Source organism: Theobroma cacao, chromosome 8, assembly GCF_053813885.1.
Source record: "Theobroma cacao isolate CCN51 chromosome 8, ASM5381388v1, whole genome shotgun sequence".
Taxonomy (NCBI): domain Eukaryota; kingdom Viridiplantae; phylum Streptophyta; class Magnoliopsida; order Malvales; family Malvaceae; genus Theobroma; species Theobroma cacao.
Window position 1 is genome coordinate 7892477 of NC_142646.1, and position 64950 is coordinate 7957426.

The 64950-nt window shown below is 32.6% G+C and overlaps 5 protein-coding genes across 6 annotated transcripts; all 5 read left to right on the forward strand.

The window, feature by feature from the left end:
• The first annotated feature begins 18309 nt into the window (after positions 1-18309).
• LOC18592461 (uncharacterized) lies at positions 18310-20924 on the forward strand. The gene is made up of 2 exons (XM_007019215.3): positions 18310-19330; positions 20468-20924. Exons 1-2 carry the CDS (start codon positions 18507-18509, stop codon positions 20526-20528), a joined length of 885 nt encoding a protein of 294 aa, XP_007019277.3. The 5' UTR covers positions 18310-18506; the 3' UTR covers positions 20529-20924.
• A 538-nt stretch (positions 20925-21462) lies between these two features.
• LOC18592462 (Tetratricopeptide repeat (TPR)-like superfamily protein) lies at positions 21463-24381 on the forward strand. Its single transcript, XM_007019216.3, has one exon. It carries the CDS (start codon positions 21568-21570, stop codon positions 23761-23763), a length of 2196 nt encoding a protein of 731 aa, XP_007019278.3. The 5' UTR covers positions 21463-21567; the 3' UTR covers positions 23764-24381.
• Positions 24382-24510: 129 nt separating this feature from the next.
• Positions 24511-27544, forward strand: LOC18592463 (Pentatricopeptide repeat (PPR) superfamily protein). Its single transcript, XM_007019217.3, has 2 exons — positions 24511-26986; positions 27239-27544. The coding sequence occupies exon 1, from the start codon at positions 24824-24826 to the stop codon at positions 26849-26851; it is 2028 nt and encodes a 675-aa protein (XP_007019279.3). The 5' UTR covers positions 24511-24823; the 3' UTR covers positions 26852-26986; positions 27239-27544.
• Positions 27545-28240: 696 nt separating this feature from the next.
• LOC18592464 (Tetratricopeptide repeat (TPR)-like superfamily protein) lies at positions 28241-30323 on the forward strand. The gene is made up of 2 exons (XM_088808824.1): positions 28241-28369; positions 28695-30323. Exon 2 carries the CDS (start codon positions 28777-28779, stop codon positions 30145-30147), a length of 1371 nt encoding a protein of 456 aa, XP_088664950.1. The 5' UTR covers positions 28241-28369; positions 28695-28776; the 3' UTR covers positions 30148-30323.
• Positions 30324-53840: 23517 nt separating this feature from the next.
• Positions 53841-59424, forward strand: LOC18592465 (2-oxoisovalerate dehydrogenase subunit alpha 1, mitochondrial-like). Of its 2 annotated transcripts, XM_088809318.1 has the most exons (10): positions 53841-54103; positions 54235-54307; positions 56246-56383; positions 57355-57537; positions 57663-57820; positions 57924-58023; positions 58120-58231; positions 58363-58502; positions 58799-58984; positions 59081-59424. In XM_088809318.1, the coding sequence occupies exons 3-10, from the start codon at positions 56288-56290 to the stop codon at positions 59252-59254; spliced, it is 1149 nt and encodes a 382-aa protein (XP_088665444.1). In that variant the 5' UTR covers positions 53841-54103; positions 54235-54307; positions 56246-56287; the 3' UTR covers positions 59255-59424. The 2 variants fall into 2 exon arrangements, with proteins under 2 accessions (XP_088665444.1, XP_017981843.1); XM_018126354.2 differs by having other exon boundaries at positions 53841-54307.
• The last annotated feature ends 5526 nt before the right edge of the window (positions 59425-64950 follow it).

Here is a 64950-nt window from a genome sequence, read left to right on the forward strand (position 1 = left end):
CTAGTCGGAATTGATTTCTTTCTTCACCCAACTTGGCTTAACTTAAAAGCCCGATGAAAACAACCTTTCGAAGGTCTTTCAGAGAACAACAAAACACTATATTGAAATCTGAGAATCAAGCCACAAAGTCATTGAAGTTAAGAAGAATTTGAGGGATTCAAGAGGATTTGGAAGATCAAGATTACAGTTCTTGGGTTTTATTATCTTTTGTTATTCTTTTATTTTCTTAGTTTGATTTTATTGTTTAAACTTAATTTGATGATGATATGTGACTTGATAGAGAACTAAATTATTTATCTAAGATTATAATTGAACTCAATATGTAATCTAATTTATTTATCTCTCTTTTGCTTATTTTTTATGGATTTAAGTTGTTTATTGATTATGTTCTTAATGCTTCTAATTGCCTAGCCACCAATTAGATTGAATTGGAAACCCAAGTTAAACTTTAACGAAGGAGATTTAAGTAGACCTTGAATAAAATAGCATATGATCGAATACACTTAATTGATTAGGTGGTTTGATTTGCATATAGGGTAGACATACACCTATAAGCCTTACATAGCCAAGATTGGAATCTAAACTTAATGAATCTTTCTTCAATTTAATTTACATAGACATATAGTAAATTAATTGAGAGGGATATTTTTATAAGAAACTCAATAGAAACTTGTAAATCAATTAGGACTCTAGGTTAACAACTTAATCCATTAAACTAAGTAAGAGAAAGACGATATTCATATGAAGAATTAAGGGACGTCATAATCTTAGGTCTAAAAGTCAATTGGATTTAATAAAATACTTTTGTTGAATGAACCCATAATCCTAGGTCTTTCATAAATTGTTTTTCTCAACTTATTTAGTTTGCTAGTTAATTAAATGTTTATTTTAATTTTTTTTAATTAATTTTTTGAAAATTTCAATTACTTAAATAAGATTGAGTTGTTATAAGATTTTAGTATTTAGTAAAAATTTAGGAACAAATTTCTGTGGGAACGATACTCCATCACTATATTACTTGTTCGATACGTATACTTACGTGTGCAAATCGACAACAAAGTTTTTTTAAATTGCTATTTATGGAAATTTTTTAAATAAGGTCTGCGCACCCTACCTTATCTCTTACTCTTTGAATTTGTAAAATTCTCTCTTCACCTTACTTTCCTCAAATGTAACTTGAGGTTTCTATGTTCAATTGCAATTAGTAATAGGTTTACATTAGGAAAAGAATTTTGTAAATCCGAAGACGAAGATCAAAGGTTCCATGAAAAGTAAAGGAAGATGCAAGCTAAAGCTTGTAATGGATAATGTATGCTATCCCTAAGGATTTGACTAACTAGTTTCCTTTTGTGGCTCAAGGAAACTAGAGTAGAAAAGTCTATAATCATCCTAATAAAACAATGTGTGATAGATTTACTGTATGTAATCATTTAAATTGTATACATGTTATATGAATAAGACCTAATAAGAAATATTAAAAATCCCTTGTAAAATATTAAGTCACATGCTATGCATAATTTGATGCTTTCCAAATTCATAGTATAAAACCAGTGTTGTTCATATCGGAGGCTTTTTGAGTAACTTAAGGTCAAACTTTATCAAGAGTATGTTTTTCCTATAAAGATGGGTCCTACTTAACTAAAATTGTATGGTTTGAATGTGTCACACTTGACCATGCGAGTTTAGAGGTAATAGTTAGGCAGAACATATACAATATGTTTAGGCAAAGAGTTGTCACCTAACTGAATCTGGGACTCACATAAGTGATGTGATCGATAAGCTAAGTTATTCACCTAACTAGGCTTATCATGGCTTGTTAAGTAACTCAAGGTCATGGTAGGTTGAATAGGGTCTTAGCCCATTAGAAAGATCCTAGTAGAGACTTTTCAAAATGACTTGAAGGGTTTTTATTTTGCATAAAATAGTGGGAAAACCTTTTAAGATATTAAAACCTTATCGTAAATGGTATATGCATGACAATTCAAATTTGCTTAATTTATCTACATTTTTTGTTACAATGTATCACCATGGATAACCATTTTTCACTCCAAAATGCATCAAAGATGCAAAGCAAACCCATTAGACCAAACCCTTTTGAAAAGTACTAAGACTTGAGAAGTGTTCTCAAGTAAAAGGCTGTTTATCTATAAAAAGCTTTTCCATAATCCCATGTTAAGGTAAATGGTGGTGAAGCATGGGATGCTCATTAAACTCATTAAGCCACATATATGATTTGGCTACTATGACTCCAAATTTTCAAAAGCAACATGAGAACATGTATGATTTTGCAATCGAAAGAATCGGTCTACGAGCAAGGTCATACATAAAGGTATGAGATAATGTAGAAATTGTTTCTATATGAGAAGACAAAAGATAGTTTTGATGCAACCCATGACTTAAAGTTGCTAGGCTTTATAGTAAAGCTAGAGCAATGGGTTTGTCGTGAATAATGAACTAAGTATCAACTTCGTTCCATAATCTCTACCAAACACAATTCATAATTAGGAGTGAGCTTTCATGAGATGGAATTTTCATTGCTTTAAGTTTGAAATGGGAAAACAACAATGATAAGGGCACTAACTTGGGAAATAATCTTAAGGATCTTTATACTAAAGATGGACAAAGAAGTAACTAAAGATGTTTCCTTAACAAAGTTAAAAAAGAAGAAACTTATAGAAGTTTTAACTTTAACCAAGTTTATGATTAAGTTGTTAAATCCCTACCATTGTACCAACATCATAAGTATTTGATACTAGATGTGGGTTGCAATTATATAATGACATAAGAGCATTAAACAATAGTAATGAAGCAATGCTCAATGCAAATGTCGAGAATTAATATTAGATAGTCATGTATGATCTTGATTATTGCATTGGAGTCTTGGTCATTAAAGTAAGAATTAAAGTATGAAGATACTTAGATCCTTTTGATTTGCAATCACAAAGGAACTAGAAGTTCTTATCTACATCACTAAATCACTTTTAAATGTAAAAGTGAACAACTTGGCATGTTAAAGGTTTTATACATATAGATGTATATAAACCATTAAACATAAAATGCTATAAGGAATATCAAGCCAAGAATCATTTATAGTTATGTGATCAACTCTTTTGAGACATTCATCCTTTTTCAAAGCATGTTTTTCCTATCATATCATTGCTCTACTTCTTTTTTATTTCTTTTCTTTTTTGCCTTTTTTTCATCTTTTTTTTCTCTATTTTTTCTTCTTCCATTTAGATGATTTGAGTTAAAATATTTATAAAACTCAAATTTGCATTTGCCCCCTTCATATAGAGAATGTCCCTTTTCCCTCGAAATGGGACTTCAATCATTCATGCTTTTGACAAAATTCTTCAACATAACCACCCCCCAATGTGGGAGGTGATCCTTGGTTAAGGTGCATTTTAGAGAAACTTCAATAAGCTCAAAAGGGTAGCAAATGGATAATTTCTCATTTACAAAAGGGAAATTGAAATATGGCCATTTCTCTTCTCAAATATGGTTACTTACATTAAAGAGCAATCCATAGAAAGAAGTTGAAAGCAAAGATTGATTTTGTTTTACCTATTTTTTTTGTTTTTTTTTTTTTGTCGGCATCATTTGAACATCTCAAGTGCATGATGTTATTATCAAATTTCCCTCATAATTCTCTCATCATTCTTTCTTTTTTTATATAAGTTTTTTTTTCTTTGTTTTGGTTTCTTTCCTTCATAGCTCAAGCTTAATCACATTTTCCAAAATGGAAGGACTCACCGAAAATGCTTTTCCCTAATCAACCATTCAAATGGAGACACAAGTGACAATTTTGAACAACAAAGACTCTTCTAAAGCCTTCAAATATCTCACATTAGAATCTCTTATCATGATCAATATTTTATTGGCAATGACTATTTATATTATCAAATTTGAGATGGAAAGGGCAATTTTTTAAGCCAGTGTATCTTGGATGTATTGGGTAATCTTGTTCTTTTAGTTATCATCCCTTAAAACATGGGTAAAACATAGCTTTGGACAAAGGGTGGAAAGGTTCGCATTTGGTATCCATTTGAAAGAATTTGAATTGTTTTGACATATTTAAGGCTTTGAAGCATTAGCATAATCTTGACACTTATCGAATTATCAAACTTAGATTCTTTATGAAAGTGCCTGATTTTCTTATTTTTTCAAAAATATAAAATAAAGAATTTTTTCTAGTCAACTACTTATAACATTGATCATTGCCTAGACGAATATCACCATCATCTAGTATAAGGTTGATGAAAGTTTGAGACCTTTGCTTCCATTTGGGTTCAAGCTCTTAAGTGGCCTTGATTCGAGTGATCGATGTTAGTGGTCTTTGGATAAATGGTTTGAGAATGTTTGCAAAGACAAGTTTGTTCCAAATAGTGACAACCAATTTTTTCGAGATCGTGTGCACACTTTATTGTCAAAAACCTTTTTCTCTTCATTACTAATTTTTATGATCTTGAAAACAGGTTATAGAAACCTTTATTAAATCATTTGCATCACATACTTTTGAAATTAAATATAAAACTTCTAAAATTTTAATTCAATAAAAACATTAAAGCTTCAATTACAACTTTTGAAGTTTATATTTCTTAACAAAATCTTACTCGTGCTATAATCATGAATACTAAATAAGAACTTCAAATCATCCATTTTTCTTGCAAGCAATTTGTTTGAGATTTTATACTCTTTTTTGTAGTTTTCCAACTTCAACTTTCTTATGCGAGTTCAATCTATGGTAAATTTGATTTCCAATATTCCATAAGCTCAAGAGTCAGAGTGCGATCCTTGATGAGATTTTCAATTTTCTCCCTCAGTTGCCTACACTTCTTCATTGAGTGTCCAACTGCTGCAATATGATAGTCACATTTAGCATTAGGGTCATAATTCTTTGCTCATGGATTTGGAACTATTTTCATTAGCATAAGATTGAGATATTGATTTTCAATTAGCAAAGGCAAAAGATTAAGGATCGACATTGGCAATTGGCAAGTATTAGGTCTTGAAAATGATCGAGGCTCACGTGGAGGTATAAGTGTTTTTGGATGAAAAGTTGGTTGTGGAATTGATTAATATGGATATAAGTTATTGGAAATATGATTTAGAATAAGGCAAAAGGTTGGTACACAGGATGGAAAATGGTATGGATTGATGCCCCATGGCTGTTGCCCCTCTTGCATAATAACTTGTGCCTCCCTTTTCCTTTTCTTCGATGCATTACATTTTTCTATGCTATTAACACTGCACTCTCCAATTTTACCTTTCTTAATTGCATTTCAATCATTTCTCTTAAAATCACTATGTCGGTAATGTTCTTGGTGGCATTGTTGATTAGCCTATCATAAAATGGTGGTTGTAGAGCACCAATAAACAACATTATTGTTTCTTTTTCAGTGAGAGGTGGTTAAACCAGTGTCATAACATCTTTATGTCTTTGAGCATATTCTTTAAACCTCTCAATGTCCCTTTTTTTCCATGTTTTGTAAATAGAGCCTATTTGAGGCCATGTCCATGACGTGTTGGTATTGGACTAAGAATGCTCTCGCAAGATCTTTCCAAGAACTAATATTATTCCTATCCAATTGAATGTACCATTATGCTACGGACTTTGTTAAGCTGTCTTGGAAACAATGAATCAAGAGTTTATCATCAGATGCATGTGCAACCATCTTTTGACGATACATAGTGATATGGGCCTTTGGGCATTTGATTCCATCATACTTCTCAAAATCTAGGACTTTGAACTTGGGCGAAATAATCATATCAAGTACCCAACATCAGTCTATTGCATCAATAAAACCATGGATGTCGTCCATCCCTTTAATGGCTTTAAGGTGTTCATCTAAAAGATCATATTTTTGTTGCACTCCCTCATCTTTTCTTGGCCTTAATGAGTCTACTTTCAATTTTCTTTTCTCTTTGGGGTTATCTGAGTCAAGTACAGCAATATGGACAAACAGATTTACCCGTGGTTTTGACATTTTGCACTAGTTCTAGTGATTGGCTTAGGCTTTGTAAACTTGAATATCATTCAATAATTCCTTTCCCTTTACTAGCAAACATCATCTCCATTAGCTTTGTCAACTGTTCCCTTATCGCTTCCGTCGCTTCTCAATCTTGTCCATCTGTTTTGACTGTTCATCTTTCATGATTCTAACTTGAGTCCATGTATCACACAAACAGTAAGTGGACTTCCTTTATCTTTTATCTTTTCACAAGATGGAAACGAATAAGATTGAGTGAAAAATTATACCTTACTGAAGATCCTTCTAAATATATTCCTTTTTCACAAAAGACTTAGAAAGAGATCTTTTATCCTATGAAATCAACAACATTGTTACCTCTCATTTCATTGAATGTAGCAAAGTCAAATGATGCTTCTTACAAAAAGATGGATGAATGATGAATGCATTGTTGGGTGATGGCTGATCATGCATCAAATACAAATAAAATGCAGCAAAAATAAGTTTAAAAATTAAATTATGCTTCACCCTCCGAGGATCTCTTTCATGACAAATTGAGTACAGAATTAAATTAAAAATAAAATATATATGATCATATCAAGTTTACCTAAATAAAAAAGGTTGATAAATCCTTTGTTAAACCATCAAATCAACCTTCAAAAAACTCAACCACCTTAGTTCAGTTGTTGCAAACCAAAGCTATCCAAGGAATCCTGGTGCAGCCTCTAATGGTGATCCACATTAATGAATTAGAAAATCCTTCTTTAAGGATTGAGAGTGCTATGCCTTGATAATGTGCTAGCAAAAATGAGTTTCATAAACTCATAATACACACAAAATTTTCAGGCTGAACACACAACAGAAATTAAGTAAATGAAAAACTATTTTTTCTTCACACAAGGAATAGCAAAGTAAAAGGAATTTCTAATGTGTCGTTCTCTCTCATTTTGTTTGGAGGCCATAGCAAGGTATTTATACCTTGGATTAATTTTAAACCCTAATTACAAAGCTATTTTGTAATTACCAATTAATAGAATAATTTGATTAAATAATTTAATTAAGTCCTTAAGTTTAACTCAGCCTTTCAGTGTAATTTATTTCCTCATCATATATCTTGGAGATAATAAGAGTATAGTATAGTGTCTACTCTTATTAATCTCAATATTTGTTCTTAAAGTTTGATCATTAACTTTATAAAGACTTATGAAACTCCTTTCATAATCTTTAAGTCACCTTGGCCAAGGACTTCAATAAGCTAATATCAACCAAGAATAGTTAGGATATGTCCCCTGAATCACTTGTGGTGATGATTCCTATCTTGACTACTTATTTACCTTCACGTACTTCATGCTTTACCCAAAAGCATCTTATTTTGGCATCCTTAGTTAGGCACTTGTAGGGATGAAATCAAAGCATAGCACTCCACACATCAGACAACCTGGTGTCTCAAGTCTAAGGAGTATTTACACAACTAACATATGAAAAGTATGGCATTGACACTAGAGTGAAATACCAAATGTACTTCTCATGGCGGGTCAAGTTTAATGAACTTGTTATTCTAAACAAACACCTATATTCTAGTTCCAATTATCTCTATACTTCAAGCTATGATATCGATTGCTTACTTCCAAAGTAAAGAACGTAGAATATACGAGTCTCTACGTATCATTGATGTCCAATCTCAATGATACATTGACTAGAAACATTTTGAGATTATGCTTTGATGCATAGAGATCTAATAGCCGTAAACAATTATAATTCCCTCACAAGGCAAATTAATCTCATGGACTTCATCTAATTAGACTTATAACTCATTATAATTGATGTCTTATTGATGAAGGAAAACCTCTAATCATTCAACATGAATGATATTGTTGCATGATTAGAATCAAGCCTTAACCAATCTCAATTTGCTGCAGAGCTCATCCCAACATCTCTCACTAGCACGAACCCAATGGCTACCTCATCGTATGTGGATTCAAATCCATCTAGCAATCGTATCTCCATGTAGACTCGCTTATACCTTTCAATGTGGTTAATTGCTTTTATCTATCTTCGTGATGTCCATGCCTCACATCATGTCATATTACTATATCTAGATCCAATGAGACCTAAGTTCTATTAGTATGGCTCCATTATTACATTAACAATGTTCAGAACCCTTTATCAGTTCCATAGACTAACAATCTAAATATCTTCCTACTAGAGCCCTTTTTAATAGAATGTATATGACTTTATTTATATACACGAATAGTCCCTTTTTTGCTTTTTGGACCATTCCAACTAGACTATGTTGTAAGCATCATCATATGCATATGCCACTTTATGTTATGCCATTTGGCTCTTTTAAAATTTTTATTGTCATTGTGCTCTCACTAAATCCAAGATCCTTTTTTAGAGTAATATTCAAAACTCTTTTGAATATTCCATTATGTTACACATATATATACATCTCAATGCTTGGAATCATACTGATTTGGAATATCATAATGGGCTTTATAAGTTAGAGAGATATGGACCAAATCATATTGCAATATGAAGTTGCTTTATTTCTTGAACATTCATCTCTATGTTTTGTTTTTAAGAAAGTTCCAATTTATATGAATCAATATTCAACCTTTTGATCACTTTGAACATAATTCTTAATTGATCAAATATCATTGCAAAGATAAAACATGAAGCATGGATAATTAAATATGACATAATTATTCCAAATAATTATTCAAACTAGAAACATATTAGCTGCCACATCCAAATGCTAAAGGCAAATGTTTCACTAGCCATTCCCATGGCAATCACATAATTAATGTTTCAAAAAAAAACATCCAAATAAATTATCCAACATGTCGAGATAAATATGAGTGTAACCATCCAATGTAGCATTTAATGTTTTAAATAGTTCATCCATGTGGTCACCTCCTCAACCAAGATCTCATTCATCTTTATCTTTGGTCCCTGCAATATGTCAAACATATGAGAACCAACTTTGAGGTATCATATACCTTTAATATATAAAGTAGAATTATTTAGCAAATGGTACTTGAATTAGAAACTTCAATAAGCTTCCCTTTTTTGCTCACAATAGCTGGGTACTACTTGCAGTTCCTCCTTCAATGTCCAAATTTGCCACAATGATGGCAAATATGCTTATCTTTGTCCTTTTTGACACCTCCCTTAGGCTTTAGTTCCTTCTCATTTCGGGATTTTACCTTTTTCCCTTTTTGGGCTTTCTTCTTATGTTACTTCGTATGAGCCTTTGAATAAGAAACAAAAAACAATGATCCATTATCTTTCCTAATGGTCTTGTCTACCGTGTCTAGCACATTCAGAAGTTCGACAAGAGTGGCTGTCAATCAATTCATATGGAAGTTCAACACGAACTGACTGAAGTTGTCAAGAAGAGATTATAGAACTAAGTCTATACTTAGCTCATGATCCATTGCTAATCCCAATTGTCCAAGTCTCTGGATGAGTCCAATCATCTTCAACACATGGGGTCTAATAGAACTGCCTTTGACCATCTTGCATTGGAATAGTTTTTTAGAGATCTCATATCTCTCAGTGTGTTTTTCCTTATCGAACAATTCTCTAAGGTGGAGAATCATGAATTAGACATCCATGTGCTTATATTGCTTTTTGAGCTCAAAGGTCATACTGGCTAGAATCATGCATGTTGCCTGATCATCGTCGTCCTTGTGATGTTGATATGCTTCTTTATCCTCATCACTAGCATTTACAACAGGGATTGTTGGAATAGGAGTATCAAGGACATATGATTTCTTTTCCTGTTTCAAGACGATCTTGAGGTTCCGAAACCAATCGAGGAAGTTTGGGCCAATAAGTTTATTTGCATCCAAGATGCTCCGCAGTGACAAATTATTAGCCATGTATATAAATTATGCCAAAATAGATAAAATAAAGCAATAAGTAAATATCATGCATAAACTATTTAAAACAAGGTTTTAAATTTTTAAATAGTTCTCCCACTATTTTTTACAAGATGATAACCTTCCACATCACCTTGAGAGATCTTTACTAGGATTCTCTTAGTGGACTAGGATCCCATCCATCTAATCATGGCCTTGAGTATGCTCAACAAACCATGATAGATGGATTAGGTAGGTAACTGAGCTTACCAATTGTATCTCTGTTCAACTCTTAGAGCAGACAACACATTGCCTAAACATATCATATATGTTTCGCCTAGCCTTTGCCTCTAGTTTCCATAATAATAAAGTTTCCAAGCATCTGAATTTTATGAAACTAGTTGAGTAAGACCCACCAATAGCTGAAACATACTCGTATAAAAATGTGGCTTTAAATGTGCTCAACAAGCCTTCGATTAAAAAAGTAGCCAGGTTATCTTGTTCTATGTGAAAGGCAACTTAATCATACACAGTATGTGACTCAATATTTACCGAGGGATTTTATCCTTTTCATTTTATTAAGGTCTCATTTGATTAGCATGCATAACATTTAATATATCGTATAAAATTAAATCTATCACATACTGTTCTACTAGGATGGTTATGGACTTTACTACTCTAGTTTCCTTGAGCCATAAAAGGAAACTAGTTGGTCAAATCCTAGGGGATAGCATACATTAAGCACTTCATGCCTTAGCTTGCATCCACCTTTAGCTCTTCATGGCACCTTGGATCTCCGTCTTTAGATTTACAAAATTTCTTTCCTAATCTAATCCTATTTCTAATTACAATTGTATGTAGAAACCTCAAGTTACATTCGAGAGGAGTTAAATGAGAAGAGAATTTTACAAACCTAGAATGTAAAAGATAAGGTAAGGTTCACAAACCCTATTCGAAAAGATTTCCATAAATAGTAGTTTAACCAAACATCTACAATCATATTGGGTCTATAGTCCATAACCATCAACAAATATCCACAATCTAGTTATAAACATATAAAGTAAACATGCTCAATATGATGATGATCCTACATTTCATTTGAAAAATGTCACTCAACCATTGAGAATCATAGTTCAAATCATTTAATGCTTAGGTTTGAAAAGATTTAGTAATTTTTAAAGAATATTTTTAAAAAAAAATTACTTATTAAAAGAATTGATCATATCAAGGCTTTTAGCTAGCTCAAATCAAATTTGAATTAATTCTATTAGTAAGTTCCTTCTAATTAAACTTCTTTAATTAGAAACCTAAACCAATTGAGGAAACTTCCTAATTTGAGTATCTATCATAAACCATTTTAAAGGGTTTCATGATTCAAATCACATGTCCTAAATATTTTAGGAAGGTTCTTATCCACCTTTTAATCTTGTATTATCGATTCACTAATTGTAAAGTTCTAACCATTATTAGAAGTCCTAATTTATTAGTAAATTTATCTTGATTAAAATCTATCCTAATCAGATTAGGATGTCATCTACTCAAGTTGACTTTCCATTTTAATTAAAATTATCTAATCTAATTAGATGTTGATAAATTTAAATCATAATCCCTTAATTTTGGAAGTCCTCATCAAATGAGGAAGACTTAATATTTTTGGAGATTTAATATCAATCAACTTAAAATTGATTGATTCCATCAAGGATTCAAACTCCTTGATTTTAGGCATGCATCCTTAACATTTAGGAGTCAATGATCAGCTAAGGAAAGAATCTTTCCTAATCATTGAGTGTCCAATTTCTCCAACAAACAACCTTTTTCCATAAAGCGGTTGCATCCATGGCAATGGGAGGTGCGACATCCATGTGTGGCGCCACCATGCACAACCTTTGTCAGGAGTGTCATTTCACATGTGAAATACATTCTTTTAATTCAGTTAAATGTCCAACCAATCACAAATTAATTCAAATTCAAAATTTTATCCTTTAATTGAACATTTCAAATGAGGATACTATTCTGAAATTTTTCAGAATTAATTTTGAAAGATTATCTTGCCATTCAAAACCGATTTCCAAGCTATAACTATTCTCTAAACTATTTTCAAATGTTCAATAATTAATAGCTTAAATCAGCTTGTTTGGCCATGAAAATTTCCAAAAATAATCCTCATTGAACATTTTAATAAAGATAATTTTTCTGAAATTTTTCAGAATTAATCTTCAAGACTTTACTGTCAATTAAAACTGAAGTTCATGCCAAAACTGTGAGCTGGATAGATTTATATTTGCACCGATTTTCTTGCTTGAAATCAGCATGTTTAGCCATGATATTTTCCAAAAATAATCCTTATTGAACATTTTAATATAGATAATTTTTTTGGAAATTTTTAGAGATAATTTCCAAGACTTTCTTGTCAATTAAAACTGAAATTCATGTCATAACAGTGAGCTGGACTGCTTTCACTTTTTACTCCAATTTCTTGCTTAAAATTGGCCCATTTAATCATGAACATTTCATAATTTTTCTGTCCACATATCCAGCAATAAATGTGTAAAAATTACATATTTGAGCACATTAGAAGAAAAATTCAGCACCTGAAACTGTGTGTGTGCTGCCTTGCAAGACAACCTCCAAAACCATTCCTTATGGTGTCCTTTATTCTTGTGCTTTCTTTTCACAATATAAAACACACATTAGTTAAATCTATATATGATTTAAATAAGTCAAAATAAGATTAAGAGAGGCTATAAATGTTGCTGGACAGAATTAAATAAAATAGCCAAAGCAGATTTTTGAAATATTGATTTTAACAAAATCGCACCATATCAAAATGCAAAACAAATATTTGTTAATCAAGCATCCATTGAACATGAACAAGCACTCAAATGGCATGAAAGGGGCTCTGATACCACTGTTGGGTGAGGGTTGATCATGCATCAAATACAAATAAAATGTAATGAAAATAAATTTAAAAATTAAATTACGCCTCACCCTCTTAAGATCTCTTTCATGCCAAATTTGGTACAAAATTAAATAAAAAATAAAACATATATGATCATATCAAGTTTAACTAAATAACAAAGGTTGATGAATCATTTATTAAACCACAAAATCAACTTTCATAAAACATAACCACCTCAGCCCGATTGCTACAAACCAAAGCTATCCAAGGAATCCTTATGCAGCTTCTAAAGGTGATCCACACTAATAAATTAGAAAATCCTTCTTTAAGGATTGAGATTGTTATGCCTTGACAATGTCCTAGCAAAGATGAGTTTAACTTATAATCCACACAAAATTTTGGGGCTGAACACACAAAAGAAATCAAGTGAATGAAAAACTATTTTTTCTTCACACAAGGAGTGGCAAGGCAAAAGAAATTTCTAATGCGTCGTTCTCTTAATTTTTCAACCGTTCTCTCTCATTTTGTTTGGAGGTTATAGCAAGGTATTTATACCTTGGATTAATTTTAAACCCTAATTACAAAACTATTTTGTAATTACCAATTAATCGAATAATTTGATTAAATAATTTAATTAAGTCCTTAAGAAGCTCAATTAACTTAATTGTTTAATTTAATCAATTAAGTCCAGTAACTTAATTAAATAATTAATTAATTAGGCCCAACTTAATTAAACAATTTTAATCAAGTGCTTGAGAAGCTCATAACTTTTAATTTGATTAAGTCCGACCTAATCACCTCTCTCATTTTATTTTCAACATTCATTTTAGGTGTTTGATCTACTAGGCTTCTAACATGTTGGTAATGAATAAAATATAATTTTTAAGTTAAATTCAAAATTAGATAAATTTAAACTATTTTAAATTTATCATTAATCAAGTCAACTACTTATATTCTGTTAGAATATTAATTTTTGTTCATTTTACTCCTCCTCTGTATTAAGTGGTTTATACTTATCCATAACTCCATAAGAATCTTGCATCAGCCTCAGTAATCATCTTTTACAAATGTTTGCTGGGAAAAAGAAATCCAACATCTTTGTTCGGTGCATCTGTAATCGTGTGTTGTAATTTGATGGGGCTATGGCGGTAGAAATTGATCTCAGCTGAGATATTAAAATTGGAATTAAGGAGTTCCAAGGAAATGTCTACTGATATAAGAAACTACTTACTTTATAATCGTAAAGCAATAGATCTTAACTGGGAAAATCTTTTTAAAACAAGTTATAGAACATGTTAAAGAAGAAATTCACCCAAAAAATTAGACCCTTACACCTTTAACATTATTATATTTTATAAAACCCAAATCCTCTATTTTCATTTTTCGTCTCAACTCTCGTAAATTGTCACGAATATATTTTCAATTATGTTTTTAATACATATTTGGTTTTAATTTTTTTCGTTTCTTTTTTCCTCATATTTTCCCCTCTTTTTCTATTGGTAGATGGTCACTCATTCATGTTACAAGTCTTATAAAAGAAAATTTGGTCTCTCATACATGTTATAAGTCTTAGAAAAGAAAATTTTAAAAGACAGAATTTAATTTAATTTGCTACACAATAATTTGTGAAACAGCTACCAAATTGCAAAACTTTGAATTTCAGAATACAACTAAGGATAGGCTTTAACAATTAAGAGAATGCTAACAAAGATTAGAAAAATTTTGTCATAGCACAGGCATGGTAAAGAAACAAAATTCTAATGTTGGGACAGATGATGGGAAAGAAATAATATTAAATCATGATGTGCCAAAGGGCCGAATGAACGGGCCAAGACATCCTTTCCTTGACATATCGCCATCGAGCTGTCACGTTAATAGAAGTAACGTAACACTACCCCATTCGTCCTCATCACGACTAAAATTAGAACAAAAGAAACATCTTCACCACATAACCACAAGGAAATTTCAACGAAAAATCTTGCATTATTTCTTCTTCCTACTTCCACCAGATCCTTTAAACTTCGTCGGCCCTACGATATATTAAATTCTTTTTCATTAGAATTTTAGCCATTTTCAATTCTAGATTACCGCTCAAGCCAAATGTTAAACATTAAATTGGTCCCCACGTGTGGCTGCCAGAACGTTGACACGTTATGTGTTTTTTTCTTTCTTCTTTTTATTTTCCAAGTCTGTTTTTAGTCTTCCTGGAAAATTTGAGGGCAGCGTGAATAATTGATGTTATTTCTTGATCAGCAAAAGCAAAACAATAACCAAACTAAGGGCAAAGGGGTCTTGTTGTGGTAGACTTGCATTGATAAATAATGTCATGGGTCAACACCTAGGAATTTCTTGGTAGCGACTGCCTTTCTTTCGTGTTTTGAGCCACCAGTTTCGTTTTTTTGTTTTGTCCATTAACTTGTACATCTGTTTGGGGCTCGGATTCACCTATGGCACCGCCCGATTAAGACACATCAAGCTAGCTATGTGCATAATGCTACCTAAGAAACTAAATACCGCTAATTATACAAGTTAGAATAAAGTTGGGTTGACATGCATGTACATAGCTAGTTATGTAAATATTGAAAGTTACGAATTTTATCAGTTGGAAAAATGTTCAATCACAGAAACTTCTTTCAATTGACAAATTCCTTCGTCTTAATTTATATAAATATTAGATTCGACCCTTTACAATGACATATTTTTGACGCTCTCTTCTTTTATTTGGTTTTTTTGTTTATGAAAAGTTAAAGAGTCCAGAGTTATTAGAATCTTAAAATTTTACCCTTGATTAAAAAGGTACTAATAATCAATTAATCTTATTGTATGAGATTTCTTTTATGAAACATTTATTAGATTTACTTTGGGCTATTATAGTGTTGATTGTGCTTATGATTTGCATATTCTAGGGTTGATTAGGCGCATAATTAACATCATAATTAGCAATTTGAATCAACGTGTGAATAATTATATGCGTATAATTAGGTGTTTGAAACTCGAGGAAAACATAAAGGTGATTCCATAGACATAGCACATCAAATACAGGTAACTACATCATATTTTTTGACACAGCTGATGACTTAGCTGTGAACCAAAGTAGGGTCGATTGATTGATTGTTTTTTTAGCAATTTTGTTTTTTAAAAAAAGGGGAAATTAAAGTCGGGTTGATTGTTTCTTATTGGAAGAATTATAAAGGTAAAAGCATTCCTATATATTTCCCAACATAGATGGTTTAATAAAGTAGAATTATTTTCCAAGTTTTCTTTTCCCCCTTCTTGTTTTTGCCTTTGGGTAAGGTGAAAGGAAGATGATCATGGATCACATCACATGGCTTGCATAAAAAGTGGTGATTTCAGGGACAGATGAACATCAATTATTGAGTGGGTTTCATTCATCAAAAAGGAAACAAAAATGAAGAAATGACAGCTAAAAACAAATATGACAAAGATATCATAAAAGCAGTGATCTGTTTAATCCTAAAACTATACATAATGCAAAAATAGCTTGGTCATGACTATATAGACATTGACCTTGTATCTTAAGGTTTGTACATTATTATTATTATTATTAATGGACCTTCAAGAATGAATAGTTAATAAAGTATCCAACGACATTATAGTGGTATGGTCACGAGGACCCTCACCTAATTTTTCTTTTCTTTATTCCTTTTTGTCTTTTTGATTAATCTAAATCAACTAGCTAGCGCAGGTATTGTGGTAATTTAAACAAAGAGCATATAAAGCTATAACGGTCTAATTCCACTTTATGTTGAATTTGTTCAATTGTTAATAGATTTGTTTATTTTTTTATGTGAAATTAATACTTCATTTATTGTGATTATAATTCATACTTGTTTTTACCATACTACAATATCCCTTTTTTCTTTTTTACTAGGAACGTATATTAAATGTATCAATTAAATGTAATGGGAAATTATTGTTACATGATATCAAAAAATAAAATAAAATAAATAAACCGTGTAGGTAAAAGTTCAAATAACAGAAGTAACTAAATTTTGACAGTGGAAAGGTCTACCCCTGACAGCAAATGCACCTCATGTTTCTCTCATCCAACAATATTAAGAGTTCTTAAAGTTAACATTTGTTTGTTGTGACATCTCCCTTGAGTGAATCAAAAAACAAAAAACTTCCTCCCTATATATAGTTTTTGGATTATAGGCAATTAAAGAGCCTGAATCTGGTTAATCAAACCATAGAATAAATAGAATCTTTTATTTATTTGATAATAAAGTTGGGGAAGGCGATTCAAATTGTGAGTATCTTTTAAAAGAAAAATGGAAGTGAGCTTAACAATTTTTTGCACAAATATATGAAAAATTCAAATATCATAAGTAAAGGGGTCATATATATATATTCTCTTTAACTCTTTTTATGTCAAATAAAACAAAAAAGTGGTCGCCTCATAGATAGTGCCATAACTTTTCTATATTGCAACCAGAACTTTGCATTACGCTCCTCACAATAATGACTTTGGCTGCTACAATACTTTGCATTTAAGCATTACTTTTGTAATTTTATGTTAATTGCATGATTTAATAGAATTTGATTCCACAAACCTGACTATGTATATGTTTTATCCCAAATAAACTAAAAAAAAAAAGAACCATCAATGGTGAAATAGTTCACTTGGTTTCTGTCATTGAAAAGGTATAGCCAATTAGTAAAATGATGGCAAGACTGCAGGTGAAGGTTGCGCAGCTTATACGGTACTAAAATAATAATAGTAACGAGTTTACCTACTCTTTCCAAGCAATGTTGTCCAACACTCTGGATTTGATTGCTTAAGTAATCACATTCTCTTACAGCCATCATCTGCAAAAGGATCCAAAGATTTTTTTTTTTTTCTTTTTTAAAAGTACACCCAAGGAAAAGCTTATTTAAGTTAATAAAGTGGGAGTCAAGCCTCTCCCTTTACAAAAGATATCCCAAACGTGTCAAGGCTAAAGCCTTCCATTTCTAATTACAGAAACCAATTAAATCACCAAATTGGTGACAAACACCACCAATCACTGAAAAACGGGAGTGGGTCGAGGCTTAATCAAACCAAATGATTACCCAAAGGTCCGGCAATGAAGAACAAAAACTTAATATATTCTCGGTTATGATTATGTCAATATCTTTTTTTATGTAAAATTCTTGTTTACATGTATCTTTCTAATTGTAAAATTATAGTAAATTTTAATTCAGAATTCAAGTGATTTAAATAGAAAATATAAATTTATAATACGCCTATACTTTGTCTTTTATCAATGTTCTCTATCACCAAATTAAACAAATCAAAGGGTGGTGCCTTTCTTTATTTAATTATGATAAGGATAATATCACCAAAACATAATTCATTAAGTATCAAAGATAATATATTTACCTGATAGTGAACCTGTTAGATACGTTGCCAAGATAGAGCCAAAAAGTCAAAACATGAAAACAGGGAGGTGGGGGGACAAGCTGGGTGTTTTTAAATCCACATAAAAAGAAAACAAAGGCAAAATCTCCTCGAAAGACAAAAAAAAAAAAAAAAATGAGAAAGGGATGGCCCTCTAGAATTTCTTGACTTTTCTGAGCCCAAACCCCCAAGCCCCCATGCCATGCCCTGAGAGCTTTCCCCCATTTAAACCTGTTTGTTAAAAGATGATGACAAAGTGACGAAAAGAGTGGGTGAAGATAATCCCTCCGCACCCACCATCTCTTAAACAAGCCTCAATCACGCCCCTGCCTCTCCCTTTGCCTTCCCCCCAATTTTCCTCCCCAAAAAACATGCTTGATCCTGGCGCAAAACTGCCCAGATCTCATGTCCCTTTGTCGGACCACATGGGAAGGAGATTGAGTGACAGTTATGACAGTTATGATTCTAGAGTCCAGAAGACAGCTCAAAACTATGCAAATTGTAGGAGTTGCAACAGCATGGGGGGGAGGTTCCCTGCTGAAACTTCCGTGATGGAAGATGAGTCTGGGATATCCACTCCTCCTTTGTGGAGTACTAGTCCTTCCAGGAGTCCTCCGCATCGACAAAACATTAATTATCGATGCCTATCACCATCATCGAAAGCTCAAGCTATAGCTAGAGGCCAAAGGGAGCTTATGGAAATGGTTAGTAGAATGCCTGAGTCCTGTTATGAACTTTCCTTGAAAGATCTAGTGGAGCATCAGCCTGTGGTTGTTGAACCAAAACAGGAGAGTTTTGCTGAAGGGAGAGGTGTGATCAATGAAGATACATACATGAAAGAGAAGGAGATGAAGAAGAAGAAGAAGCAGAACAATCAGAAACCGCAAATTATTAGGAGTGGGAGCATAGATAATGGAGGGTTTCTTCTGAAAATGGTGTTTCCAATTTCCTTGAGGTCTAAGAAAAAGAAGAAGATAAAGAATGATTCTGCTACAAATCACAATTCTAAAGTTTCTCCAAAGCCAACAGTGTCAGATGCATCTGCTAAGAATGTAGATAAGGAGTGGTGGAAGAAGAGATCGGGGTCAAGTGAGAGTGAGAGTGGTAGATCGACTATAAATAGTGGAAGCACCAAAAGCAGCGGCAGTAGCAGCAGCAGCAGCAGCTGCAGAAGCATTAGCAATAGCAGCAGCAGGTATGTGATAGCTGAAACGTTTTGGTGATCTTTGTGCTTCCATACCATTGGGTATTCACCAAAGTTTTCAAGTTAAACTTGTTGGATTTTAGGGGAAGATCTAGGAATCAATGTTTGGAGTAATGGAGGCCAAACAAAAGGAAAATGAAATTTGAATGAAAAGATTAAGGATTAAATTTTCATTTCAATAATTAGTACTAAGCTCAATATGTTGTTTACCATAAAACTAGCTGGGAATTTGCTAAACTTTAGGCAGAAGATTTAATTATTTCATCAATTTAGAGAAAGGTTTACATTGGGAAGCAGAGGACTCTGTTCTGTGGATGCTGAGATGCAGAGTCATTGACCTTATTCTACTGATTACGTGTAGCAAGTAATATTAAATTTCTTTTTGAAAATTCTAGAATAGGTATATAGATGAAAATTTCATCTGCCGAGATTTTCCACCTCACGGCCTCCTATCATAGTCAAAGTCTCTTCTAGAAAAAAGAGGGAAGCAAAAGGAGATAAAATCACATACAACAACGTACATTTTTTATTTCAAACAAGTCTGCAGCCTTTTCCTTTACTTTTGCTTGACATATTCGTTTGCAGCTAAAATAGTTTGCTTTGCATCCAAGAACCCTTTTTTCTTATATAACAATTAGGTAAAGGTAAGAGATTCAAATTTCAAACTAGACACCTCCATTTTGAAGGTGAGGTATTGCTACTATCAGCAAGTAATGCTTAAGCCAAAGAGTCAAAAGCTACTGTGAATTAAGATTAACAAATTAGGGGGATAATGGCTTGCTGCATTTGTACAATTTATTAGGATAAATGAACTTTCATGAAAGTTTACCTATATTTTCACTAATGTTATGAGCAGCTATGAATAATGATTAACTGAGATAGGCTTAATTAACAATATTGGGCATATCAATTGGCACTGTTCCAGTTGCTTAGAAACTTGCTTCACCGGTTGAACAGCTTAGGTTACACTAGATTGTTCGTTACTTAGCTCAATGCGGGATTCAGCAGTAAACCCAGAATTCCAGCTATAACAACTACATAGATTACTGTATCTGAACTTGAGATTGCAGCAAAGTTGAAATGGGCACTGTTTGTCAGCTGTGTAACATTTTGTTGTGTGCAATGCAGGCATGGGAGGAGCGGTTGCTTGGCTTTCATCTCCTCTATGAGAAGCAAAGCATCGCGATAAAAGGGGAGCCTTGAGCCTTTAGCCTTGTTTGAAAATGGAGTGCAATGTGTAATTATCTTTCCAATAATGTCGATGTTTAGGGTACAGGGAATTGTCACAGCAGAGAGGTGCAGCTAAGCCTGTGTATAATATTCAGAGATTCTAATTAAAGAGTGCTTTCTTTCTTTCTTTTTTTGTTTTCCCACTTATATTGAGAGATGGGTCATGATTTTGGATCCCAAGATGCTGCAGCTGGCCTGAGGTTTGTTTGAAATGAGCACGAGTGATTACACAGCAGTGCCAAGATGAACAAGCAGTCTGTGAATGAAATCTCTTAGCATAGCAATCACATTTAAACTATATTTTCTACATATTCTTTGTGTGTGAGAAATTGAAAACTTTTTTCCTTTTCTCTAATCATACTCAAGGGACATCATGTTTCTCATTTCGACTATAGACTTCACCTTGGTGTGTGGAGGAAATCTTCATAGGCATATGGGCTGAATATGGTGTTAGGGACATGTTCTGCTGACATATCTATGCAAAGCTTTTCTCAATTATCTTTTGGTTCCAACTTCCAGCAGCTTTGCAAAGTGGCCGATCAAACTTGTACTCTTATTCCAATAAGTGGAATCCTATGCCTTATATTGATCCCAAATTGCTTCATGTAAAAGGAAATCAAATGCTACTACCATATGACACTTTATTTTAGCATTTGAGGATCCCCGATGTACAAGAACTTGAATATAAAACTTGCACAGTTAAATCTTATCTAAGTTAGTGGTTGGTTTAAACATTAAGTTCATTCTTTTGCTAACAATTTAATCTGTAAATGTATAGGTTTTTTTTATGAATAATTAAAAAAATGAACATAAATGTAAAAATGATTAGTAATGTCCTTTTATATATATATATATTTCTACATAGGTATATTATGATGTACAATTAAAGAGGCCTCCTTTACGCTTTACCATGGAAAAAATAAAAGATCCCCAAACCATGGTCAAGAATCATCTAATAGGCACCAAATCGAAACCCAACTGTATAAATAGTTGAACGTATGATTTTTGCTACCACGATACAAAAAAAACTCAAAGTCAAATCCTCTGGTTTTTGCATTTGCATGGCTGTGAATGCAGCCTCTATACTCAACCGTCTCCTTCAACACAAAACCCATAAACCCCAAAACCAACCCAACAGCCTGAAATCCGTAACCCAATCAATCCTCACTCACCTCAAGTCAGGTCGTCTTCAAAAAGCCGTTTCTGTATTGTTTGCTTACCCTGAACCTTTCCCTCATTCTCTTTACGCCCATCTTTTCCACCTTTGTTCCGCAAAAGATGCTATTGTTGAAGCCCGAAAGCTTGAATCCCACTTAGTCACCTTCTGCCCTTTGCCCCCAGTGTTCCTCTTGAACCGCGCTATAGAAACCTATGGGAAATGCGGGTGTTTGGTTGACGCAAGGGAACTGTTTGATGAAATGCCTGAACGCGATGGGGGTTCCTGGAATACGATGATAACAGCGTATGCACGAAATGGGTTTCAAGAAAAGGCTTTGTGCTTGTTTTCGGAGATGAATAGGGAAGGAATTTTGCCAAATGAGATCACATTCGCTAGTGTTTTGGGCTCTTGCGGTGTTGTTTTAGAGCTTGGCCTTTCGAGGCAAATTCACGCAATGGTTGTGAAGTATGGTTACTCTAACAATGTTGTTTTGGGGAGTTCACTTGTTGATGTTTATGGGAAGTGTGGAGTTATAAGTGATGCAAGGCGGATTTTTGATCAGATTGAGAATCCAAATGATGTTTCGTGGAATGTGATTGTTAGGCGGTATCTTGAGATAGGGGATGGAAAAGAGGCAGTATCTATGTTTTTTAGGGTGTTTCGAGGAGATGTTAGACCTTTGAATTTTACATTCTCTAATGCCCTTGTTGCTTGTTCAAGCATGTCTGCACTTAAGGAAGGGATGCAAATTCATGGAGTTGTGTTTAAGATTAACTTTGAGAAGGATAAAGTTGTTTCCAGTTCGCTTATTGGTATGTATGTGAAATGTGGGAGATTAGAGAGTGCTCGTATGATATTTGACCAACTTGGTTCCAAGGATTTGATTTCTTGGACTGCAATTATGTCAGGGTATGCTATGTGTGGGAGAACTAGAGAGGCAAGGGAACTCTTTAATATGATGCCTGAACGAAATGTAATCTCATGGAATGCAATGCTGGCAGGGTATACTCATTTGTTTCAATGGGAAGATGCCTTGGAGTTCGTTTTTCTTATGCGCAGAATGACTAAAGAAATTGACCATGTGACTCTTGTGTTAGTTTTAAATGTCTGTGCTGGCATTTCAGATGTTGAAATGGGGAAACAGGTTCATGGATTTATCTACCGACATGGGTTCTGTTCCAATATCTTTGTTGGTAATGCTCTTCTCGACATGTATGGCAAATGTGGGACCTTGAACAGTGCCAGAGTTTGGTTTTACCAAATGAGTCAGGAGAGAGATACGGTTTCTTGGAATGCTTTGTTGACTAGCTACGCTCGGCATCATCGGAGTGAGCAGGCTATGACATTTTTTAATGAGATGCAATGGGAGTCAAGACCATGCAAATTTACATTTGGAACCCTTCTGGCAGCTTGTGCAAATATGTTTGCACTTAATCATGGCAAACAAATCCATGGATTCATGATTAGAAATGGTTATGAGCTGGATATGGTGATCAGAGGAGCTTTGGTCGACATGTATTGTAAATGTCGTTGTGTTTTATATGCTCTCGCGATTTTCAAAGAGGCAGCTTTACGTGATGTCGTTCTTTGGAACACCATGATTTTTGGATGTTGTCACAACGGAAGGGGCAGAGAGGTACTTGAATTGGTTGGCTTGATGGAGGAGGAAGGTGTCAAACCAGACCATGTCACCTTTCAAGGTATTCTGCTTGCATGCATATGTGAGCATGAAGCTGAGCTGGGTAAGCAATATTTTAATTCAATGAGCAATGACTATTGCATTATACCCCGGTTGGAGCACTATGATTGTATGATTGAAATCTACAGCCGGTGTGGGTGCATGAAGGAGCTCGAGAAATTTATTAAGAGTTTGCCATTTGAGCCAACCGTTGCAATGTTGACTAGAGTCTTCGATGCATGCGAAAAGCATGGTGCTGTGAGGTTTGGAGAATGGGCCGCTGAGCAACATAATCAATTGAATCCATCTAGCCCACTAAGATTTGAACTCAAGGACAGAAGGAAAATAGGTAGGTAGGGAATTGTTGACAGACACTAGTTGTGTTCTGCAGTTGCCTAGGCCATAGGCAACTAGAATGGGAATCAGAGTACTCCAGAAATGCCCTCATGCAAGAATGCCAAGGGTTATTATACATCACGTGCGAGAACTCAACAATGTGAAGTGGCAAACCCTGAAGTCAGTTACTCATGTGACGACTGCTGTGAGACAGTATATTCAGACTGCTTGGCAAGTCACAAATGGAAACAGAATGCATAATGCCAATTTTAGGAAAACATGGAAGGAATCTAAGCATACATTGTGCTGTTACCTGAACATTAGAGCTCAGATCTACTTCAGAAGCTGAATTAAGAGCAACTACACATGCTGATTAGTAAGAGATGCTCGGAGTGCATTCATGCACCTGGGACGAAAGTTAGAAAGGAAATGTTTCAGCAGAACTAATTCCTGCAGCATAAAGTTCAAGTTCGTTGCATGCTTCCTTGATCAGATGCTGCACTCCAAACTTTTGAAATTAGAAGTCAGGCATCAAGTTTTCGAGAACCAAATTTTGTAGGCTCCTCTGTGCATTCTTCAATCCTTTAATAGCTCTGTATAGTCTTGTTATTCACGTAAATTGAAATCTTCATTCTTCAATCTTCGCTGTGGAGGAGTGTAGTATCTTGAGGAATTTTTAACCCTCTGTAACACGGAAAACCAGACATTACTGTATATTCTTTAGGGTAATGTGTCACTTCCTATTAATAGCACTTTTCGTTTCTGGCAGAGCTCATGATAAGGAAAACGAAACTATTGAACTTCAATAGCATCTTTTTCTCAAAAAAGACCATCTCATATGTTATCCCAAAGAAACCTAACCGCTCCTTATAAATAGTTGTTTCCAGCTGACAGCCGTCCATAACCTACCGGTTCGGGGAGGTACTGACAGTTTCATTCTTGCCGCCATTTACATTCTCAAACTCAAAGGTGGAGTAAATATTTTTACAGTTTAAAAGGACAATTTATAGTCTTTTTCTTTGTCGATTAACCATAACACATAAAATCATCTACCAAAAACCAAAGGCTATCGCCCTTGACCATGGAACTTGATCTCCAAAATTATGCTCGTATACTTCAATCTTGCAACACCCACAACTTCATTCTCCTAGGTAAACAGCTCCACTCCTTTTTCCTCAAAAAGGGTATCCTTAGTTCCACTATTACAATCGGAAACCGCCTCTTACAATTGTACTCACGCTGCAGTACTACGACTGAGACTTGGAAATTGTTCGATGAAATGCCACACAGAAATTGTTTTTCTTGGAACACAGTAATTGAAGGGTACATGAAATCAGGAAACAAAGAGAAATCATTGGAGTTGTTCAAGTTGATCCCGCATAAAAATGATTTCTCCTGGAACTTGGTTATTTCAGGGTTGGCCAAAGCAGGTGAGTTAGAAGTTGCAAGGGATTTGTTTGATAACATGCCTAGGAAAAATGGGGTTGCTTGGAATTCAATGATTCATGGTTACGCGCGACATGGAAATGCAAGAAAGGCTGTTGAGCTGTTTAAAGACTTGGGATCTTTGGGTGATTCATTTGTGTTGGCAACTGTTATTGGGGCATGCGTTGATTTGGGAGCTATTGAATATGGGAAGCAGATTCATGCACATATGGTGGTTGAGGGACTAGAATTTGATCCAGTGTTATGGAGTGCTCTGATAAATTTATATGGAAAATGTGGTGATTTGGATAGTGCGAGTCGTGTTTTGAATTTGATGAAAGAACCCGATGATTTCTCTTTGTCGGCGTTGATTTCAGGTTATGCAAGTTGTGGCAGAATGACTTATGCAAGAAGATTATTTGATAAAATAAGTGATCCAAGTGTTGTTTTGTGGAATTCTTTAATTTCTGGACATGCTTTGAATAATGAGGAAATTGAGGCATTAGCTCTTTTTAATAAGATGCGGGAGAAGAAAGTTCAGGAAGACTTTTCTTCAATTGCAGTTGTTTTGAGTGCCTGCAGTAGTTTATGTATCTCTGAACATGTAAAACAAATGCATGGCCATGCTCATAAAATTGGAGTAATCCATGATGTTATCATTGCCAGCACTCTGATTGATGCCTACTCCAAGTGTGGAAGGCCTAATGATGCTTGCAAATTTTTTAGTGAGCTCCAAGCCTATGATACAGTCTTGCTTAACTCTATGATCACTGTGTATTCCAGTTGTGGAAGAATTGAAGATGCAAAGTATCTATTCAAGACGATGCCAACTAAAAGCCTGATATCATGGAATTCAATGATAGTCGGTCTAAGTCAAAATGGTTGTCCAATTGAGGCATTAGATACATTTTGTAAGATGAATAAACTAGACCTGATGATGGACAAGTTTAGTTTGGCTAGTGTCATCAGTGCCTGTGCTAGTATCTCATGTATTGAACTAGGTGAACAAGTTTTTGCTAAAGCTACTCTCATTGGACTTGAATCTGATCAGGTAATATCTACTTCCCTTGTTGATTTCTACTGCAAGTGTGGTTTAGTTGAATATGGGAAAAAAATATTTGACACAATGACAAAATCAGATGAAATCTCTTGGAATTCCATGCTGATGGGTTATGCTACTAATGGTCATGGATTTGAGGCACTAGCATTGTTTAATGAAATGAGAAATGCTGGTGCAAGGCCAACTGACATAACATTTACAGGGGTTCTGTCTGCCTGTGATCATTGTGGACTTCTAGAGGAGGGACGAAAGTGGTTTGACTCGATGAAATGGGACTATCATATTGATCCTGGGATAGAGCACTACTCTTGCATGGTTGATCTCTATGCCCGTGCTGGTTGCCTTGAGGAAGCAATGAATCTTATAGAACAAATGCCTTTTAAGGAAGATGTAAGCCTGTGGTCATCAGTTTTGAGAGGCTGTGTTGCTCATGGAGATAAAAGTCTTGGAAAGAAGGTGGCAGAGCGGATTATTGAGCTTGATCCTGAAAACTCCGGTGCTTATGTACAGCTATCAAGCTTATTTGCAACCTCAGGTGAATGGGAAACATCAGCTGCAGTTAGAAGTATAATGAGAGAAAAGCAAATAAAAAAGAATCCTGGTTGCAGTTGGGCTGAGAGTTGAACAAGCATTTTTGAGGTGGCGGAAGAGTTGTCAGAAAAAAAAAAAAAAAAGATATGCCGCTCCAAAATGAGATGTATTATTCTTGATCAGCTTGCACTAATTGACCCTTTAAATGTCAATCGTGCTCAGCTACTGGTAAGTAGAAAGAGATCATTTTATTCCTTGCGAGACATACTTTGATACTGCATGCTTTACACATAAAACAATTCCGGTTGCACCATTGTTGTGCTGGGCTACCTTGCTTCACTCACCAAGCTCAGTGGAGAGATTTTGGTCTTTTATGGGACATTGTATTTGGCAATTGCTTGTGGTAGTATGCGTTTCACAGGTTGCTTTAGATTTGAGTACATTAATTAATCTCAATGCAATTGTTCTGCTGCTTTGTAGAGATACCAGCCTATATATTCTGCATCCTGAGATGATAAAAGAAGGGAAGAGAATAAATAGGTCCATAGATGACGATAAGATGGAAATACGACAGTGTGTTACATTTGATTTGTTCCATTGGTGCCTGTCACCAACAGACGAGAGGGAACACAGCAAGCAAAAATAATGAGGTGGCACGCGCCGATTATGAAGTCACACCTACTTATTTCGGCCATGTAGCAAAATTTATTGTAACGCAAAAAAAGAAAAAAAATTGTAAAAATATTTTAATTTACATGAAGTTCAATAATGTATTAATTGATTGCCTCTCTTTCACATTTTTTTATTCGATTAATTGCTTGGATCCATCTAAAATTTGTAACCTTTTATTTTCTGTGTCTTTGTATGCATATATTTAATTGTTTTTACTTTCTTAATTTGGGTTTCGGATGGATTCAAATACAACTTACAATACATGTTAAGTCTCATGTAATTTAAATTAAATTAAATTAAATGGAATTATTTTAAAATCAAATCAAGTTTGATGAAACTATTTTATTATACTAAGGTAAGATAATGGAGTTGGATTTTGATGTGGAATTCCTTAAGTCAGATTGGCATCTTACTACCTCTAGTTTTCTTTCTTAATTCTTACATGAATGCCTCTTGTTTTTCCCAATTCAATTTTACCGACAGGGGCAAGGTCATTGTGCTCACGTGGCTTAAGTACTTTGGTCCTAATACCCTTTACGTGGAGGGAAGACAAAAGTAACCGTTAAACTTCAAGCCATAGCAAATCTCTGTGGCTATAGATTTTAGTCCAAACACATTTCTCTGTTAAATTTGGGTTGCTGCAGCGCGACTAACCCAGCTAGAAGAGAGGAGAGTAACAATAAAAAGAGCCAATCCCAAAACCTTACCCACCCTAAAAGGGAGGAATCAACATCATATTCTTGCTTTGTATACAGAACAAAGAAACATTTGCTCCATGCATGTGCCCTTTTCTAAAACCAATATATGGGTCTCAAAAATTCTCTCTTTCTCATTACACCAACCTCATAAACCACTGTTTATCCTTAAAATCCATTCAATTTGCCCAAACAATCCATGCCCAGTTGATCAAATTTGGATTCGGTCGCATAACTTTTCTGGGTAATTGCTTTGTTAACCTTTACTTCAAAGTTGGCTCTTTTAACGATGCTTCCAAAGTTTTTGATGAGATAAATGACAAAAATATCATATCTTGGAATATTTTCTTGAATGGGCTGTTGAAGTTTGGTCATTTTAAGAAAGCATGTTTAATGTTCGATGAAATGCCTGCGAAAGATGTTGTTAGTTGGAACTCCATGATTTCGGGTTGTGGGTGGTTGGGGTTCTGGGGTTATGGTTTAGCAGTGTTTAAGGAAATGCACAATTGTGGTGTTAGACCCAGTAAGTTTACATTTTCAATTCTGACAACATTTGTGTCGTGTGCTAGTCAGGGGAAGGAAATTCATGGTAACATTATTACAAGTGGTGTTGGTTTGTCCAATTTGGTGATTGGAAATTCGTTAATTGATATGTATGGGAAGCTTGGCTTGGTCGATTATGCTTTTGGTGTGTTTTTTAACATGGAAGAGGTGGATGTTGTGTCTTGGAATTCATTGATTTCGGGTTGTTGTAACTCAGGTTATGAAGACATGGCATTGAAACAGTTTGATCAGATGAGATTTGCTGGTTATTCACCTGATGAGTTTACAATTTCAAATGTGATTTCCGTTTGTACTAATTTGAGAAATTTGGATAAGGGTAAGGAAATTTTTGCTCTCTGTGTCAAAGTGGGATTCATCTCGAATTCCATTGTTTCAAGTGCCACTATTGACCTTTTTTCAAAATGCAACAGATTAGAGGATTCTGTTAAGCTTTTTGAAGAAGTAGAACGTTGGGATTCTGTGCTTTGCAGTTCTATGATCTCAAGCTATGCAAGGCATGGCTTGCAGGATGATGCTTTGCTACTTTTTGTGCTCTCCTTGAGGGAGGATTGCAGGCCTACAGAGTTCGCAATCAGTATTGTCCTGAGCTGTATAACCTTTATTTCTGCAGAGCAAGGACATCAAGTCCATTCTTTGGTGATAAAATCAGGTTTTGAGTCAGAATCAATTGTTGCCTGTTCACTCGTGGATATGTATGCTAAAATTGGATTAATTGACCCAGCAATGCAGATTTTCTCCGAAATGCATGTAAAGGATATCATATCTTGGAATACATTAATCATGGGTTTAGCTCACAATGGCAGAGCTGTTGAGACCTTGGAAATATATAAGGAACTACTCAGAGAAGGTCCAGCACCAGATCGAATAACACTTGCTGGAGTTCTATTAGCTTGCAGGTATGGCGCTTTTGTAGATATAGGAATGAGTATATTTTCATCAATGGAGGAAAAATTTGGAGTTATACCTTGTGATGAGCACTACGCCTGCATTGTGGAGTTGCTCTGTCATGCTGGTAAAGTCAAAGAAGCATGTGATATTTTAGAAGCAATGCCTTTTGATCCTAGTTATTTAGTTTGGGAATCAATAGTTCTTGCTACTGCAACTTATGCCAACCCGAATCTTACTGAAAGTATGGCAGCAAAGATGATAGAGCTGGAACCACAGTCTTCTTTACCTTATTTGGTGTTGAATCATGCATATGAGATGAGGGGTAGATGGGAGGGAATGATTCGAGTCAGGAAGGCCATGAAGTCAAGGTTGAAGAAGATTGTTGGATGCAGTTGGATTGGAATACAAAACCATGTATATATGTTCCGGGCAGATCAGTTACATCATGATGGAGGAAGAGATATATATTTGATATTGAGATTATTGACTTGGGACTTGGAAGAAAAAGGTTGTATTCACTTAGAGCATCGGATAGAGGGTACTGAGTGGAATAAGAGTGAAACAAACTAGAAAATTGAAGAATTCAGGCTCCGATTTGTTGATATCTTCAGAGTTCTTTACATATGTTATAGCCAGCATACACAGAATTAACAGGTTAAAGAAGATCAATATGTATGGATAAGGTTTTGCATATGTTTTTCTTGAACCCAATATGCTAACGAAGGTCATCTTGATATTTTCAACAAGCTTGATATTTGTAACTTTTAAGGATTGCCCCAGCTTTGCCAAGTTTGTCCAGGTATTTATACAAATTAATTTGATTAGCAAATTGAAAGTGTCAATTCTGCTTTTGGTTTTTTGTAGAAGGCAATGAAATTAAGAAATGGATTCTAACCCACTTACATGAACACTAATTACCAATTTGCTTTGGTGATGCTGTCCTGGCCCAGGTAAAAGAAAATGCATAAGAATGTATTAATGGTTGTATTCTCCAAGTATTTGTATAGGTTCATGGAATATCATGATATTATCTAATACTGTGTTGGCCCTGCCAGTACCAGGAACCTGGACAACTATTAAGGTGTGATTTGATAGTGTTAGAATTTGCCAATTAATGCTCTGGAAACTAGGACCCCTTGTGGCGAGGGTAGCCAGATGCTGGATCATTAAAGGTCAAGCAAGTTTGGTTAACCAGAAATTCCTCTGAAAAAATGTGCCACCAATCACTGTATTTTGGCATCTGAAGCCATGCAAGTGGGGTTCTGCTTTACAACCAAGTAGAATACACTTGCAGCAACCAATAGTATCTGCAACAAATAAATAACCAACTGTTTGTTACCCTCTAATGAAGCAAGTTGTAGTATACTTAATGTCTTAATACCCATCTGAAACTTTTGAACCAAAAATGAATCGCACACGAAGTTATTTGAAAGATGTAGTAAAAATGGTACTACTATATCGGCCAATTCCCTCAGCTCCATCAAACTGTTCTGAGAAGCCCCAATTCAGTGATTGTAATTGATTTGAAATAGTGCAAATGATTTAAATTTGGATTTATATTTAATGTACTAAAAGCTCACCAAATGTAAATTTATAGGAGTTTAATAATAAATATTAACAAGTTTTTTTAAAAATAGATGAGTTAAAACTAAATAATAATAATTTTGTTTAAAAATACATAAATTGTTGTGAAATATAACCTGAAAAACATATGTGAGAAAAAAGTATTAATAAAGTAAGAAGATTTTTTTTTAAGAGTATGTATTTACAAATGAAGTAAAAGACTCATTTATAGGTTAATAACCCCTATCTAGATAGAATTTATACAACAAAAAATAATGTTAAGTGATTTGATTTGGATGGATTAAATTCAAAATTTAATCCAATGTAATATGGATATACATAATCATATATAAGAGTTCAAATCAAATTACATTCTTATATCTGGCCTATTGGGCTACTTGGTTTGTCTCGATTGTTGGGCCTAATTTGTACTATGAGGTAGTGAGATAATGGACATTCACACATATATTTATAACACTTTCTCTTGGATGTTTTTTTTATTATGAATATGTCTCGTTAAAACCTTACTAAGAAAAAAACCTCTTGAAAAAAAAAAACTAAGTGAAAGACAAAAAGTACATAATTCTTTTCAAAAATACGTTTTTAAAATACTACTTCATTAAAAACCTTAGTAAGAAAAACTCAGTGGGAAAAACCTTGATGAAAGAAAAAAATATACCCAAATCAAATGCAATTTGAATAAAAACGGTTTGATCTAATTGATCTATTGGGTTAATGGTCCCAAATGTCTAGTCCAATTGGTTTTTTAGTCAATTTTCGGTTTTAAAATTTTTGAACCAACCCACCCAAAAAACAAAACTAATTATATATATATATTAATATATATAATATTTTTTATATATTAAGAAGAATTGATAGTAAATTTTATTAATAATTTATTTACAATATATTAATTTATTATATGTACGTATATAAATCATAATTATAGCAATTTAATATTAGCTATATATTTATTTATTTATAAATCTATACTAATATGATATTACAAGTTATATATTTTAAATGATATAATTTATATATTAACATTATAATATATGACAGTAAATATCATACTTATTAATATGTTATAATTATTACACTTTAGTAATATTTCGTAGTATAAAATATTTATGTTATAAATATATATATAATTTGTATAAATATATTATATCTATACATAAATTTAATTTATATATAAGCATCACTATAACTTATACTAAACTTTATTTATATGATTACACTTAATAGTTTTATTAGTTATCACATTAGTTTTTGTAACTTATTGTTTATAATTAATTATTATTTATACAAACTTTGATATAAAATTATAACATACAATTTGTATAATTGATTTCATATATATATACATATATTTAATTTATATATAAGCATTACTATAATTAATAATAGACTTTATTTGTATAATTACACTTAATAACTTTATTAGTTACAATCTTAGTTTTTATAATACATTGTTTATACTTAGTTACTATTTGTATGTTTTTTTATGTTTAGATTGTTTGTATATTTTATAATTATGGATGAAGTTTATTAATTTTAATATTGTAATTTGCAAAAGGAAAACTAATAAAATTTGGATCCATTGGTCCAAAATCGAATTGATGGAACCAATTGTATATTTAGTCGATTTGGTTTTCTTTTATGTTTAGTCAATTTTAATCGGTTTTTTAAAAATATTTAACCTATTTAATCTTTAGATATAATAAACCAAACTACTCAATCCACTCATTTGCTCACCCCTATTCACAAGGAATGGAAAATCTCAAAAAATAGTACCAACTGTCTACCTAAGCCATCATTTGCAGCAGCTCCACGACCACCTACAACCTTTCCTACAAAATGAACCCAAAACCAATTTTCAAAACATTTCAAATTGAGCTTATTTTGAAGTGAGTCAACCTGAAATTAAGTGAAGAAATTTTTGAAAATTTTTAAAATCGAACTTATTTTGAAATGAATCAAGATTTGTTCAAGAATTGCAATTTGAAAATACAAATTCTACTTTATATTATTATTATTATTATTTTCTTGAAAAGACAATTAATTAGATAAGCAATCCAAATGAATCATTGTTTGTACCTTAGTTTATTTCTTTCTCGACTAGTTAGCTTATATTTTGTCTTTGTCTTGTATAGCAAGGAGGTAGGCAGCCAATTTTCATTGAGGCTGTGGGACACCCATAGACATAGAATTGAGGCGGAAGGTACGGCAATTTGGTTGCAAAATCATCTAAGCAGCAATAGCTAATGAAATCTTCTAAATTATTGGGCATTTTGCACATTGTTGGAAGGTGAGAAAATTTACATTGAGTCGCTTAAAGAATGTTTAATCTAAAAGAAAAAGGAAATAGCTGTAACTTGATTGCTCTTCCTCTCTTTCCCAAATATAGTAATGGGTTATTTTGAAGAATGTGTATAATTATTTTGCCTCATTTTCGCCAGTGCATGCCGCATAGGTAGACCAAACCATTGATTTTAGCAGTGTCAATCACTTTGCTTATGGCTTGCTAACTCAGCTAGTTCTCCTCTTTCTTCGATGTTGGGATAGAAATCACTTCTGTCTGGCTACAAAAGTTTAATGTTAAATATATATATATATATATATTAAAAGCCTATTTGGTGTATTTTTTTTCAACTTTAAAAGTTATTATGAAGCTTTTATTAAAAATAATAATTTTTAAAATTAAATTAAAATTATTTGATAAGTTGTTTAACAAAATAAATTATATAAGTCTTAGTTTTGGTTAAAATTACCATAAAGAGTATTTATATCATCTTTAATCACCTAATAAACCAAATCGAAATAACTCTGCTTTAAGTTTATATACGATTTCAGATATTAAAATAAAAAAAAATCATAAAGAAATGAAACAACTCTTAAAATAGTATTAATAGTATTAGATTTTTATCGATCTAACAAGAAATCGAACCATAATGCTTCAATTTTTCAAAAAAAGAAAAGAACAAAGAAAACGATGTATTTGACATTAAAATCTTGTTTGATAAAGAAAAGAGAAAACCTTTAAATAGTATTTGAATGCAGCTTTGAATTGTGAGTCTTCTTTTCTTTTAATTTTTGTAAAAACAAAAAAATATTGGATTTTGTTATTCTGGTACTAGGTTTTCTGTTTTTTTAATAATCTTTATTGAGAGAGATAGAGGAGAGATAGGTCGTGATTTGCGTTGAAAAACGGTGATTTGCAAAAAGAAGAAGAGGAGAGGGAGATTGATTGAGTGAGAGATATTTTCTGAAAAACTGATATATTTTTAAAATAAGAGAAGAGAAAGCTCTTCTTTGGAGCTTTTCTTTAAACTTTTTTTTTAATTTTTTTTAAAAATTTATTTTTTTAAAAGCTTCTTAAAAATCCTATTTGACCTGACTTTTGCTTTTAAAATATAGATAAATTAAAAAAAAAAAAACCAAACCAAACAAGTACTTGGTTTTACTAGGCTGTTTGACTTTAGGATTTCAAGTTTATATCCTACTATTCAAATTATCTCTACATAAAAAAATACACTCACTTATCAATGAGCTAGCCCTTGCTTCTCATGTTTCCAAAGAAAGATATTGTCTAAATACTCAAATAAAATTTTGAATTATGTCAAAAAAAGTCAATTCAATCTTTATTCTTTTATTGCATTTAAATAAGTCCTTGAACTTTTGTTTCAGATCAAATAAGCCCCTTTCTTTAACAATTAACTAATTTTCGTTAGTCAATAGTATATGTGACAGGTTGATGTGGCATTTTGATGATGTCACTGTCATGTGACAAATGACGTGGCATTAAATGTTATTGATAAAGATTTGCATGTTTATCGTTTACCCATACACATATCCAAAAATGATTGGTTAAGGATTTAAAACAAAAAAATAAATCTTAATTAACAACATTTAATGTCACATGATCTGTTATGTGGTAGTGACATCATCAAAATGCCACGTCAACTTACCACGTGACAAATGATGTGGTATAAAAGTGTCACATGTACTGTTGATCGACGGAAGTTAATCAATGGTAAGAGAGAATGACTTATTTGACTTAAAATAAAAATTTAGAAACTCATTTGAACGTAATAAAAGGATAAGAGCTTGGTTGATTTTTTTTTTACATAGTTTAAGAGCTTATTTGGGTATTTAATCAAAAATATTTATTTCCAATTTGTGTGCCAATTGCAGATTGGGTATTACTTTCCATAAATCTAATATTTTTACCCATGTATTTTGCATTTTTATATATGATCAACATATACATTAAAGAATTATTTTTTTATTTAAAAAATAAAAGATTTGAATCCAACTTTTTGAAATAGCAGACTTCTTTATTCACGGACACAATGACACACAAAAATGTCAAATTAATTACTTTTACTTATCAAATCCAATTTGGAAACAAATAAAAGAAATCTAAGAACGCATGATATTTGCCTCCTTCTCCATGATAAAATAATCAATTAAAAAGCTTGGGATACATACTTATTAGTTGGCAAAGGTATGGGGGATTGTTAATTTGCAAGCTAAATTTTTCTTTTTCTTTTTTCTTGTTATAGAATTTTGCAAGCTATATTCAGCTAGGGGTTGGGATAGTAGTTAATTAGGCATGGAGGTTGGCAATTTATTAATTATTAATTGCACATGCAAAATTAAATTATTAGAGCAACACGGATGGTACTTACCATATGGTCACGTTTCTTAAGAGCACATCTCTTCGATTAAAATAAAAAAACATAAAATTTAAGCCTTATGTCAATTATGTGAAGCATTCTCTTGATCTACAAATGAAATATAATTATAAATCTTCAAATTAATTAAGCTGATATGTCTCTTATTGATTTACTAAAACAAGTTTATCTCATTTCATTAAAAATTCTTGAGCGGTTGCTTGTTTTTTGATTATGAATAGAAAACATTACTATCAATAGTGAGTTACCAAAATATATTGTGCTTGAATTAATGGCTTTGCATATGAAATTGTTTTTCTTCTTTTTTGTTGAATATATTACCATTTACACTTTAAAAATCTGGTTCTCCAATAGTAATCTCATGATAGGCATTGTGTCAAGAACTACGCTACTTCACCTAAATATGCGATAGTCCGTACGATGCTTGAATGGACGCTTTCATTCAAGCCAGCCAATACTCGGTTATATCTAATCAAACATCAATAATAGCAACAAATTAGATAAGATAATGCACATTAAAATCATAGGGCATACCGAATGCCATTTATGCAACCATTGAGCCATAAAAAGGAAAAATGTTTATTAATATGAAAATTGAGTACAAAGGGACCAAAACCCACCATCCTCGAACCATAGAGGCAACCCTAGATGATTCGCTACAAATATATCTTTATCAGTGAAGTAGCTTAACAATCCGTCGACTGCTCACCCCTTATAAAGAGTTTACGAGATTTTACATATATTCTACCAATAGCCATTACAAAGCCTGAGATGAGGACATTCCTTTTTTAAAGGGTTTTTCCTCCTAAAGTCCTAACAAGTATTTTTAGAGATATCACCACAAGCCATTACAATATTTGAAAGATGGACATTTCCCTTACAAGTATAAAAGACTCAATCTCTTAAACAACTCTACCTTATCATAGTTCGATATAAGGTTGGCTCATGACATCTTCCCCCACTCAGTCTGTTGACGTTCTTGTTGACTGGTTGGCTTGGAATTCTTTAATCTTCTATTAAAAGGCGCGGAGATCGACTTTTTTCTCCCAAGTGATCTCATTTAGCCCCAAACCTTCCCATCTCACTGGGTATTCCTGTGTTAGTCGTTGGTTGATTATCGTCGTCTTTCTTACCAAAATCGCTTCCACTCGGTGTTGTGATGGTGGCTTGGTGCTGATGGCGACTCTTATGGCTCGACTTTTGCTTGCATCTGTCGGATCTGCATGGAACGACTTCAGATTGTAAATGTGAAACACGGGGTGTACTTTTATCTACTTGGGTAGATCAATCATGTAGGAAGTCTTCCCCACCTTGGCTACAACCGATATTAGACCTTTATATTTTCGTACAAGTCTTCGATCTCTCTTTCTTAGGAATCGAAGTTGTTTGAGTACCAACTTCACCAGCACCAAGTCTCTCACTTTAAAGTGTTGCTCCCTTTGACCTCTATCTGCCCGCTTCATCATGTGGCTGGAGGCTTTCTCTAAATAGGCTCTAGCGATTTCGATGTTTTGTCTCCACTCCTTAGCAAAGTTGAATGCCCATTGACTCTTCCTGCTATATGATTCCACTGAGGTATAAGAAAGTTTAGGTTGTTGTTTGGTGACGACCTCAAAAAGGATTCTATTGGTGGTTGAGCTCTTCTATAAGTTGAAATATAGTCGAGCCACATCTAGTAGGTTGAGCCAGTTATTCTGGTTTGCCTATACAAAGTGTCGCAAGTATTCTTCCAACAACCCATTAAAGTGTTATGTCTGACCATATGTTTGCAAGTGATAACTGGAAGATATGTTGAGTTCTAACCCTAATAGCTTGAAAAGCTCTTTTCAGAAAAAGCTTGCAAACCTTGGATCTCTATCTCTAATAATGCTCTTAGGAACACCCCAATATTTTAGCACATGTTTAAAAATCGTGTGAGCTGTTTCTTCTGCGGAGCCAAACTTCTGCACTAGAATGGACATCGTGTACTAGGAGAAACGATCCACCACTACCAAGATCGCTGTCATATCTCCTACTTTAAGAAGTCCTACAATAAAGTCTAAAGAAATACTTTCCCATTGAAATGCCCCATACTTTGAAACAGTGATTAATAAAGTTGATCGAATGCAAATTGAGATCAATTAAAATGTTTAAAAGTGATAAAAGATGAAAAGAATAATTTATGATAAAATATTTCGCACGTAAGTAAATAACAATAAAATAATAATATTTTATCAGAGGAGAATTTGAGAGATAAAAGGGTGATTCGGAGGTCAATTGAGATATAATAAGGAACTTTGGCAACCAAGGAGACAAGATAAAATTTTTAGAATAGAATAATATTTTATTAATAAAATAATATTAAAATATTAATATTCAGCCGGATGTCGAAATCAGTCATGAAGAAGGATCAAATGGTTGATCCAAGTAGGGGAGAAGGTGTTAAGCCTGACTCTATAAAATACTTGTCATGACATACATGTGATGGATAACATGTCTACATGCTAGGAGAGTATCGAAAAATTTACAAAAGTCGGTATTGTACCTAAAGGTACAACAAAGTTGATTTAAGCCTCTAACTAGATCAAATAGAGAATTTAAGATGAAATTAAGAATATTAAAGTCCCAGAATGGCTTAATATGGTGATTAGGAGTTCGAGGATCAATTTGGAGTCAAACCAAAATTTTCACTATCTAGGGGTAAAATGGTAATTTTGCCACTTGAGGATAAAATTGGAATATTGGAAGAAGTTTTTGATCAAAATTGATCACATTTGACTCATTGGAGTATAATTTGAGGTTAAGAAGTGAAAAAAAATTGTAATCTCGGTATTTTCAGAGCATAGGGGTAAAATGGTAATTTTATCACCTCAGGGGCAAAATTGTAATTTTACACATCCGACACTTATCTAGCACATGGAGTTTATCCAATATTATCATGGATAATTGAAGGAATTTAAGTGGTGGAGAGAGAAAGCTTAATAGTTAAGAAATTAAAAATGGACCAATGGGATGGTGACATGTGTCCAGTTAATATCCATTTATTTTTTTTAGCTTTAAAATCAGCAAAAATCAGCTTATTTTCTCTTCATGTGGCTGGCCATAGCAAGAACAAAGAGAGGAAAAGAAAAACAAGAAACCTAGGTGGGAAAATTAAAGAAAAAGTGTGAGATTTCAAGGAATCAAGCAATCAAAGGTAAAATTTCTTGATTTTGACTTGTGATCTACCTTTCCCATGCTTTTCTCCTTATTTTCCATGTTGAAATTTCATGTTTTCATGGTGAATTCATGGCTGCCCAAATGGGTATGGAGAGAGTATGAAGTTAGATTGATTTGATTTTAAGTTATGTTAGTGTTTTTAGTTAGTTTAGCATATTTAGAAATAAACAATAAGAAAAGAATTCATTTTCCCCCATCACCATTATTGGCCTAATTTTCTAGGGAGGATATTGTGGCTGAAATTGATTATATTTCATGATATTTGGATGATATTTGATGTTTGGTGAGGCTAGAAATTAAATGGGAAATTTTGGTGTGAAAATATGAATTTTTACCTAATGTGTAGACATGTGTGATTATTGACTTGGGACTGATAAATTGAATTTCATTCACAATCACTGAGGTAATTTAGGTATAATTGGAGTGTAGAAAGTGAGAAGAATTGATTTGGAGTTAAATTGGAGATTTTAGCCGATTAGGTCGATTATAGTGTGATTTAGGTCGAATATCACATTTAGGTGATTAATCAGACATTTTGCATCCCATGGCATGCATTCATTTAGATTTAGAGAGCCTGAAATAGTTTATGATAAATTGACACAATTTATTGAAATTTGTGTCACGTATGATGTATAGGTGGTGAGCCCTCTAACAAGGGTAGAGAGATTGTGTACAAAGACCGAGAATAACAGTATATCGAACTCCTAGTACTGTGAGTAACCTTATCATCATTTTTATTATCTAAAGTATGTTTTTAATCGATTTTGATGAAATTTCATGAAAATGAAATTAAATGGTAAATCTTGAGTTTTACAAACAAAATGTGTCTACATGAAAAGATGTTATAAATTGTTTTAAAATTGAATGATGATTTTGAAAAATAGAGTAATTGGAGACCACTTGTTATGAATTAAATTTATGATTTGAATTGAATGGCTTATGACAGTATTTGCATGAATGACTGAATTAGTATTTGTGTTGAAATGTATGAAATGTGTATTTAGCCTTGAAAGACTGTGAATTACAATGATTGCCATATCATATTATTGAACTTTATTGTATGGTGGATTATATATATTAATTAATCACTGCAATAATGGGTTTCTGTGGACCAGCCTTTTAGAGGGGCACGGTAAACTCCATTATATTCTTACCTCAAACGGAGAGGCGCGTAGGGTATCTCCTGGGGTAAAGCTTAGGGTTCACTTCACACCAAACCACCACGTGAAGGGAAACTCAGCCAACGCCAATGAACGGCTGTGTTTTCTCAAACTAAAAATATGTTTTACGTGTATACGAAATTTTTAACAGCCTTGGCAAGCTCAAGTGTACACCTCTGATCAAGGTGTCATTGAGTACTATTTGATGGCATGAGCCAAATATTTATGAAAGTCATAAGCCCTAATGAGAAATTAAATGAAATACAACTGATTGCATTGGTTGGGATGAATTTTCAAATTGTGAAATACTTAAAATGATGAGATATTTTAATTGTCTCCTTTTACTTGACTTTAGCTGATTTAAATGGTGTTTGTTTACTCACTAGGATTTTATAATCTCACCACCCTCCTTTCCACCCATTTCAGGATCAGAGTAGGTTGTAGATATTTGGTTCCATCGGGGATTTCCATTGGATTGCGTCTTCCAAACTGTAGGTTCACAACTTCTTTAATTCTAGTTATTATGGGCCCACTTGATATTGTAAATTTAATAGTTTATTGTACTACAATATGAATGAATTTATTTTGTTTTTATGTTACAAAAAGTATTCACGCATAATTCCAAAATTTCTGTTTATAAGAGAATAAAATAGTTTATTGAATATTTTGTTTTATCTTCTTATTATATTCAAATAATTATAATTTCATTTTAAATAAAGGTTTTAGATGCCTAAACTTATTTTTAATTGTGAATTATGAGATTGGTACTTGTTTACTACATTTTTAACTGGTTTCGAAATTTTCAGTGGAAAATGACCAAAATACCCTTGTGAGACAAAAATTTTTATTTTATCAGTTTTAAGTTGGAAATAGCTCAAAATCCTTTAGAACATAAAATTTGGCAACGGTTACTCACCGAAAAAAATGAGAAACTAATATTAAGCCTTGCGGGGTTCCGATTAGCATTTGGGGAGATGAGTACCCATCGGGGCACCACGGGTGTTGTCACGGGCTTGAGGGGAGTTTCGGGTCGTGACACCTATGATTTGGTTGGCACTAGTAGAGGTTCGAGCATTCTCGTCAGTCTTTGTTTGTCTACTTTATCTTACTGGCAAACGAGGCACGTCTTCGTATAATCCATCACATCCCGCATCTGAGGCCAATAGTAACCCTGTTTCAGGAGTACAACAGTCCGCTGCTGACTTGGATGTCTTGCCCAAAGAGTGCCATGACATTTTCGCATTAATTTTTGCCTAAGCTCTCTCGCTCTTAGAACAAATATGCATGGTCCTTTGTTAATAGGAGTCCATTTTCCACCCAAAAGTATTTTAACTTTTCACTCTCCACCAACTTCCCAATGGCCATTGCTTGAGGATCTCGATTCAAATTTTCCTCAATAAGATTACAGATATATGTTGTTGATTTTTCACGCAAGTGCATGTATCGTTAACAAGTAATATAGTAATAAAGTAGAGTATCATTCCCATAGAGAATTGTTTAATTCCTACTGTTAACTACTAAATTTATAACACCTTAATTTTATCTAAACAATTAAAATAAAAAAAAAATTAAAACTAATAAAATGAAACTAAAATTAAATAGTAAATAAAACTCACTTAAATACCAGACCTAAGATTATGATATCCCTCAATACTTTATCTGATTATTATTTCTCTCTCTTAACTCAGTTTAATGGATTAAGTTGCTAACCTAGAGTCCTAAATTATTTATAAGTCTCTGTCGAGTTTTTTTATAAAAATACCTCTCTCAATTAATTTACTATATGTCTATGCAAATTAAATTGAAGAAAGATTCATTAAATTTGTGCTCTAATCCTGGCTACGTATGGCTTATAAGTGTATGTCTACCCTATATGCAAGTCAAACCACTTAATCAACTAAGTGCATTCGATCATACGTTGTTCTATTCAAGATCTACCTAAATCTCCTTCGTCAAGGTTTAACCTAGGTTTTCAATTCAAACTAATTAGTGATTAGGCAACTAGAAACATTAAGAACAAAATAAAATAAACAACTTAAATCCATCAAATATAAGCAAAAGAGAGATGAATAAATCAAACTACATATTGAGGTCAATCATAATCTTAGATAAACAATTTAATTCCTTATCAAGACATACATTATCATCAAAACAAGTTTAAACATTGAAGTTTAAACCAAGAAAAATAAAGAATAAAGAAACTCCAAGAGTTAAACTCTTGATCTCCAAATCTTCTTGAATCCTTCAATTTCTTTTCAGCTTCGATGAGACTTATTTTTCAATAATTTTGTGGCTTGAATCTCAACTATCAATCTGGTGTCTCCTTCTCTTTTTTTTAGAAGTCTTTCAAAAAATTATTTTTATAGGTTTCGAAGTTAGGCCAAGTTGGGTAAAGAAAGAAATCAATTCTAATAAGGATTTCCTCATCAGACTATGAGGGTCATAGCCTTGCCCAATTAATTAATAGGAATTGTAATTACTCTAGGACTACTATAGTTTGTTAACTTCGATAAGATTTTTGACTACTTTCCAAGTCGAGTTGGATAAAGTGTTAAACATGAAAGTTGTAGCTTTTTTTCTTATCTTTCCAATGGTCTAGAATTGCTTCATTTGAAGCTTTTTAGAGAGAGTTATGACCAAAATATCAAAATATATACAGTGCAAGTCTACACCTTGAAATTGCTCTTTTTCTTCCACTAAAATTCTTCTTTCATCAAATACCTACAAAAGCACAAATAAATCAGTAACAACCTATCTTAATCATATTAATACCAATTTAAGCATAAAATTAGCTAAGATTAGATTGACTCACCTAAATTAACTAATTTAAAATAATTAAATAAAATTTACTAATTTTTATGCATTACTACAAGAACTACGCTAATTTATTAGCAAAATTAAGCTTAAATAACTTTATATCATAAGGTTATCAATATTTGTGGTCACTTTACTAGTTGTCATTGGTGCGATCATCCTTAGAGTTGCGAATTCGACCTTTCTATTGAGGGCATCTGCCATATGATTTGCTTTTCCAATTTTATGCTCAAAGGAGAAATCAAACTCGGCTAGAAACTTTTGCCATCTCGCTTACTTGGTGGTAAGTTTTGGTTGTGTGAGGAAGTGACTTATGGCTATGTTGTCGGTCTTAACCACGAATTGTGATCCTAGCAAATAGTGTCGTAAGACCCGTAAACAGTGAATCACTACTAATAGTTCTTTCTCTTGTGCTGTGTATCTCCTTTTAACTTCATTCAACTTTTGAGCTTCGAATGCAAGCGAGTGCCTCTCTTGCAACAACACTACTCTAAAGGCAAAGTCTGAAGCATCCGTTTGTACCTCGAAGGGCTTTGCAATATCGAGAAGTGACAAAACAGGATCTGTCACCATCGTGTCTTTTAAACCATTGAAGGCTTCTTGGTATTGCAGTGCCTAACTCCACTTCTATCCGTTCTTAGCAATTTTATCAGTGCTACTGTCCTTTTTGAATATCTTTCCACAAATCTCCGATAATAATTGGCTTGCCCTAAGAACAAACGAAGCTCAGTTGTATTCTTAAGGTTGGCCTATTCTTTGATTACCTTCACCTTCTGCATGTCTATCTGGATGTAGCCCTACTCAATTATGTGGCCAAGGAATTGAATTAAGGTTTGGCGAATGTACATTTTTCCCTTTTTACATATAATTGATTGTCGCTTAACCTTTGAAAGACTTGCCGTAAATGTCGTTGATGCTCCTCTAAGGTCAAATTGTACACTACAAGATCATCCAAGTAAATTACCATGAGTTTGTCTAGAAAATCATGGAACACCTGATTCATCAATGTGCAAAAGGTATTAGGAGCATTGGTTAGTTCAAAAGGTATAACAAGAAATTAAAATGCGCCATACTGCGTTACACAGGTGAATTTTAGTTCATCTCCCTCAACCACTTTTACTTGATGGTATCTCAATTTTAAATCTAATTTGGAGAAGTGCTTTACACCACTCAACTGGTCAAAGAGATCTACTATAAGAAGGATAGGATATTGATTTTTAACTGTGACTTTGTTCAAAGCCTAGTAATCCACGCACAATCATAAACTCCCATCCTGTTTTTTCTGAAAAAGTACTAAGGCTTCAAAAGGTGCCTTTGATGGTCAGATAAATCTGACTTGAATAAGCTAGTTTAATTATTTGCTTAGCTCCGTTAACTCTTAGAGAGCCATCCTATATGGCCCTTTTGTAGGCGACTTGACTTTTGGAAGTAATTATATCTTGTGATCAACAACTCGTCGAGGTGGTAGGATCCTAGGTAGTTGTTCTGGCTTCATATCTTGAAATTCTTCTAAAATCAGTTTCACTTCTTCGTGTATTGGATTCGTGTTATCTTCACCTTTTTGATGGGCATGACCATGTAAAAGGGCTCACCTTTCTTGATTCATTTCTTAAACTGTATAACTGATATAATCTTCTTTCTGCTCTTAAGTACAATTGTAGTCGATACCACACATGGTTATTCTCCAAAAAACATTAAACAACTTGTAGCAGGAAAAAGGATGGCTTGTGTTTTCATCATAAAATCCAAACCCAAGACAAAATCAAACTCATCTATAGTGGCTACAATTAGGTTCATCTTTCTTTCCCAAGAGCCAATCTTAACCTTTATGTCTTTGGCATTTCCCATGATAGCTGAAGCTAGGGAGTTAACTACTTTCATCTACCCAAAGTCTTTCTTAACTCTAAAATCCCATCCTTTTGCCTTTTTTAAGTGATGAAGGTGTTTAAGGCTCTCATGTCGAGCATGGCTTTGGTACTGTTCTCATTCAACAACACCTTTATATACATTAGACCTCGTTGAGGTCCCTTCTCCATCTTTTCAAATTGCGCTTGTAAGGCACTAAGGAAATGAATAGAACCCATTCATATTGGCTCTTCCTTGACTTCTTCGATTGTGGTGTGGGGTGGGAGTGTTTCAACATTGGCAGTTCATATCGCATTGAAAGCTACTCAGTGAGGATAATTCGCTACTAGATGTGGTTCTTTGCATACAAAACAAGATATCAGAAGTCATTGCTTGAAGTGCCATGGCTTGTTTGTTCTCGATTGGGGTGAGTCTCGAGCAGGTGGTCTTTTATCAACTCCTCCACTCGAGGGTTTGCTCACTCTAAAAAATTTTACCTCGCTGTTTAAGCTAAAGCTATTGGTCCTGGATGGAGGGTCATTCCTTTTGTTAGAGTTTTCACTATAATCAATAAGGCGCTCGGTAACCGCCATCGCTGAAGTCACATCCTGTACTTTTTGTCGTTGTAACTTCGTCCTCACTTATGGTTTCAAACCCTCCAGGAAATTAAACAGTCTATCTTTTTTCAGTCATATCTTTGATAACTAACATTAAAGTAGAGAAATTTCGTAGGAACTCCCGCACTGATCCCATTTATGACAACTTCTACAACTTTCGTCGCACCATATATTCAACATTCTCAAGAATAGTTCTTCATTTCTTGCTTGAGGTTTGCCCAAGTGTTAATGCGTCACTCACCATCAATGAATTTGGAACACCACTATAACTTCACGTCCCCAACAAGATACATTGAAGCCATCACCACTTTATCCTCTTCTGACTCCGTGCGCAACACTCGAAAATACTGCTCCATATCAAAAAAGTTCTCAAACTCCTTAGCATTTCTGACCTTTTCATATCGCTTGGGTTTCGGCACTTTAAGCCTTCTACCTTGATCTTCTAAATTTTTATTAGCATTACTTGCAGTAATAACTAAATGATTTACCTAAGCTTTTAATTCTTCAATCTCGCCTTAGTGAGTGCTCAAAGCACCCCTAGTCTCATCACTCAGGGTATCAATCATCTCATACAATTCTCACTGAATTGTCTCAATTTTATCTATTGGCTCACGCGAAACTATCTAAGCTTTTACTACGGCCACTACGACTTTTAGCTCATCAATCCTCTACTGGTCCTTTAGTGAACTCCGTGTGGTCACCATTTTTACTCTTTAGATCAACACATCTCGCCCGTAGTCTAGTACCAATTGTCACAAACTATGCTTTTTTTCCTAAGTTTACGATAGTCCGTGTGGTGCTTGAGTGGACGCTTCCACACAAGCCAGATAATACTTGGTTTTATTTGATCAAACATTAATAATAGCAACAAATCAGACTAAGACAATGCACATCAAAATCATAGGGCATACCAAATGCCATATATGCAATCACTGAGCCATAAAAAGGAAAAATGTTTTATTAATATGAAAATTGAGTACAAAAGGACCAAGATATGCCATGTCGGGCCATAGGGTCAACCTTTGATGATTCGCTACAAACATACCTTTGCTAGTGAGTGTCGTAACGTGCGGGTCCATCGAACCCGATCGCTAGACGCGGACGAAAATTAAATATCTTGGAGTCACCACCAATCTTTTTTTTTTTACCTATGTGTGATTGGCCACCTAATAAGTTTGTTTTATTCGACGAAATCCTAAATTAGCTTAGGAATCGTCAAAAGAACGATAAACCAACCTACGTACTTTTTAGAGTTAGGTTCGAGAGTACGATTACCCACAGGGAAGGGTTAGCACCCCCGTGATGCCCGTTCCACGAACGGTACCATTTAATCATATATTATCCTAACCCATTAATTTTATTCTTATGTTTCCTTAATTGTTATTTATTTAATTTGTCTTTTATTCCATTAATCAAGTCGAAATATTTTACGGGTTTGGCGCACACATGATGCAATCGTGAAATGTATGGCATAAAGTCAAGATAATGCCAAACGAAAACCTTTTATTAAGCGTACTTTCCGAATCTGCCCATCATACTGGTGGGATCCTGGAGTATTCTCTCACCTAGAGAAATACCTTAGAAACTCGCCTTCGCAAGCTTACAAGGTAAATCCCATCATCGGGATAATCGTTTGCGAGTAAAAAAAAAAATAGTGTTTTCATGAATGCAAATCCTAATGCGGACAAAAGCCCTTTATCAAAGATATATCTTCGAACCCTCCCATCATACTGGTGGGATTCGGGGATACCTTTTCACCTAGGGAATTTACCGGAGAAACTCGCATTCACAAGCTTTTTTCAAAAAGTCCCATCCTCGGGATTCTGCCCGTATACAGAATATGTCTATATGCCATGACATTTAACAATGTAACAATGATACGCGACATATTGGTAAATTCGATGTTCGTTTCTTATTTAATACTTTTCTTTGAGCTTACTTATCATGAACAAAATATTTCACATTTATTTATTGTTTTTATACAACCATTTCTATACTTTGTTTATTTATATTTTAAATCGCGTATTTTGACTATACATAGTTATTATTATTTATACATATGTATTTTATTCATTTTTTATTATTATGATTAACAATTTTATTGTTACCATTGATTTCTCATTTTTTATATATTTTTATTAATTGGTGATTAAGTGTATATAATTCTCATTTATTTAAAATTGGAAACATTAGAATTTCGAATTAGGACCCTTCTATTGTACTAGTGGAGTCCTAATCGAAATTCCTAACCTAAGGAAATTCTTTCAGAATTGTGACTTCTCGCGTTCCGTACAAATATCCCATCATCGGTATTACCTTCACATTTTTTTATCAATAATTAAAATTCAATTAACTATTAATATTAATCTAAGACATAAAGTTTATTATATAATTAGTATATTTTTACCTCATCATTTTAACCCTTATTGACAAACATTTACTTTTTCTTTTACTTTGTTATAGTTTTATTGTACTTATTTATTTATTAACCATTTACCTACTCCAATGTCTTTTTATTCTTTTTCCCTTTTTTATTTATCCTTCCTTCTTTTTATTATTTATTTATTTCTCTAGCTACTAAATCCACTGCTACAACTATACTTTATTTAGACATTTAGTTTTTGTTTTATATGTATGTTTCATGTACCAAGGTTTGTATATTTTCAATAAATATTCTCCTAGATTTAAATTCTTCCTATAACTATACAGTTTTTAATATATTTTTAATTTATTATCTTTTTGTTATTATTATTTACATACTTTTATGTTTATATTAGTTTCCTAACTCTAAAATATTACCTAGCAATTTTTAAAATATTATACCAAAATAATTTGAACTCAATCTCACACCATTATACAATAATTTTAAAATTAAACAAAATGGACCAACCCAAGTCATACAGATATAAAAAAATAAATAAATAAATAGATAAAACCTTTACCTGACTTGGGCTTAAGTAGTGACCCAAGAAGACCAGTCCAAGGAAGGAGCGCCCTAAGCCCGTTTTGTTGGCCCACTAGGTTCCTTTCTAAACAACGCCATTTAGGTTCTAAGCCTTAGTATATAAACCCTTTTTTTCTCTCCTATCTTATTTTTCCCTCTTATTTTCTCTCTCTAGCTAGCCAAATGCTCTCTCTTTTCTCTAAAACCAACCCTTTCGTCGGTCAGATCTCCACCGTCGTCGGATTTGGTGTGTGGCATTGCTTTCGCCCTTTTTTCCTCTCTCCTTTCAGTCGATGGCTTCCCCTCTCTCTGGCTAGTAATCGATGGCCTAAAAGCCCTCTCCGTCGGCCTCTCTCTTCCTTCTCTTGCTTCTCCGCCAGTGACCCAATCGAGTCTCCTTTTTCTCTCCGTCGGCCTCTCTTAATCGGATCTCTCCAAAAAGATCACAAATCTGAACTTAAAAATCCTAAGCCACTGCATTCTCTCCCATTTTCTTTTTCTTTTTGTATTTTTTGTTGTGATTTCTTATTTGCTGTTGATTATGGTTAGGGCTGTTAGACTGCTGGTAGTTTAGGATTTTGTTCATGGTTGGTTTGTGGTTTTTTTTTTGTGGGTTTTTTTTGGTTTGAATCTATTTTTTAGATTGGCTCTTTCCTTTTTTTGAATCGTTTTTTAGTTTGTTTTTTTGTTCCTTCTTTCTTTTTGCAGGTTGTGAATCTTTAAAAACCAGGTTGTCCAAAATTTTGGACAACCCGATAATGGGGTTCTGGTACCAAGGAGTTGGTAGCCAGAACCCCCATCATTCGTGGTGGTTGAGGGAAGGGATGGTTGGGCGTACGCCCAGCCATTCCTCTTTTTGTCTCATTATTTTATTTTATATTTTTTTATTTTATTATTTTTTTAAATGGGTTTCTACAGCGAGGTAGCACAACAATCTACCAACTGCTCACCCCTTATAAAGAGTTTATGAAATTTTACACGTATTCTACTAATAGCCATTACAATGCTTAAGATAAGGACATTCCTTTCCTAAAGGGTCTTTCTCTCTAAAGATTTAACAAGTATTTTTAGAGATGTCACCATAAGCGATTACGATGTTAGAAAGAAAGACATTTCCCTTACAAGTACAAAAGACTTAATCTCTTAGACAACTTTACCCTATCATAGTCTGATACAAAGTTGGCCTATGACACATCTGCTTGGTGAGGCGGTTATGGTTATAATAAATATTTTTTATTTGAGATAAGGGATTCAAATTCAACTTTTTAAATAAAAAAATATATGTTCTTATTATTGTAATAAATACTCGAGTGTTTAATATTTATAAAATATTAAACAAATTTTTCACATCAAACTGGAATAATCTTAAAATTAAGAATATAATCTTGCAAAACTATTAAGATAATTTATTATTTATTTCGGATTAAAAAGAGTAGTTTCTCTTAAAAGAAAAAAAACTTAATTGACAAGACTATATTTGATGTCGGGGCATTGTGAAAGACACCAATCATGGCGAGGTTGAAAACCCCACTAAGGTGAATCACCAATCTTGGTAAGGTTGAAAACCCCACTAAGGTGAAACATAGCCTAAATCCCACTTTGATTGACTAGGTCAAAGATACTAAAACCTCTTAATCTTTAAAAAGAGCCTAGAGAAATAAGCACTCTTACTTAAGAAAATATTATTTATTAACTCTCAACTTCAATGTCTCATAACTAAGCCTAAGAGTCCTATTTATAGTATTATCGGCTCACATCCTAATAAAACTCTACTTCATGTTGTCTAATACAACTATAATAGTTAACAAGAAATTTAAATGAAATAAATGTTATATTCCTAAATAGTACATAACTATCCCAATCAAATACTAATGCTTTAAAAGTATTAAAATCCTAACAAAAATAAGAAAAGAATCCTAATCTAAATAGAATAAAAAAAATAAATCCTAGATCAACTAAAATTAGAAAAACTAAATAGAATCCTAGACGCTCTTGCATTATTCTCCTTGGGTCAGAAAAATTTGACTCTGACGAGTAGGCCTTGACAGACTTCTCGTAGATGTTTGGATCCACATACTATCATGGTCCACACCAATCATTCAAATAATTCATCAATTGTTTTGAAGGTTGTCTTCCATTCATCTCCAAGTTTGCATTCTAATTTGATGATAACCTTTCTTCAAATCGATTATAGTCTTGTTAACAGCATGGTTGTCTACAAAACTTCTCAATAAGTTTCCCAAACTTTTGTAGACCAATTTTGTTTGACCATACTTGGATAAGGGTGAAGATACTTCATTCTCCTTAGAGACTAATAAGAGACATAAATGGTTTGACTCACAATAAGCTTTGTTTAAGTTAGACACAGTGATGAGTGCTTTATCTTCCTCTTGTCTCTTTGGTCAGTCTTTTAGCTTTAATGGAGTCAACATAATTTTTACTCCATCTTTGATGAAGGAACTAGTATTCTTGTATCCATCATGGTGAACTCAATAATCATATTGCCATGGGCGTCTTAACAACAAGTAGCATACGTCCATTGAGATAACATCACACCAGATTTCATCTTGATACTTATTTCCAATAGAGAATTGAACACAACAATGCTTCGTTACCTTAACTTCATTTCTTTTTCTCAACCATTATAGCTTGTAAGAATGAGGATGTACTTCAGTTTGAAGTTTCAATTTTTCCACCATGTAGTTGACAACAATATTCTCACAGCTTCCATTATCAATAATGGCGTTGCAAACCTTCCCTTGGGATGTGCACCTTGTATAGAATATGTTGTGACGAAGCCAACTTTCATCTTCAGTCATCATAGCAGTGTTGAGGTTACGACGAACAACAAGAGCTTTTTCATAATTAGTAGAAATTTCTTCTATCTCTTTGTTGTTGAATATTTCTAGCTTATCATTTACTTCTTGTAAGCTAGGTTCTTCCATAACTTTTTCTTCAACTAAAGAGATAATTCGTCGATTTGGACAAGCAGAAGCAATATGCCCAAATCCTTAGCATTTGAAGCACTTTTTGTTGACATTAGAAGAATGAGTAGAAGTAGTCTTTTTATAGTTTAGAGATTTGAAAGATTTTACCTTTGAAGGCGGAATGGTTGTCGAACTTTGTCTCCCATGATTTGAGGAGGAATCTTTTTGTTTAGATGAACTTATTGAGCTTTGTTGTAATTATTGTTTCTCAACCTTTAATGCTAATCGAATGATATAATTTAAGTTCCAAAATGGTTGTAGTTGAACAACATCTATAATTTCAACATTGTGACCCCCAAGATAATGAGCTACAGTTTGTTCTTCAGGTTCATGGACATCGCACTTCATGTGAAGTTGTTCAAACTCCATTCTATATTCTTCCATCGACATTGTTTTTTGCCTCAAGTTATGAAATTTGATAAAAATCTCTTGTCGATAATGCTCAGGAAGGAACTTACGCTTGAGTTCTCGGTGCATCTTATCACATGTTATGATTTTGTTACGTCTTTCTCTTTATCGTAGCCTTTTGAGATTTTCCCACCAAATAGAAGCTTGCTTCTTCAATTTAATTGCCACAAGCTTCACATGTTTTTCATCGAGAATATCTTTGAGCTAAAAACTCTTTTCACTGTGTAGAGCCAATCAAGAAAATCATCAGGATGAAGTTTTCCTTCAAACTCAAAAATGTCGACTTTGATTTCCAAATCTCTAGCAACAGCAGTTCTCAGGTGATAAATAGGTACTTCTTCATCAAAGGACGAATATTGATGAAATGGGTTGGTGTCATTTTCTTCATCACTAGAGCTGTTATTTTTTATTTGAGCATCACGTTTTGCGAGTTGCTCTTGTAATTCTTGAATTTGTTGATGTAGTTCTACAATCGCGATCTCGTAAACATCTCTTTGACGATTTTGGCATCTTTGTGGCATTTTATTGTATGGTGATGTAGAAAAAAAGATGATGATATAACTATAAAACAATAAAAGAAAAGAATTACTCGAACAAGGAGTATCGAAATCTGACAGCGAATCTATACTTCACAGCGAACAATGATCCTCCCGCTCTAATACCAAGCTAAGGCCGGGACGTTATAAAGACACCTGAGCGTTGTGAAAGACACCAATCGTGGCGAGGTTGAAAACCACACTAAGGTGAATCACCAATCTTGGTAAGGTTGAAAACCCCACTAAGGTGAAAAATAGCCAAAATGTTACTTTGGTTGGCTAGGTCAAAGATACTAAAACCTCTTATTTTTTAAAAAGAGCTTAGAGAAATAAGCACTCCTGCTTAAGAAAATATTATTTATTAATACTCAATTTCAATGTCTCATAACTAAGCGTAAAGGTCTTATTTATAGTATTATATGCCCACATCTTAATAAAACTCTACTTTATGTTGTCTAATACAACTAGACTAGTTAACAAGAGATTTAAGTGAAATAGATGTTCTATTCCTAAATAGAACATAACTATCCTAATCAAACACTAATTCTTTAAAAGTATTAAAATCCCAATAAAAATAAGAAAAGAATCGTAATCTAAATAGAATAAAGAAAATAAATCCTAGATCAACTAAAATTAGAAAAACTAAATAGAATCCTAAATGCTTTTGCGCCAATATTTATCTAATCATAGTGTAGTATAAAGTTAGAATGAATTATATGAAACAATTACATTATCATGTCTATATATCTTTTCTCATGATAAATTGGGTGTTAAGCATTTTGATATAGCTTTATATGTAATAAAGGGACAAAATTTTCATCTTAAATTTGAAAGAAAATGAAGATAATTAAACATATATCCACATGTTAATTAAGAAGCGTTGAAGCTTTGTCGAACTTTAAAATTATAAAGAGATCTATTGTCAGAAATGTCTTATGCATAGGGTCCATTTAAAAAAAGAAAAGACTCTAATTGAAAATTACCCCAAGCAAATGCATAACCTAATTTAGAAACACGTGATGAGAGAGTAACAAAACAATAACGACAGAAAGTTATGGAGGTAACGTGCTCTGTCAAAGAAACTGCCATACTATTCGGCGCTATTAACTAGCATATTTTTGTTGTTCTTTTGAAAGGTAACTATCAATTACCCTATTAATCAATACAAGGAAAACTCTCTATGGCAGTGAGATGTAGGTAGGCAGGATTATAATCTTACATGGACGAAAATTTGTTTTCTTTATTTTAAGACTAAAAAATTTAATGTCCTTGACAGTTAAGGATGGAGTGGAGATGCCTTGTTGAAATTTCTTTCAGAAAAAGGTAAAGCTTACGGGGGTAAACAGATATTTCTTTAAAAAAAAATGTGTTGAAGAAATTTTGAAAATTAATTGAAATTTAACAAAATTATTGTCCTGTCACACCTGGCAAAAAGGGACATGGACATATATCTTCCCAACCTAAGGGAGGGAGTGAGAATAAAAACAAAGATGATCCGTGTGAGACAACAAGTTCTCCACCCCAAGTTTTCTCTTTGGTGAACACAAATTTTCCTTTCATCAATTGCTCGTTATCTCCTTCTCCTTCTCCTCCTCCTCCTCCTCCTTCTTCTTCTTCTTCTTCTAAGCAGCATTTTTCTTTAATATTTGGCTAGAATTTCTGTTTACCAACATAAAGAAACCAACTTGTTTTATATTATCATGGCAAGTTGGTGGAGAAGATCGAGTGTAGTCGCTCATCATATCAGGGCAAAGGTGGGTTTAAGGGGTACTGCTGCTCACATCAACCAAGCTTCTTCTTGGAGCCATCCCTTCCAATCTGATTCCTCAACTTTAATTCTACCTTCATTTCCATGCAATATTATAGCTACCCTTTTCTCGGTTAGGCGTCTCAAATCCACGGTCACTGGAAAACAACTGGATTCTCTACATGCTACTGATAATGATGATGATGATCAGGTGATTACGCTTCCCTTAATTTGATAATTAATTAATTATATCTATGAAATAATAAGACATTTTAACTGTTTGATTCTTTACCTTACCAGTAACTTCATCATGGTTCAATGCTCCTTCATTACTATAGGTTTTCTTCTCCTTAAAATGCAGTAATTGCAAAAAATTTACTATCCTGTGATCAAAATATTTCACCATGCATGATGGGCTGACATCAACCTTAATTAATCTTTACAGCCACTTAAAAAAGTAAAATATTTGTTATGTTCGGTTATCCAAAACCCTAATTTCTTTTATGAAATTAATTAAGATTTTGTTTGTTTGATATTTGCCTTTTATTGTTTGCTTTTTCTTTTCAACCAAACAAAAATCTAGAAATAGAAATTACAATTATAATCAAATAATTCTCAACTTATATGACATATAGTTTTTACAAGGAATCAATGAATATATTGACAAAACCGAGATAAAGTTGATAGGGTGTTTTAATTTTAAACAAATAGATAGTAGGCTTGCTTAATTATGAATACATGCATCCTGTCAATAGTTTTAATTGCTTTAATACGTCCTTTTGCTCCCATAGTTAATTAGAAGGACAAATTTTGGTCCACCAAGGCGATTTCCCTCTCCCTAGCCCCACTCTTGTCAATATTAAAACTAATTTTTGGTCTACCTAAAACATAATTTATCTTAGCTTTTGAGGCTTTGCTGGGCTACGAATCTGACTACTTGATTCTCAACATAAAAAGCTTTATACTAATACAAGTGTGAAACTTTTTTTAAGAGGATTACTATTTTGCTCCTAGTTGAATTTTAATTATATTATGATTTTGTTATTGTTAATAAAAATTTTTATTAATTAACAAAACACTTATTCTTTTGAACTTTAAAATAAATACTAATCAATTGCGTTTTAAGACGGGAAACAATAGACTTAAGCCTCCTTAATATGATTGTTATTTTTATTATTTAAAAGTTAATATAAAATAAAAAAATGGTAAAACATGATATCATATTTTTCTGATAGTAAGAAAAAACTTGAAATTAAACACAATCGGAAACATAACATTTTTATATAGAAATAAAAAATATTTTATTGTTAAAAAAATTAAAAATTTTAGTTCTTATTTATTCTGAAAAAATACAACTTACTTTTATATTCAAAACACACCTTCTACGTTTTTTACTTTTGAAAATGAAAAAAAAAATCATTCCCAAATTAAGGACATATATAATTTTTAAAGGGGTTACTATATGTGCTCAGCAAATTCAAGTTTTGCATGTTATGTGGTGGACCTTATTTACCTAACAGTCTCAACCACATGTTAATGGTTGAGACTGGTTGACTTGTTTGGGCTGTTCCCTTTTGGTATCCCCATATGAACCCACGCCTTTTTTTGGCCATTTAGGTGAGAGATTACCTTTTTTTTTATTGACACATTTTAGTCTTTTAAACCTCTCAAATTTAAAAATTTTCAGTTAAATTTCTTTAGTATACTTAGAAAAAAAAAAATGAGTGTGGACCAGGGACAGGGGCAAAGCTTTGTGTATTTATGGGGTTGTGGTATCTTAATATTTTTCAAATTTTGTATATATTATATACTTTTTATCTTCTTTTAGAAATATATTTTTTGATTCCTTCAAAAAATTTTAACCTTTATTTCTCTTTAATTTGATACTAAACAAAAATTGACTGAGAAATTATGCCGGTCATGTCTTTTCACTTGAATGGTCAAAGCTCGTCCGTTGTTCTCACAGGCTGTATAGCAATTCCCCCTTCTGGACAGGTAAATAAATAAATACATAGTATCTATAACATATGCAACAAAATAGAAGCAGCAGTTCTGTAAGCCAAAATTAGACACAGAAATTAAGTGATGGTATATAAATGCTTTTGGAATTTAAACTATACTACTTAATTTATTCTTGTTTATTTGGCAGGCATTGGATTTTCCAGGAGGAAAAGTTTCATATACTTCAGAAATGAAATTCATTTTAGGATGTTCTGATAAAAGAATACCTTGCTATCGAGTTCTTGATGATGATGGAGAGCAAATTAGGGGTAGTGATTTTCAACAGGTATCCATACTTTTTACAAGGAATTCTAAGATAAATAGTATTTGACACCTGAGTATTTGACTCATTAATTGGTATATTATTTTTCTACTTAAAGAGCAGGCAGAATTGACCCTTGCGTCAAGCCAACCAAGCAAGGGCTTTAGGTCCCAATTTGGGAAGGCTCCAAATTGAGGGAGGATTTATAATTTTATAATAATTATAATTATATTAATTATATTAAAAATATATAAAAATTAAAAAAATAAAAGTAAAAAATAATTAATAAAATTATTTGTTCTCTTACTTTTCTAATTATGTGCCTAATAAATCTCAATTTTCTATCACTTCTTTATTTTTAAAATGCTATTAATTCTCAATTATATTATGTTATTTCTAATCAATTAACAGTCATATGTATTTAATAATTTCTAACAGTTATTTTTTTCTCACTTATTTCTCTTATTTTCAATTAACTCATTTAATGATTTTCAATAGCTATTTTTTTTCTATATATAAAATTAATTATTTTTTTTCAATGTATAATATCTACTTCCTTTAACTTCTTTTTTTCTCATTTTCTCTTTCTTCCTTTAACTTCAATTTTTCTCCAAAAAATACACAAGAAGTATGTTATTTTATTATCTTCATAAAGTCATAAGCCTAGTTTGCGGTTTGCAATAAGCATTCAACAATTAGATACTATTGTTTTAATCTTTACAGTTTTTTTTACTTTAATTTAGAGTTTATATTATATTGTTATATTATTTTTATTTTAATAAATTTTTTAATTTCAATAAAAAAAATCTCATTTGAATATTTCTCTTTAAACTTTTAAACTTATTGAGCTACCTCTGAAAGTAGAGTTCGAATCTCCTCTCCTCCAATTATAAAATATATATATATATTTAATAGTGTTTGAAACTAGAAGAGACCTTTATATTAGTAGTACGAACAAACGCATAGAATTTACGGTATACTATATATATGGATAGGTCAACAAAGAATTGGCAGTAAAAATGTACAGTGACATGGTTACTCTGCAAATGATGGATACTTTGTTCCATGAAGCACAAAGGCAAGGAAGAATATCCTTCTATATAACATCATTCGGGGAAGAAGCAATTAACATAGCATCTGCTGCTGCACTTAGCAAAGATGATATTGTCTTGCCCCAGGTAAAAATTGCAAAACAAAATGTGTGTATATATATATATATATTCATTTAATGGTCATTTAATCATATTCTATAAGAGGAGTTGTGACTTGTAAAGAACAATATAGTCTACTAATTTGATGCCAGTACCGGGAACCTGGAGTTCTATTATGGCGTGGTTTCACGCTGCAAGAATTTGCCAACCAATGCTTTGGAAACAAGGCTGATGATGGGAAAGGTAGGCAGATGCCGATTCATTACGGGTCAAGCAAGCATAACTTTGTCACTGTTTCATCCCCTATTGCGTAAGATATTAGATACCCCAATTTTGAATTCTTAATTCATTACCAAACTCAACCATTGGTTTTCAAACTCTAAGCATTATCATTATGTGCATGTGCTCGACAGAACTCAGCTTCCTCAAGCTGCAGGAATGGCTTATTCTCTTAAGATCGATAAGAAGGATGCCTGTGCTGTCGCATTTATTGGGGATGGTGGTACCAGTGAGGTTTCTAAAACAATCATCTCTTGGTCGTCTTCAGTTTTTCTCCATGAGCTAGAACTTGTTTCTCACTTTCTCATTAATTATGTACTGCCTTTTCAGGGTGATTTTCATGCTGGTTTGAACTTTGCAGCAGTTCTGGAGGCCCCAGTCATTTTTGTTTGTCGTAACAATGGCTGGGCCATAAGTACACCTATATCAGAACAATTTAGAAGTATGTTCTCATCAATGATTGACAGACTCCCGATCGTTCCCAATTTATGTCTCAATCTCTAGATTGTAACTTCCGGATGTTGAGACTCATTTGAAGTATAGGCTTGATAATGAATGAGTCATATTTGGCAGGTGACGGTATAGTGGTTAAGGGCAAAGCTTATGGAATCCCAAGCATTCGGGTGGATGGAACTGATGCACTTGCTGTTTATAGTGCCATTCATGCTGCTCGCGATAAGGCAATAAATGTCCAAGGACCTGTCTTAGTTGAGGTACGATCACATCTCGTATTCCCTTCAAAATGCCAAAATAAAAAAATGAAGCCATGAAATGATTCTACAGCTGTGCCATGTTGGTTATTGCCAATACATGATCTAAATGTTCTGGGTGAGATAACAAATTTTTTCTCAAGATTCAATTACCAAGCAAACCTGACAAACAAGAAACCACATGTGAGACCAGAGAAGTTGCACCATTCCTACCTACTCTTGGCATCATCGTTCCTAGTGAAATTAATAGCTAGACCTGTGTGCTTAAACTTGTAACTTGTAGATTTTAATAAATGCAGACTCTTGCATATAGAGTGGGACACCATTCCACATCTGATGATTCGACCAAGTATCGTCCTCTTGATGAAATCGAGTACTGGAAAACGGTAAGAAACCCTGTACATAAATTTAGAAAATGGGTTGAAATTAGTGGCTGGTGGACTGAACGAGATGAAGCTGAACTTCGAAGAAGCATAAAGAAGCAGGCGAGTATATGTTCAGAAGAAAATTGTCTATTTAATTTATTCAAACCACTTTTCAATGCCAACTTTCATAATTTTCTACTGATTGCATATCCGCAGCTATTGCAAGCTATTCAAGTGGCAGAGAAAACAGAGAAACCTCCACTTGCAGAGTTGTTCGCGGATGTCTACGATCTTCCACCATCTAACCTTCTTGAGCAAGAGAAACAACTCCGAGAAACTATCAATAAATATCCCCAAGATTTTCCCTCTGATGTTTCTCTATGTATCTGATGTTTCTCTATGAATTAAGTAGTTTTATGATGCTTAAATCATATAGAAAAAAAGTTTTGCAATCAAATATAAATTGCAAGAACAATTATAACAGAAGTAAGAAAATTTTTATTTAGGTATATATTTACAAATGAAGTGAGAGACTTATTTATAGACTAATAATTCTTAAATCCTAATCTTAATCTAATTTAAGTTATATCTAAATCTAGACATATTTAATCAAATTTAAGAGTTCAAATAAGATTACACTTTTTTATGTCTGGCTTGTTGCGTTGTTTGACTTGATCTGAATTTTTTGGATCATAACATAATGGACATTTATACATATATTCATAACACTCCCCCTTGAATGTCCAGTGTATTAAGAATATGTTTCGTTAAAACCTTATTAAGAAAAAACTTTACGAGAAAAAATTCAACTAAAAGAAAAAGAGTATATAATTCTTTTCAAGAACAAGTTTTTAAAATACTACCTTATTAAAAATTTTACAAAGAAAAACCTAATGAGAAAAACCTTGATGAAGAAAAAAAGTATAATATGTGTTTTACTTCCCTAATGACTGCATTATTTAAAATCTTGAAAACGATGCATTCCAATATTTTGTTCCAACTTTTCAAACACTACAGTAAAAAAGACTTTGGTGAATAAATCTGTTAGATTGTCACTTGAACGAATTTGTTGAATACTAATATCACCTTTTTGTTGGAGGTCATGAGTGAAAAAGAATTTTGACAAAATATGTATTGTACTATTGCCTTCAATATATCCTTCCTTTAACTGGGATATACTAGTGGTATTATCTTTATATAACGTTGTTGGAATTTACTTCTTAATTAACAAGCCACATGCTCTTCAAATATATTAAGTTACAGCCACACACTTTCATGATTTGTCTCATGAATTGTCAAAAATTTTACAAGATTAGAAGAAGTAGCAAATATTGTTTGTTTTACAAAATACTATGAAATAATCGTACCTTTACTTGTGAATAAGTAATTGTTTGGAATCGAGTCTTGTGTGGATCAGATAAACATTCTGCATCTGCATAACCAATTACATCTGATTTTGTTACATTTGAGTAATATAAGCATATGTATATTATTCCTCAAAGATATTAAAGTATATGTTTAATTATATTCTAATGTCTTTGAGTTAGAGAAGAACATATCCTAGTAATAAATTTACAACAAATAATATATTAGTCTCGTATTACCAGCAAGATACATTAGTGCTCCAATTGCACTAAGATATGGTACTTTATGCTTAAGAAGTTTTTCATCATTCTCATGATGTCATAAAGGGTTTTTTTTTTCATATCTAATTATTTTACAACTATTGGTGAATTCAATAGATGTGCTTTATCCATATAGAATTGTTTTAGCACTTTTGTTATATAATTTGATTGATGGATAAAAATTTCATTTGTTAAGTGTTCAATCTGAAGACCAAAACAAAACCTAATTTTTCTAAAATCTTTTATCTCAAATTCTTTATTTAAGTAATCTACAGCTTTTTATAACTTTTCAAGAGTTTTAATAATGTTTACGTCATCAACATAAATAGCAATTATGACAAATTCATATCCAAATCTTTTTATAAAAATACATGGGCATATAAGATCATTTTTATAACAAATATTTACTAAGGCGATTATACTATATGCGTTCAGATTGTGTTAATCCATATATATATTTATTTTATTTAATCGAATAAATTTTTCAAGAATTGTGTGCTTTAAGCAACTTAAATCTTTAAGGATTTTCATATAGATATCGATATCAAGTGAGTCATATAAATAGGCTCTAACTACATTTATTAGAAGCATTTAATCTTCTCATGTATTACCAAACTAATCAAATATAGAATTGTAATTGTATCTACCACAAAAGAATATGTCTCTTCATAATCAATACCAAATCTTTAGGTAAAACCTTATATGACAAGCCATGTTTTATATCTCAAACTCTCATTTTTCTCATTTCTTTTTTGCTTAAATACCCATTTAAATCCCACTGATTTTACACCATTTGTTGTATGGATTACTAGTCAAAAAATTTCACATTTTGCAAGTGAAGTCAATTCCAACTTGATTGCGTCTTTCCACATTGGTCAATCATTTCTATGTTTACATTTTTCAATGGATGTAGGTTCAATATCTTCATTTTTTTTTCATAATATTAACCACTAAATTATCTACAAATATATCGTCAACGTTTATTTCATTCTGGTTTCATCTTTTCCCCGTCATAACATAATTTACTAAGATATTCTCATTTTCACTAATTCATGTACTTAAATTTTTTCTGAAATTATGTCAGAAGTCCCTTCTAGGCTTTTGTTTATTCTTTCTGACTATCTTGAATATTTGCTTCTTTTCTTTTTCGAGGATTTTTATCTTTGGAACTGATTGGTCTCCCACTTTTCTAGCATACCTTAGCCTCATTAGCAATATTAGATTGTCCTGCTGGGACATCAATTCTAATAGAAGCATTTGTAATTGGTATATGAGATTTAGTTATTATCTTTTAGTCAGTAAATACATTTGATAACTGATTTGCTATATTTTACAAATGAATTATCTTTTGAACTTCAAGTTTACATTAATTTATGTGAAAATCAAAACTAAATAATAATAATGCATTACAAGAAATTTCTTTTCCCAACTGCTTATTTTTCCTCCCTAATGATGGAAAGTTTGTTTCATTAAAATGACAATCGACAAATCTTATCGTGAATAAATCTCCTGTTAATGGTTCTAGATATTTAATTATAGATGAAGATTTGTAACCAACATATATTCTTAAACTCTTTTGAGGATCCATCTTTGTGAGTTATGAAGGAGCAATTGGGACATATATCACACATTCAAAATTCTTAAATAGAAAATATTTGATTCCTGATCATAAATCAATTGTATAAGGGATAATATATGATAACTCGTTGGTATAATGTGTACAAGTGCTGCTACACTCAAAATAGCATGCTCTCAAACAAAAATGGGGAGTTTAGTTTTCATAAACAATGGCCTTGCAATTAATTGAAAGTGTTTAATAAACAATTCTATTGGATCATTTTGTGTATGAACATGAGCAACAAGTTGTTCAATAGTTATTCTAACTAATATGCAATAATCATTAAAGGCTTGAGATGTAAATTCACCAGTATCATCAAGACGAATAGTCTTGATTGTATAATCAGAAAAATGTGCTTGCAACGAATGATTTAGGCAAGTAATATTGCAAATGTCAAATTGCAAGTTAATAATAAGCGCACATGTGGCCATTTAGTCAATGCACTGATTAAAATTATAAAATATCTAAATGATCCACATAGTGGATTATGGTCCACATATATCACCTGAATATGTTTAAAAAATGTAGGAGATTCAGTCCCAAGTTTAGCTGGTGATGGTCTTATAATTATTTTACCTTGAGAGCAAGCAATACATGAGAATTCATCAGATTGAAAATTCTTTTGGTTTTTCAATGGATGACCACATGAATTTTTTATAATTTTTTGTATCATTATGGATCCGAGATGGCCCAACCAATCATGCTAAACATAAAAATCATTAGTGAATTTCTGGTTTACTATAACATAAATTTCAATCATTATAATATTTGTATAGTACAATCCAGATAAATATCCATATTTTTTTCAATAAAATAATATATATATATATATATATATATATATATATATATATATTGTAAGAAACATTCATTTAACATAAGATAAAATTAGATATATAATTTACTATTAAAACACATGATAAAACCATATCATTTAAATATAATGAGAACATATAAAAATATCTTCATGATAAAATTATACTAAAACATACTAACAAATTATTTAAGAAATTTCTCTCTTGTATGTTTTAATCACTAATCACATGATCAATTCTTTCTTTAGGGTGGTCAAGAAAAACAACATCTAGATTTGTTATACCAGCTTGGCCATGGTTAAAATCATCTTGAACAAATTTTTTTTGGTATTTTTTTCTTTTAGTTTTTAGTAATACTTGATAAAATTCAATAAGATATTTCAACATACGAAAGGTACACGACCAATGACCTTTCATGCCACATCGATGACAAACATTTTCTATATTCTTTTTATTTTATCCACTTTTGTCTTTTTCTTATATTTCTTCACTACTCATCCATTCTAGTGGGTAAAAATATCCATCCACCTTTTGTGGGTAAAGATATCCATCTAGGTTAAAGTATCTATCCACTTCTGGTAGTTAAAGATATCCATCCACTTATAGTAGATAAAGGTATTCTTATTATTAGAATAATGATTAGTGTAACCACCATAATTGCAATAATTATAGTGACCTTTTCCATGTCCATGACCATAAATTATTAGATGATAGCGCATTCATTTGAGGGAATAAATGGGCTTTATAATTTTTCATTAGTTGATCGTTATTTTATTTAACCACAAAAAGACGTGAAATCCAAAACAAAATGTATTTTTAGATTATCCAAAATATAGTATTTTCCACTTGTCACCAAATAAATATCATACAAAGTCATATATTGTATAAAATCAATTTCATATGTTCAATTCAAAAATGTATTATGCAAATTCTCATAGTATCAAAGATAAAGTTACATATGCTGAGCAAAATCATAGTCAGAATTCTACAAATTAATCATATATTAAGCAAATCATATTCCAATACTAGAATAAGAGATCATATATAATTATACTTATTTGCATGTTCAATCCGATTTAATAAATTAATAGACAAAATATGATATAGATTACATGATAGCAAATTCACATTGCGATTTAATAAATCAAGAGACAAAATATAATATATATTATATGATAGCAAATTTATATTAAGACTGATTTTTAGGGAATGAAAATATCAAAGAGATATCAAATCACTTGCCTAATTTGCTAAAACCAATCAAAGACCAACTATTAAAATCATTTTTGAAGCCTTATAGAACTGGAACTTCGACTTTAAGATAATGTTGAAAACAAAAAAAAAGTTGAACTTTGACTTTGAGATGATGATGAAAACTAAATGATACCAAAACTTAAGAGAAAATGGTGCTGATAATGTGTTATGGGGTATAAACTGAAAGAACAACTATAAGACAAAGTATTAGTAAATAAGAAAGATTTTATTCAAGTGTGTATTTACAAATGAAGTGAGGAACCTATTTATAGGCTAATAACTCTTAAATCTTATTCTTAATCCAATTTAATCTATATCTAAATCTAAATATATATAATCAAATTTGAGAATTCAAATCGAATTATATTTCTTGTGTTTGACTTGTTGCACTGTTTGTCTTGGTATGAACTTTTTGGATTATAATATAATAGATATTCACATATATATTCATAATAAGTTTCAATATTAAAATTATTAATTGATAATGTCAGCAAACAATAGAATGATTTGACTCTTCAACATATGAGCCTTTCACTTTAACTAGCTAATCATGGTTTAAGGGGAAACACAGGAGCTAATTAGAATTCTTTTATCTCTTTTTTTAAATTCTGCTTTGAAGACAATAATCTATTTATTAAATAAATCTTAACAAAATCAATCTTTAAAATTTCATAAAAAAAGACAAAAAAATCGCTTGATATACAGTACTTAAAGATTTGGGATAATCATGCACATGTAAAACAGCCAATGTCAATAAGCTGGCCTCAAGGATTG

Bases quoted from the DNA above. Each gene is read 5' to 3' on its own strand.
- LOC18592462 (XM_007019216.3), top strand. From the start codon at position 21,568: ATGATTTTTGCTACCACGATACAAAAAAAACTCAAAGTCAAATCCTCT.
- LOC18592465 (XM_018126354.2), top strand. From the start codon at position 54,050: ATGGCAAGTTGGTGGAGAAGATCGAGTGTAGTCGCTCATCATATCAGG. The intron at 58,503-58,798 runs GTACGATCACAT...TAATAAATGCAG, and splicing joins AAGGACCTGTCTTAGTTGAG to ACTCTTGCATATAGAGTGGG. The intron at 58,985-59,080 runs GCGAGTATATGT...GCATATCCGCAG, and splicing joins GAAGAAGCATAAAGAAGCAG to CTATTGCAAGCTATTCAAGT.
- LOC18592461 (XM_007019215.3), top strand. From the start codon at position 18,507: ATGCTTGATCCTGGCGCAAAACTGCCCAGATCTCATGTCCCTTTGTCG. The intron at 19,331-20,467 runs GTATGTGATAGC...TGTGCAATGCAG, and splicing joins ATTAGCAATAGCAGCAGCAG to GCATGGGAGGAGCGGTTGCT.
- LOC18592463 (XM_007019217.3), top strand. From the start codon at position 24,824: ATGGAACTTGATCTCCAAAATTATGCTCGTATACTTCAATCTTGCAAC.
- LOC18592464 (XM_088808824.1), top strand. From the start codon at position 28,777: ATGTATGGGAAGCTTGGCTTGGTCGATTATGCTTTTGGTGTGTTTTTT.